The sequence below is a fragment of the Amblyomma maculatum genome, chromosome 7, assembly GCF_055883805.1.
Source record: "Amblyomma maculatum isolate TAMU_Amacu chromosome 7, ASM5588380v1, whole genome shotgun sequence".
Classification (NCBI taxonomy): Eukaryota; Metazoa; Arthropoda; class Arachnida; order Ixodida; family Ixodidae; genus Amblyomma; species Amblyomma maculatum.
In genome coordinates, this window is record NC_139350.1 from 77,148,707 (window position 1) to 77,220,795 (window position 72,089).

The following is a 72,089-nucleotide window of genomic DNA, read 5'->3' on the forward strand; positions in this document are numbered from 1 at the left end:
TTAGAACTTTTCCATGTCCATTTCCGGTTCTTCCGTTTGCTGAAGAAGGTATTCCTGATTCTTATGTTATTGCACTCTGCACACTGAACTAGTACCTCCCCTCTGGTATTCCTAGAACCAGTGCCATAGTCACCTACTGCCTGGTCTCCTGCCTGCTTTTTCCCTACCTTGGCATTGTTTTGCAATTTTTGCAAAACAACCTTGACAATTTTTGCCTTGTTTTATTGCGAAAGCAATAAAACAAGGCAAAACGGATGGATGTATGGAATATAGGATCGTCCCCTTTGAAACTGTGTGGTAACAGTAACTATGATGCTCATTTTTCTTCCTATATCTAATTATTATTTTAGATTGGTTAAATATAGCATCATTCTATTTATTGAATTTTTGTTTCTGCATTACTAACTTTATGCCACTTTTCTCCAGTCGTTTTTTGCAAGCTTCCATCGCGGGTTTATTCACCTGGCCACTGGTATCTCTAAACCCCAGAGCTTCAGGAAGGGTGACTGCGCCTGTATAGACTTCCGGATGAATACCATTGCATTCGAGTATATTATGGTCAATTGTTTCCCTGGAGTTACCACATGCGGGTCATGTGTCATCTTCATTGTTAACTTTCTTTTTGTAGCTGCGTGTTCTAAGGCACCCTGATCTAGCTTCAAAAAGTCGGGCACTGTCTCGAGTTATCAAAGAAAGCTTCCTTCCTGATCTGCCTTTTCCACTTTCGGTATAATTCCACACTGTTTCTTTTCCATCTAATTTATCCAATTTTTACCTTCTGTGTTTTTCGACTGTAAGGCAAGAAGCGCCGCCCGGCGGCGTTGGTGTACACTCGTTTCCGCTTGGTCCTCATAGCTGACGGCAGATGGGTGGTGGGAGCTCAACGGGAGCGTCGCCATCTGGCGGAGCTCGGCTGAAACGGTTGCTAGGCAATGGCCGTTCAAGGCCATTCGTGCCCACCGGCCACCGGCTACGCGACGAGGCGAAACCAGACGTAGTGTTCCTTTCGCAACAATAAATGCAAGAATTCGCTAAACGAGAAATGGAGTGCTGCTCTGGTGTGCTTCTTAATAGTTACGTGCGAGTGCCAGAATGACGAATGTTTTGGGAAGTTTCTGAATACAGTCACTGTAAGCTCATTGTGAATTCTATGATGTTTAAGCGCTTTGCAGCAATATATTCACGATTTTGCATGTTGCGGATAATGATTACCCGCCTCATGATGACCAATTCACCAAGGTGAGGCCGCTTTTCAAACACGGGTGTAAGCAGTCTTTTAAAAGAAATTCAATCTGATTTGACTGTATAATATGATGTGTTTGCACGCCGCGGAGCTACCTCTGCCGAATGATACAACTTTAGCATTAAATGTTTGGCTCTAACGCTGCCAGCAAGAGCGCTCTCGGCTTGGTAGGAGCCTTGGTGATAGACATGGTCAGCAGACTAATGATAAAAATTGACTACGCTTTTTGGGTTATATTTTCGACAAATGTTCGTCAGTTTGACGCTTCCGCGGCTATAGACAGTTGTTGCCGTCAAGTGTACATTAAAGGTGTATATCAAGAATTGAGAACTGTCATTTACCAACGCAAAAGGATCTCAAAAGTAAAAAACAAGGAGCCTTTTATAACGGAGTCGATGTAGAATATGAATTTACGGCGTTGTAACATCAAAGGGGGTATCACTGTTCTTACAAATGCTGACGGACAGATAGAAAAACTACTCAAGAAACGTGAAAAATGCATTCAGGCAGCTGTTTGATCCAAAGTACAACGCCAACATGGGAGATGTTTAACGAGTGAATCTAGACATTGCTAAGAGCTAAAACGAAACAATGTGAAGTAAATTACATTCCTTCCTTTTTTTTCACTTATCGTTTTGCCGCTTCTGTCAGAAATGCACTAATAAAATTCAACACCAAATCGTCAATCGTCACGCTAAAAATGTTGGTCGTTTTGACCGCGCTGTCCGCACTGTCATCCTCCCAAGATAAGCTAACGGACGCGCCAATAACCCCGCAAAAACTGCCCTCCACGCAAGAACTGCGAAATGAGATTCCTAGGGAAGTCTTTCAAACTATTTCACATTCTCGCATATTAGCGTATGTGCCCAGTGTTCATATATGCAGGCTGTAGCACGGTTAGGAGGTCACTTTTTGATTTCTTTAAAAGTAAACAAAAAAGTTTATTCATTCTGGCATGGCTTTCGTAATTTTGTAGTTAAGAAAGTAGTTTGTTTTTCTTTTTCATTTTTCTGAGTTTGGGCATATAAGGGTTAAAGCCAAATGACACCTTCATCTTCTCAGTAGCGTACCGGCTGAATATGCTAGACCATAAGGGCTTGCTCACCCTGTGATTTTTCATTCACAAAGTGAATGCCGGCACTATGAAGTGCACTACATAAATATTTGATATATTTCCTCATCTAGTTCATTACTGGCCTGAAGGCCTTTCATCTTCTTTATTTCGAGTTGTGTGAGATGAAACCAGGCGAAAGTTCATGCCTCTTCATACCGTCTTAACTGCTTCCGTGTCTGTGGTAATTATGTATCTTGGGGCTCCTTGAGAAGGTACTTGCGAATACCTTGCATGTAGTTGTCAGCGTATGAGACCCAATCCATTTTTCCGACGTTGATGTAAAATACCTGCGTTAATAGATCAAAACACTCATTTAGCGTGCATGAAATCTCAGAAGGCAGAGCTGCAAGTAAAATAGACACGAAACCTGCGCATTCTTTTTCACACAAGGCTTGCATATAAGTACGGCAATACATTGCAAAGACGCCTTCTTCCCACTTATTTAGACCATTTTGCCGGAGAACATTTCAGGCTTTTGATTATTGCACTGATTAGACGAGGGGTTGTTGTTCATTTCTATATTAATCGATGCTTTTATTGACAGTCCTTTGGGATAGCTATAACAGTGCGATTATAATCGTGCCCTCACTTTTCTTATTAACAAAGTTCTGAACATCAGTTTCAAGCTACTTAACCACTGATCCTTAGTTATCAGTGGCAGCATGTAAAATAATTATGCCTGCATATCGACTCAATGTCACTACCGAGGCAGTCTACATATCGAAGAACGATGGCGGTGCATCACTGTCCGACACATATCGTCGTGTCCGATATCTTTGGATAAATGCTTGGCGCCCTCAGATTGAATCTCGCCGCTGTCTATGCTCAGTGGTCTCAATTTCTATACCTCAGCTCAAGGAACCTCTAGATGCAACAGAGGCTATTGCTGCAATTACCAATCTCGACGTTTAATGTTAACCACTTAAAGTGGCGCGCACACTAATGTACACGTCGCACACTGCAAATTTTCGAATGAGCCCGGGGAGTATGGCACGGTTAAATTTCCTCGGCCTTCTGAAAAAAAAAAGCTCTAGTGTGGATACCCCAGCCGATAGCAAACACCTCCAGTTGCCAGTACAGCACAACAAGTCTTCAATTTTCGATAAAGTTACGTTGCAAATCTGAAGTTACCGATCTTATTTCCCCGCATTGCCAATGTACTCTCTGCCTGTCGCATTACCAACCCGTAATTTTTTAATAATCGTATTTGCAAAAATGAATGATATTAGGAACGAAAGTGAGTGCTCATGGGCCCGCCTAACGTGCTCGACTTTTATCGTATTTTTACCGAATATTATAAACTTTAAGTGTGCGATGCCCCATTTCCACTGGTGGCTCCTTCGCACTACCTTTTCCCCCTACGCATGTGAATACCCACAATGCCAACCACAACCCCGCCGATGCCTCACTAATAAATGCCTTTTATAGCTGCTGTTACACTGGCTGCATATCGTGCTTTTTTATCATTGTTATTTTACGGCAGCTAGATACAGTGTGGGGGCATTAATGGCTAAATAAAAACTCACCACGAGCTTAGGATCAACCTGTCATTGACATCAATGGCCTTCAAAACGAGTAACAAGGTCTGTGTATTACGCCACAGTGCTGTACAGCAGTTGCTGCCTGTTCATTGCGGCACAGTGCTTACTGACTACGGCGAGGGCGCGGCTAAAACAACATGCCGTGGCTCACACGAACTCTCTTCTTTCAAAAGCGTGAGACACAAACTAAAAAATGCACCCTCTTTCGTAAAGTTACTCTCTTACATCTCTTTCATTACACCTAAGCTAGAGTATGCATGCATAGCATGGGATCCTCACACTAAGTCAGATATCAAGCACCTTGAGAAAATACAAAGAAAATCAGTTCGGTTTATATTTCATAAATTCGTTAGGTTTGACGCACCCTCTCAAACAACGACAGATAATTCTATTCCCACACTTGAATCCCGCAGAAAACAGCTGAGGCTAGAATTCCTTTCTCTCCTGATAAATAACAAGCTTGCAATAAACCAGTCCCCTTATATATCTCCTGCATCAACACGCTATACGAGACATCATCATCCTGACTCACTGACACCCTAATATGCTCGAACTAACACGTTTATGTTTTCCTTTTTCCCTCGCACAATATCAGATTGGAACACTAATTTACAGATGGCTATGCATTGTGATTAATATTGTATAATTTCTTATTACTTTTGTTGCTGTTCTTTGCTCTTTTTTGTACTCAACTATGCCCCTCTGCTTGGACCCAAGGGTCTGCAGTATGTAATAAATAAATAAATAAACCGGCCATACTTGGGCTTGAACTATGCAACACCGTTTGAATAAATGGTTCACTTGAGTACTGCTTTGCTGCGTGTCAATTATGCGAACCATGCGCCTTTTAAGTGGTAAAATTTCTGTATTGCTTATTTTGCCCTGAGGCTGTGAATGGTTCATTTATGGTGCGAGTGGCGTCGCAAGTTTTACCTTTATGTGACCCAGCACATCACCAGGAGCGGACAGCCATCCGAACACGCCGCCTAACAGTGTTAGCGCAGTTCTTTCATTTCTGCGCAAGTACATATAGAAGCACGAATCGCAAACGCGAAAAAATGTGCGCTGGTTGAACGTATGCCTGAAAATGTACGTTTTAGATGCCTTTCCCCTCCATTTGTTTTTGTCACGCTCCTAAGGCGGGCGAATTTTCGGAGTGCGACTAACAAGCCTGCTTGTCAACTGCCAGTTCATGCCTTTTTTCATCCCTTCCTTCTCAGAACAACACACGTCTCCGTTATCCTTAAACTGAAATGTGGACGGCAAGCGTTGAGAGGTTTATTTATTTATTATTACCGAATTCTTGATTTCGAAAAGCGTCGACCAGTAACTTAATGATCAATGTCCGGTTGGAGATTCTTAGTATTTTGTTCTCTGTATTTATTGTTTTAATAATTTCGTACTGACTACATTCTCTTAACGTCTAAATTTTGGTCCACATCTGAGGCGAGCAAATTAGTACTAAATAATAATTACATATACACGGCGGGATATCGGAATTACCGTTATGCGAATTTCTGAATTACTTTTGGGCCTTTCACTTCAGAATGGTAACCTAGCCATGTAACATGAGCGTTCAGCCATATCTGAATTTAACTTCAAGCTGCATGCTGTCAACGAAGGTGGTATCTAATATGCTGATTCGTGCGCCACTGTTTCTATTTTTTTCTGAACGCATGCATATGAGCGTGAAGACGTCAACTATAAGTCACTGCGCAGGGCGAACTGCCGAATAACGTAACTGCTGGAGGTTATCGCTATGAATAGTAGTAAAATCGCTGGGTATTATCCGTCATTAAGCCAGTTGTGTATATAGTTATCTTTACTGTCCGCCTTTATTCCTGGTATTCTACGGAGGTATGAGTGCACCTGGTTATCTTTTGCAGAAAGGTCCTGCATCAGTCCAGCAACATTGCTTGACCGGAAGAGCCAGCTGTTCGTCGTAAAGAACTGCACTGTCTCGATGCCTTTGCGAACCTTCTTGTAAAGTGCTACGAACCTGCAAAGAAGGAAAAGCGAAATATCAAGTGCACACTTGCATTTTACTGCAGCCTATGGGGTAGAATGTCAAGTCATAGCAACACCTCAAATTTAGAAAGTGGTTTTTGAAGATAACGGCGCATGACACTGTAATACACCACCTCCCTATTCGTCATCTGTGTCGTTAGCATACCGCCCCAAAGCAGCATTACAACTGATCTGACAGTATGATCCGCATATTGCTTTATAGAAAGTGAGAAAAGGAAGAAAAATTTGAAACAATGCTGTTTTCCCCGTTGCCGGCGTGTTGAGTGTGTCGATAAAAAAATTGCGAGTGGTATGTGCGATTGATGCTGAAGTGACGAACTGAAGTTCCCGCAAATGACGATAAAAAATTACAAGTGTTGAACGTTGCTGAACCATATACTGAGCGAAAGTATTAGCTGCGGGTGACCGAGCGTTCTTCTCCTATTTTCTTTTTCTTCCTCAGCCCACATATAAAGCCCCGCTTTAACCAAGCCGTATGAGCGTGCCTTAGTGGCCTATAGGTGTAACGTGAGTGGCAGGGTCTTAGCAGGCTGCTTCTGACATAACCGTCCCGTGTGAAACGAGAGACTCAAGTTGGCAGCTCCTGCCGACCGCTTGAGTTGGTAGCCCAGCTCTCACCCTTGTGTAACGCGGGGTGTGACGTCACAGCATCACGTGGGTAAGACGTGGCTACCGGCCACGCTACGCTGAAGGCTCGAAACCTAGAGTAGTAGTGCTTTCGCAATAATAATTACCTTTGGTTCCCTTGGTCGAGACCTTCGAACCGACTTCAAGTGCCCAGTTCAACGGTCCGCTCATTACCCAGCTCGCTGTCGCCTCAGCCGTTGTCGGGGGATAAAGCTGCGCGTCGCTACAGGCCAGCAAGCCCGCTCCACGCTCTCCGTAGTCCACGAAGAGCCAATAGCCGTCGACAAAGGGATGCGGCTTCCCAAGTGGGACCGCTTCCCAGGAAAGGGGCAGCGGCAAACCAACTTTGATGAGCTGGCCGCTTGAGAAAAAAGCGCGACTTCCGCAGATGCGCCGGCGACTTCCGCGGGGAGAGCAGCTATGGGCACCATTGTAACTGGCGGGAGAGAAGGCGCTGGGTGGACCAAGATGAAGTAGAAATTCCTTACTTGTCCCGGGGGATATTCGAACTCAAGAAAAGGCGGAGGTAGGACGTTAATCTCCGGGTTATAGTACGTCGGCGACGACGCCCGCGTGGATACTCCCGTGATGAAGCCGAGTGGAACCTAAAAGTTATCGGGTGAAAGCTTCACGCTTGGCCTCCTGTGTCCCATAGTGCCAGCTTGTCAGCCAAGTTCATCACGTCCTGGGTGATAGCAGGGTCCCCGGCGAATGCGACCGCCTGACGTACGCGGTGAGCCGCTCACCTTCATCAATCCCCTATGAAGAGCAGTAAATAAAGAGATATTGCATGCATAACTTGTGTCCCTCTCTCCGACCTTCGGTACGATCCCATTCTAGATTCAGGGCCCCTGGAGGCGGTTGCGGGTTAAATCTTCCGACCCCTCTAGACCATCTCATTAACAAATCATTCAATTGCATCTATAGTCCAATACTTTCTAATCATTGTGAATATACACCACGTAGTTAAACTCACATGTCCAGTGGCCAGTAATTTCTGTTATTTTCCTCCTCTGTAGCCAAGCGTGCAACTGTATACGTACTGTTGTGTTCTGAAGAAGCCGCGCTTGTAAATTTGATTTTTTGTTGCGTTAGACCAATTTTGGTAGGTTTTTGTTTGGTTTAATTTTTTTATTATGGTGTTTAACTTCCTAAAGCGACTCATACTATGCGAGTTGCAGTAGTGGAGGGTTCCGGATAATATAAATTATTTGGGGTTGGTTTACAGCACTGACATCGCACAGTACACGGGAGCGTCAAGTTTCCCCTTGAACAAAATGCAGTCGCAACGGCTGGGAGCAAACCCGTCTTAACAGCTCAGCCGCCGTGGGGCTTCGAACCATAATGAGACGCACGGTTTCTCAATCTGGGGTTCTTGTTTGGCCTGTTTCCCCCTCTTTAATATACTCCAATATTTCTAGCTCACAGGCGAGATTGAGATGACAGGGTGATCATTCGCGCACTATTTATAAGGGACTATTGGTTGGACTTTTTTTCCCTTTATATGACTAAACTGAACTACCTTGCATGCCCTCATGAAAAATAAAGCGAAGTGTTGACGCATGCTCTCAATAATCGCTCTACATTCTAAACTGCAAACCTAGAAACCTAATTAGATCAACACTGGAAAAACAGAAACTTCATAATTAAATGGCAGCGCATGCATCAATATACCGTTCTGTGCTTCGAAACGCTTTCCGCAATCGATTAAGGAAATACAGAACCAACCTTGGTTGTCGGCCTCTAAGCTTCAAGACAATGTCCGCTGTGCGCGCAGGCAGGTATCGCAGGAATACCAGCAGCAGGTTGTGGTACAGCACGCAGTCGGTCATCCGAAAATGGGGATAAGACATCGGATTGGGCAGCGGGTGCTTTTTGATGGCCCTCTGCATTTCACTAAACAGTTCACCCCACGTGCGAGGATCGAAGTTGCTGCTTGTGCAGTTGTACACCCTGACGTGTTGTGGCCTGCAAAAACGCATTTGTGATTTTAAGTGCACATGTTCACTGTACTGAGCGAAAAGCCTAAGCACAAATTTGAACGGGGAAAAGAATCCCTTGGAGAGAAAGAGCAGCTACCAAGATCCTACTGTCACTCGCTGATGTCACTGTTGACTTTCCTTAGATAGTTCACTGCCAAGCCGGCAAACATGCCTGAACGAATGAACTAAAAATGCTTCGCCTTGAACAGAATCGACATTAGTCAGGATTTATTTATTTATTTGTATATTTATTTATTACTGCATTTGACGACTAGCTACTTGCTGCAATTTACTTCAACTATGTTTCTAGTGGTATAGTTGATTGCTCATACTAAAAAAGCAGTGCTAAACCAGCACGAGATAAGAAATGGCACTTTGTCACATTGTCACACAAATAAGGGCCGAAACTATTTCACCTAACAGAATTAAAAACGTCCACCTGTGAGCGCAATCAAACACAAGAAAATATGGCGGTTCATTTTTTGTTATATGGGACGGTTGTGCAAAAATATAATGTGTGTGTCGTGACAGTTCTTGTACCTTGTAAAGAGTAATATATTCGTTGTTTGCTCCCTCTGTTATTGTTAGGCGCTGCGTCGTGCGTTCGGTCAAGCAGTGTCTGCCGCCAGTTTTGTACCGTATCCCGCGCTGATGGACGCAAATAAGGAAAAATGTAGGATTGTGAAAGATTATAGAATGCAGGCCCTTGAATGAATGGGCTGTTTCATAGTAGTGCTAAGAGACAAAAATGCGCAGAATTGCGCACATGTACGCTAAAGGATGAACGCAGATGCTCTTTCGTCTTCTTTAGTGCTTTTCTTTTCACTTCTGAATGTTAAAAACAGTCACTACCTGAAATGTTTGGATAGCATATTTTTATATTGCTTTTTCGCCTTCCGCATAAGAAACAAGAGGTGCCTTTATTCAGCCTAAAGTGTGTCTGTTCATGCTGCATTCACGCTGTTTTTGAACAGAGCACTGACATCAGGCCACTCCCAAGCCTTTATACTCATCGTACTTCTATTAGGCTCGACTAATCCCTGCTGTGTATAGATTTGCCCTTGCTCATGCTTATTCATGTCAAAGACGCGAGATTCTGTTCTTTTAAAAGTGCAGTCCTACAAAGAGTGGTTTTGTGATAGAAGCGTCGCTTCTGTAATGAGAGAAAAAGAGAGACTATTTAATGAAGAACAGAGATTTTAGCAGCTGTTTAATTTTTGCTGACATGCTACTCTGTGTAGGAAGGGGAATTGGGGAGGAAAAGATTGAGAAAGACTTGTGAGGAGATTAAAAGAAATGAAGGAGGAGATAACGTGCGGCCATTAAATGAGTTATAAGGTGCATCGTGGAGTAATGGTATAAAATGAAATGATGGTCAAATGGAGAAATGGTATAAAAAGAAATGATAGCCAAGCGCTGCCTAACGGCTACAAAGGAAAGCTATACAACTTTCTCAGAAACTTCAGAGTTAAAGAAAAATTCGTCCTGATCCGGGAACCGAACCCGCCACCACCGCCTTTCGGGGGAAGTCGCTCTACCAACTGAGCTAACCAGGACTGCCAGCAGAGCAGACGGTAAGGAGAGCGAATTGATCTATAACTCGATGTGGTGATGGTGTTAAAGAAATATTTAGGGGAAACCCCCAGGTGCTGGAGTGCCCGGGTTCGACCTCGGCGGATGCGTTTCGATGGAGGCGAAATGAAGAGGCGTCCGTGTGCTGTGCGATGTCAGCGCACGTTAAAGATCCCCATGCGGTCGAAATTACTCCGTAGCCCTTCACTTTGGCTCCTCTTCCTCTCTTTCCACTTTCACTCCCAAATCCTTCCTTCCTTCCCTTACGGCGTGGTTGAGGCGCGTCCACAGAAAACAAGTGAGACAGTTACCGCGCCTTTTCCTTCCAATAAATCAATAAATCAGGTGGCTCAGCAACAGAGCCAGTAGCAGGCCCGTGCATTTTCTTTTCCTTCGTCCTACAGCCGCAAAAACAAGTATGAGTGCAGGGCGGAAGGTGGTGAAGGGTGGCTGTTCCTGGCGCTACGGGGCTGCGACGGTAGGTCAACGCCGCTTGCGGCGGGGGCTAGCCAGCCACCGAATTTTTATCTGTTGTAGGCCGTCATTGCACCCGCCACCGCTTAGGTGGTGGACGACGGCTTTTGCGGCGCGCATCATTCTCTCCCTCTTCTTTTTCTTTCTTCTCTACTTTATCACTTCTGTCCGCGCGAGGCAGCGGAGGTGGATGAGCTACAGAGCCAGTAGCAGGCCCGTGCATTTCATTTCCTTCTTACAGCCACAACAACCATGAGTGCATGTGGTACATGTGAAATATTTCTTAGCATTTATCCAAGCCTGTCCGACTTTCCACTGTACAGTGAAAAATTCTAGAGGGCATTTTGGACCACTAAAGTGCAATGAGGCGAAAGCCATTATGCCCCGCCGCGCTTGTGCAGTGATAAGGCGCCCGACTACTGTTTTGGAGTACCCGGTATGATCCCGACTGCGGCGGCTGCGTTTCGCTGGAGGCGAAACAAAGAGTCGTCCGTGTGCTCTGCGATGTTAAAGAGCCTCAGGTGGCCGAAATTACTGCGGAGCCTTCCACTGCGGCACCCCCTTCTATCTTTCTGCTTTCACTCCCACCTTCCTCCCTTCCCTTATGGCGCGGTTAGGTAGATGTCCACAGAAACAAGTGTGACGGATATTGCGCCTGGCCTTTTCTGTGAACCAATAATTATTTAAGCCATTATAGAGCACTGCTTCGTAGCACGCAACTACGGCACCTCTATCTCCCTCTCTTCTTTCACTCCTACCTTCTTCTCTATCTTTACCGCATGGTACACGTGTCCGCGGAGAATTGTGGCGGACACTGTGCCTTTTGTATCCTGTAATTCAATTTCAACGCCGCTGATGCCTGCTGTAGAAACGCCTCCTAGACATCTGGGTCGGCTTCTGTTTGCTCTGCGGTGCGTCGTTCGAGAAAGCGGCAAATTAAAAGCGCCGTACAGACATCTGGATCGGACGCTTTCGAATTTGTCCAGTGTGGAGGAGATGGTTGTTCCTGGCCCTACGGGGCTAGGCCTGGTCGGTCAACACCACTTGCGGCGGGGGCTAGCCGGCCTCCAATTTGGTGTGGGCCATCGTTGCACCCGCCACCTCTTAGGTGGTGGACGACGGCTGTTACGGCGCTCGTTTTTCTCTCCCTCTTCTTTTTCTTTCTTCTCCACTTTCTCTCTTCTGCCCACCTCCGAGGCTCCTCTGTCCGCACGAGGCAGCGGAGGTGGTGGGGTGAAGGGTGGCTGTTTCTGGCCCTACGGGGCTGGGATGGTAGGTCAACGCCGTTTGCGGCGGGGGCTAGCCATCTACCGAATTTTTATCTGTTATAGGCCGTCATTACACCCGCCACCACTTCGGTGGTGGACGACGGCTGCTGCGGCCCGCTTCTTTCTCTCTGTCTTCTTTTTCTTTCTTTCTCTACTTTCTCTGTCCGCACGAGGCAGCGCAGGTGGCTCTGCTACAGAGCCAGTAGCAGTCCCGTGCATTTTCTTTTCCTTCTTCCCACAGCCACAACCGCGGAGGTGGCTCAGCTACTGAGCCAGTAGCAGGCCCGTGCATTTTCTTTTCCTTCTTTCTACAGCCGCAACAACAGCCTTCTTCCTACAGCCACAACAACACAACGGACGCCCGGCGGGGTCAGCTTCGTATATGCATGAATTGTCTGGTGATGCCATGACCTGTCGGGACGGTACATCGCGTGCCCCTTGTCAAACACCAGCATTTCATTGAACGAATCAAAGTTCACCTGCGTTCTACGATTCGTTTACAGGAAAGGGAAGGCCCAGTATCTGTCACTCGTGGAATCCCGCTATCATTCTCACGGTAGACAAGAGGAATTATGGAGAACGTTTCACGATCCGGGGCGTGGCGCAGTTGATAAAGCGCTTGGCTGGGGATCCAAGGGATGGAGGCTGTATACTCGGTGGAGACAAGGCTTATTAATGAGAAAGCGAAAGTGCTCGAAAGCGAAACCCTCTTTGCCGACAGCCTCTGCAGACAGCTCCTGCTGACAACGATGAGAGCTTAAAGACTTTACGCTTAAAATGAAAGACCACACGGTAGTATCGCGCTTCACACGCTCAGGTTGCTTTCATGGCGGTTGAAGTAGGCGAACGCGCGTCACTTCAGCTCCGCAAATTTTGACTGATTTCACCGGAGCAACGCTTTCTCGCCACCGGATTTTATTCGGAACTGGAAGACATCAAGTGCTGGATCCCCTGCATGCCATATTTCAAGCGGTAGGACTATTTTTCGGATCTTTACCGGACTTTAAAGTTATAAAGCGGGCGCCAGCCCGCTAACCCTGACGAGACGCCCAGCTCGACATCGGGAGAGCATGGGACGCTAGGCTTATCGACGACGGTGGCGCCTAGCACCGACGCCTCTTCAAACAGAGACCATATGGCGGGGCCCACCCAAGCCTCAGGTGTGTCGCTACAACCACCACCAAATGTCGCCCTTGACGAATTTCATGAAAAGTTGAAGACGACTTTAGAGATGCTGAGTGAGGAAGCGAAGACGGAATCCCATCAGATTCCTCGTCGGAACCAGTCGGGTACAACAACGATGCCAGTTGGGAGCTTGTTCAATCCAAGCGCCAGAAAAAACTTCAAAGACGAGGACAACGGAAAGGCACGGGAACCGGCCCGGATACTCAACCTCACGATGGAAAATGACTGGGTAATGCGACCAGTTGCAACAAGACTGGACAGAGGGAGCAAAGAAGGCCTACACGAAGACTGCCGCCACTCCCCAAAAACGACATCAAAATAATGTTTCGAGCCAAGAAAGGACTCATCATGAAATCACTCACCACACACCAAGTACCATACGTCGTTGTCATGGCGTGCGGCCAACAATGCAAGGACAAGTACATACTTGTAAGGCATCGAACAGGATCTAACATCATTATCGTTAGCACCCTACATAAAAAAACGGCTCACCTGGTGCGGCACATTACCCGCCTGAAATTCGCCGGAAAGGCGTACAAGGTAAATGCACAAGGTAACGTGGCAGCTCCTGAGGACGTCCTTCGCGGCGTAGTACACGGTGTTGACCCAGGTACGTCTCCCGAAGAGCTCAAAGCACAATTACGAGTCACAACTCAAGGAGTGACCATTCTCCAGGGAAGGATGCTTGGAAAATCCAAGACCGCGGTGATCAAATTCGGCAGCGCGATCTTGCCGAAATTCATAATATACTACGGAAGTGAACTACCATACTACCAGTACCGCCACACGAGGCAGGTGTGCTACGTCTGTTTCCAGCAAGGACACCGCTCCAACGTGTGCCCCACACCGGACATTATTATGTGTGGACTATGCGGAGATGAAAATCCGACCAAAGGCCATGTGTGCGAGCTTAAGTGCCTAATATGCGGTGAGGCACATCGCACCGGATTCAAAGAGTACCCGGACGCTGCCCGGACAGATAGAAAAAAGCAAGACAAGACCAAAGCCCAGCGGGGGCGACCCCGCAAGCGATGGTTCACCTCAGAGGGAGAGACCTCGAGGAGCCGATCAAGGTCCAATTCATTTCCGCCTCTGTCGCCGGTCGGTTCACAGGAGGGGAACAAACAAGACAAGAAGAAAAATAAGCTTTCCCAGAAAGGCGGCAACAAGGTAAGCTGGGCATCTACGATTGATCCGCACTCGGTAGAAAACAGTAGTAACACAAACAATACAAACAACACAAACAAAAATATTCATGTCAAAGCAGCTAAAGACGCGAGCAGCGGTGCGCTCAGACGTGAGCTTGAACTCGCTCTACTCAGACAAAATGAGCTCGAACACAAGGTCGAGGAACTAACAAAAACACTAAAGGCAAAACAGCGGGAGCTCGAAATCACTAGAGCCCTTCCAAAACAACAACCACAACCATCCAACAATGCAGAACTTGAAACACGAATGCAACAAATGATGCAGCAGATGATGCAGGATATGATGCGGCAAATCCAATCTCAAATGCGACAGATGCAAGCACAATTTTAGGGGAAGATCTCAGAAGTCAGAAGTGCTTTTCGAAAACAAAGGCATAACGAAAACATTAGGGAAAGAGCGTACAACCGTCCAGCGTTTAATGGCGTTCACTGTAGAAGGAGGCAACAGCAGTGACACGTTAACATGACCAAGACGCGTAAGCAAGAACACGAATACTTAGAAATTTGGCAATGGAACTGCAGAGTCTACCGCAAAACGCAGGGCCTCATAAAACAATATATAAACACACAGCTTACACCCTCCCCCCCCCCCCCCCCCCCCCCCCCCCCCCCCCCCCCCCCCGATGTGATTGCGCTCCAAGAGATTGGAACCAAGCCCACTTTACAGGGGTACGATGTTTACGAAAGCCAAAACGGAGGTAAAGCAGCCGTTCTAGTCAGCAAAGCCATCACCGCGATCAGGCACGATACCATCGCCGACACAGACATCGAGCACGCGCTTTCGAAATCATTCCGAAAAAGCGAAAGGGAGGAAGCACATTTGTACTGAACGTGTACAGCCCGCCAAAACAAAGAAAAGCCAAATTCTTTGAACTCTTCCACGGAGCGCGCAAGCTGTTCAAAAAAAATGCCCTCATTATCGTAGGAGATTTCAATGCCATGGAAACGGGTTGGGGATTCCGGAAACAAGATATCAAGGGAAGAAAATTAGCGGAGGCAGCCGAATATTTTGGCTGCAGTATAATCACATATCCCGCGACCCAACGAGAATAGGTAATAATGTGAGCATGGACACTTGCCTGGACCTCACGTGTGTAAGGAAGAGCAGGGGTCATAGTGGGAAAGCATGATGAAAAACCTAGGCAGCGATCGCTTTATCCTCCGGACGCGAATAGCAGCGGATAAAGTAAGACGCCGGATCGGACAAGCAAAACTCACGGACAGGAACGTGATTCGCGGGGCTTGCAAAAAATCTGAAGGCGGCATCCAATCACTGGAAGAGTGGAGCGGCATGTTGACAGAAACGGGAGACAAATGCAGAAAAAGTGTAAGACGAACAACAACACCCGAAGTAGACGGGCATCTTCTGAGACTATGGGAAGCCAGACGCAGTCTCACCAAAAGATGGCGGAAGCAAAAACACAACAGGAAACTAAAACTAAAGATATCAGAAGTTACGGCAAGAGGTGAAGAATATGCAGCGCAACTCGCAAAGAAAAATTGGGAACAATTCAGCGACTCGCTAAAGGGAGTCTTGGGTACGGCCAGAACCTGGAATCGCCTAAAAGCACTAATCGATTCAACGGAACACAAATCAGAAAACAGTAAAAGAATCCACAGATTAATCCACTCCTTCAAGGGTTCGGACACCTACCTTTTAGAGAAGGCACGAAAAAAAATCTTTCGGTGATTAAACCCCTCCCGATACCAAGAAACCTATCACGAAGCCGAAAACGAGAGACTCGACCACCCAATAATTGTGGGAGAAGTCTACGCGGACATAGGGAATACGACCAGAAACACGGCAGCAGGTGCGGACAGAATTGACACCGCCCTGATCCGTAACCTGAGTGTCGACCTGATACAAAAGCTCGTAAGCTTTCTAAACAACCACTGGGAGGCGGAGATAGTTCCCGAAGACTGGAAACACTCCGAAGTAATTATGATTTCTAAATATGGCAAAAAGCACCAAATTGAAAATCTCAGGCCCATCTAGCTCTTAGCGTGCCTTGGCAAGCTTTAGGAGAGGGTGGTGATGCTCAGACTGCACAATTGCATGGAAGATAATGACCGCGTACCCCATACCATGTTCGGCTTCAGAGCAAAACTCTCGAAGCAGGATGCGCTCCTCCAAATACAAGATGTGCTCCGCAACGTGTCTCGAACGGGTGAAAATGTCATAATGGCCCTCGACATCAAAGCAGCATTTCATAACGTCAGTCACGAAGCGATCCTTACAGGCCTGGACGATCTGGACTGCGGACGCAGAATCCACGGGTACGTCAAACCCTTCCTGTCAGATAGAACTGCCACCATCGGCATGGGAGACCTTCGATCGACCAAAATTCACGCTCCAAACAAAGGAACACCACAAGGGTCAGTCATCTCACCTATCCTCTTCAATATAGCTATGATAGGTCTAGCACGAAAACTAGAGAAAATTGAAGGCATCAGGCGCGCCATGTATGCAGAAGACATAACAGTCTGGACGAACACCGGTTCCCTCGGAGAGAAAGAAGAAAAAATACAGGAAGCGGCCTCCTGTGTACGGAAATATCTCGGAGAAAGAGGACTCGTATGCTCGACAGAGAAATCGGAGCTGCTTCGAGTGTCGAAAGGCAAACAAAACCGGACCGTCCCAACCAGTGAGGACCTGGAACTCAACATCAACCGGGAAGGAATGCCCATCCCGGAAAAGACAACAATAAGAATATTGGGTATGTGGGCTCAAGCCAACCAACGCAGTAGTCACACCTTTATCATGCTCAAAGCAACGACACTACAAGTGACACGCATGATCACCCACATCACCAAAAGGCGGCATGGCATGCGCAAAGAGGACACACTAAAACTAGTTAGAAACCTGGTTATGAGCCGGATTATGTACAGGGACTTGATTATTTGGGGGCTGGGATTTAAAACATTCATATGCAAAATCTACTGCCCCCTTCGAGCTGAAATAATGTTCACAAAGTATCAAAATATCGTCTACGTTATCTGATAAGTGATTCAACTTCGTTACTTGCCTAGATTTTCCGAAATCGAGGAAAAACTGCTCTCGGCGGCGTGCACAATTTTCGCAGAAGAGAGTCTAAACGCTGCTTTGACATGGTGCGTCATCTGTCGAGCAGTGAGGCAAGCTCCATCCCGGCCGTTGGCGCGCTTGCCTCGCTGCCCGACAGATGACGCACCATATCAAAATAGCTTTTCGACTCTCTCCTGCGAAAATTGTGCACGCCGCCGAGAGCAGTTTTTCCTCGATTTCGGAAAATCTAGGCAAGTAACGATGTTGAATCACTTATCAGATAACGTAGACGATATTTTGATACTTTGTGAACATTATTTCAGCTCGAAGGGGGTAGTAGATTTTGCATGGAATGTTTTAAATCCCAGCCCCCAAATATTCAAGTCCCTGTACAGCCTACCGTACCACTGCCTCAACAAGAGCTAAATACAACAAGCGGATGTCCTGCTACGTAAAGCGTATAAGACAGCGCTCCGACTACCGCGCAACACGCCGACAGAAAAACTCATGGTGCTTGGATTGCAAAACACCTTCGAAGAGCTGCCTGAAGCGCAGCTGGGGTCGCAAATACTCAGACTGCTGCAGACAGCAACTGAAAGAGCGCTCTTACAGAGACTCGGATACCACGAGCAGATGCGAGAAATAGCGAGAACGGAAACGATCCCCGAAGAACTTCGCAAGTCCCTCAATGTAGCTTCAATCACGAGAAACATGGGCCCTAACCTCCACCAAGGTAGAAGGGAAGCAAGGGCCGAATTCATTCATAAAACATACGCTCCTCAAGACACGACCATGTATGCAGACGTGTCCTCGAGAGGAGGACACAACAAAATTGCAGTGACCACTGTGGTCGATTCGTCTCTACACGAAGTGACCAGCGCCTGTATGCAACATTGCACAGCAGCAGAGGCCGAGGAAGTAGCCGTTGCTCTAGCGGTGGCAGAGGGGTTAGAACCGGGCGATCGCTAACGATACTCACGGACTCTCAAACAGCCTGTCGAAATTGCATGAATGTTAGGATAGGTCGTCACGCGCTCCATATACTCCTCGAAGCGAGCGACAGAATTAAAATCGACGAAGAAAACAAGACCAGAAACAAAATTATGTGGGCACCGGGGCACATGGGGGTGGCAGGGAACCAAGAGACCGACAGGATAGCTTGACCATACACTACTTTCCGAGCATCCAAAGAGTCCGCGGAACATTTTCCAGCACCGAAGGCACACTCGGCCATACTAGAAAACTATAGAGGCAGAAGAATGCGATATTCCACACCGCACAGTTCTCTCAACAGAGAGGAAGCTGTCATTTGGAGACAATTACAGACGGTTTCATACTCAAACCTAAACATACTAAACAAAATGCACCCTACCATATACACGGACAGATGTCCTTGGTGCGATGAAAAACCCACACTATGTCACATCACAGGGGCCTGTCAAAATATAGTCGTAGTCCCCAAATTTCGAAACCCGAGTGAGGAGCAATGGGAGACTGATGTTCTGCGACCACTGCGAAGACCAGCAAGGTCTTGTGCAGCGAGTTCAACGGGTGGCAGTAGCCAGCGGAGCCCTGGACTGGGGGAAACCGACCATTGTTTAGAAGTGGACGATGTCGACGGAGAAGGCTCTTGTCGATGAAACAAACAGAGATCTCTGAAGACGTTCCAAAAACCGCCAAAATAATATAGGGCTAAATAAGGTTTTTCCTTCCTTCCTTCACAAGCTCACGATGGCCGTGCATGAATGCGTTATGCCTGACTACGTACTGGGAACTGGGATCTTGCGATCACGCCCGAGAATGCCCTCGAAGTGTGCCGTAAAATAAGTTAAAGCGATTGGTTGACAGATTAAATATATTTTGCGAATTCGAATTACAGAACGCAATATGAAGCGAGCATCTACTGTGGTAAATGGCGTGATGAGATACGCTGTCACACGCCCTCGGGCAAACAGTGAAAGCCAAAAAAAGAGGCATGTTATATGCAACCTCAGACCAACCAAAACGCGCAACTGCGCTGCCCTTGATTCCGAAGAGAACGTCGCATGAAATGCCGTGGTCCTTCAAGTCCACGTTAAAGTGGCCGAACACATTTCCGATTACCACATCATCTCTCTCTCGTATGCTAACTTCCCGGGCACCGCCCAGCGCAGCCGGCACAAAATCGTCCCCTCGAATTTTCTGCCCAAGGATGCGGGATCGAATCCCGGCAGCAGCAGCCGCTTTTCGATGAAAGCGAAAAGCAAGGCGCCCGTGTGCTGTGCGATGTCAGTGCACATTAAAGAACGCCAGGTGGTCGAAATTTCCGGAGCCGTCGACTAAGGCGTCTTTCATAACCTGAGTCGTTTTGGGACTTTAAACGCTATAAACAAAACCAAACAAATTCACCTGTCCAGCATGGCTGCCAGCGCGCATCCCGAAACATAGAGTTCCTAAATTAGAGTTCCTAATGTCTGTAGCGACTATATTCCTAGAATCGTTAACTTCCCTTCCTTGCGGCTTTTCAGCCTTGTTTTTGTGTCTTTTTATCTACCTTCTCTACGTACAGGTTTGATTTCTCAAAAATGCTACGTCAGTGTTTTTAGGATGTCTTAAGTTTTCATAATGTTGCCATGATCTGTATCTGTGTTTCCCTTCTTTAAACAGGCGCGTTTCTATACCTGGCTTCACCTCAACAGAAATGTTTATCCTGCCTCTATTTCGAATATTCTTGTTTTTCATTTGCGATTGCGACGGTCATGCTGCCTGACAGGGCACTACTGAAATACGAGTCCTCCTTTTACTCAAACAAGTTGCTAGTTCAGCTCTTTCTTATTCTTCTGCTCCGTATTTCTTCTGCACTGAGTCTTCCAAGTAAGGAAACAAACCAACTAGTCAAGCAGCAAATATTGCTCAAGCTAATAGCGGAAGCGTTCAAGTGTATCGACAATAAATCTTGATATCTCGGTAGTCAGTCATAAGATAACCGAACAAATAACGACTAAATACGAGCTCAAAAGCTCGAGCGAAACACAGCGCTGACACTCCGGAATGCGTCATCTAGCTTCGCCACGGTCCAAAAGCGAGATGAAAAGAGGCGGCGCAGGAGAGACATCTACGACTCTTGCTTCATTGAGGAGATTTAGTTGCATATAACGTAGTAGCTAATGACTCTGTTCTGAATAGTAGGCGTGAGATAATGCAGGCACAAATTAAAATATTAGGGGCTAAGTGAGTTGCAAAAAAGCATCTATTTACACGAAAGACGATGTGCAAGAAGAGCCGCGTGCAGTAACTGTCTACGCTATTGTATGCGTTGACAGCTACTGCGCCCGTGTCATATATACTCTAAAATGCGGAGCTTAAGTGTGCACCTTTTTTGTGTATCCAGTTGTCGTATTTTCCTTATTCAAAAGCCTATTTTCACCTTCCCTTCTATGCCTGTGAATAATCCCGAAGAATGCAGTGAATGATTAAACTGGAGATCTCTGCGGTCGGTTTAAGTATGCGTTTAAGCATTAGAATTGTTTCTGTAATTGCTAACGTTGCTTCTGAACGCCTGTACCTTCATCAAGCTTTGTAGCTATCTAGTTGAGCGCGTGCTAAATGCCACGTATTAATTGTTCAGTATTGGCTTCAGTATTAGGGCTTCCGGAACATCAAAACGTGTTTTTTTTGGTAGGGCCTAGCTTCGATTATCCAATGCCGAACGTATGTATACTAGCAATATACACAAAATATATACTCCTTCGCAATGTAAAGACATTGGTTTTGGTTTAGCGATACCACAGTTCTATAATAATAACTTTGATTGCTCTTTCCTAGTCTTTGTAAATAATGCGTGTAGATGATTACTTCGCTATAATTTATGCGCATGAGGCAGCGCTTTAAATCCTCGTGCTAAAAACAACTTCATTTAGCATTTTCTCTCGTGAATTGTTTGTTTTCTTTTGTGGGGTTTAACGTCCCAAAGCGACTGAGGCTATGGGAGACGCCCCCGTGAATTACTAACGCACAAAATCATTCGCAGTCTCTTCTACATATGCGTTTTCGGTTCCTTTTCAGACACATTCGTGTCAAAACTGCCGTATAACAAGTTGCTAAGGGAGTCGGGAAATAGAACCGGAAATTGAAGTACTCCAGAATTGAGAGAGCAGAATTACGTGTCGTGACAACTTCTCAAAAATTGATTCAGTGAACGTTAAGTGTAATTATTACCTTGTCGCGACGGTGTGCCAGGCAACGCATATGAGTACATTTGCCACAATGTCCACAGGAATGAGGTCCGCTATGCATCTCTTTTTCATCACCACCGAAGGTAGCAGACCCAAACCCACCTGCGTATGTTTTACAAAATTCAAAAAAAAAAAAGGTTACTTTCAATACCGTGCGAATCGCGGCATTCCCAATAAAAGGAACGATAGTTAATGCATACTTAAAGATAAGAGCTTCAATCATCTTAAAAAGAATAACACCGTTGCACCAATACTCACGGAGGTGATAATACCGGTACAGCCATTGTAGTTGTCAATCCAACCCTTAAGAAAAAGAATTAACTGTGTAAATGTATGATAGTCATTTCAAGCCTTTTTCATATTATAAGTGAATGGAATTAAACGCGCAGCCAGCTGCTCATAAACGCACTTTCAAACACATCAGGCAACACTTCACTCTTGCTGGAGCCACATCTGCAATACAATGATGGTTCGACAAGGAAACTAACCCGCTCATAAGGTGTCCCAGAGTCCTTTATCCTTATGACTCAGTACTAGTACGCGAAGATCAGGCTGATGCCTCACCGGAAAGGGCTCTTTCCAAGAGGCCGTGACAATCGACGGCCGAACTATGGTTACCGGAAGCTGTCCTCGCTCGTCTACGATTAGTGATTCAGCCACTGCCTTGGTTAGAATATAGTTATTTGGCTGCCCAACTGAGAATCCACGCATTGTTTCAGCTGTCTTCTCGTCGACGCATCTGTATCAAAAAGAAAAGGGACCTCCGATTACTGACCATTCTTCACACTTGATGTTTTTAGAGTGAACAGCTCCACTTAGCTAATATCTTGATCTAGCTAATACCGACTTATTTGTGTTATAAACGATGTAAGCTTATACCGACCACATTTCCGCAAAAAAGTATAAAACATTAGTACGACGATACTCACTGGGTTGCTTCGATGATTTTCTGCGCGTCTACAGGTGAGGGGTATATGATTTCGTGGACTTCGTTCTTATTCCAGTTTGAAAATGCTGTTGATACGTGAACCACAGCCTATACGACAAAGAACGCGGCAAAGATGCCATCAGTAAAACGATTAAGCGCAAGAATAACTCACTGCAAGGACTGTCGCTTTCTGTGAACCTGCATTTGAGTCTACGTTATGCGCGTTTAGAATTATGTTCTGTGTGCATTCTCTGTGTTAGCAGTCTCGCTGTCTAAGCTGGTCTGACGGTGTATTTTACTCAAACAAAACAATTATCACTGGTTAAAGATACTTGTCTTGTCAAGTAAAATAAGACTCTTTACTCGCATAAGGGACGTGGAGGTGTATTTTCTCTAAACTGTTTAGGCATTGAACAGGAAAGGCTGAATTCTCTAGTCTCTGCGTAGAAGGCGAATAAAATAGCCATAAGCTTCAGCATCATTTAGCTTGTGTTGGCGCACGAAAACTTGGTATTAAATGGCGGAACACGACCATGAATGCACACACAATAAAAAGCGTCATAAACGTTCTCGCTGGGAAGAAAGTGTGGGCGCTGAAATCCAGGATGCCCTAGATTTGAGGGCACTGTCCAAACCAAGTACCCTGAGTGAATTTCGTGACGACCTGCTTTATAAAAAAAACACATCTTCGTTTTGCTCAGCCTGAGAAATATGCAGATTTGTAATCAATATTATAAAATTCTGATAACATTTTAAGATTTTAAAAGCTTCAATTTTTCAGCATATATGGGAAAAGACAAAGACGGATCTTGAAGCTGCCGACATAGCAGCCGACATATGCAGAAAACGTTCCCTGTGCTTTGTTGACAACAGTTCATTGTGATTTATCATCTACCACTGACAAATTTCACAAGGAGCCTGTGTGATACATAATTAGCTGTTCGATAATTTCATAGCACAAAGAATTTCAATGGCTCCTGTCCTTCATTTGCATCATTTTCTTATGCACAGAGTTATCCACATTCAAGTATGTACTGTCGCCTACATTTCAAGAATGTTCTGTTGGGTCGTAACAGGTAGACCAGCATAACAGCAGCGTTTTGTTATATTTTTTATGTCAAGAAACCGCTAAAGACCCTCGGCACGAGGGTGTTACATAGGGGGATGGTAAAATTTCGAGCATGGAGATACAAGAAAAAACACCTAACATGAGGAACTGAATAGAAATAAAACAAGAAACAATCAATAACCAGAACAGTCCACAAGTATCCAAATGGGGCATTATCCTGCATGTTTTTCTCACAATCTTAATAGTAGTCTGCCAAGCATTCATTATTGGTACAAAAGGGTTAATAACTTACACAAAGTTTTGGCATCTTCCTACACAATTCCAGAACGCATCGAGTACCAAGGACATTGAGTGCAACCGCCCTTCTGAAAAATATATTCATTTCAACCCTTAGAACTTGGCCAGGAACTGCACTCTTAGACGACTTGTGCATGCTCGTTGTTTATGTTGAATCCCTAAATCAACGTTCACATAAGTGACTGTGCATCTTATCAACGACAAAAATATGAATGTAATGATGAAAAGCTTTGTACAGCGGGTTCGCGATGACAGGTTCGGCCGCTACCTTTAGTCTAGGACACAGTTTCCTCTCCTCAATATGTGGGGCAGGGATTTCCAACTCTTCACTTTGCCGCCTGCTAGTCATGCCAGGTGACGCTTCGCTCTCTTGCTGTCTACAGCGGCTGGCAGGTGGCAAAAATATGAACACGGAAGGTCCGCGGCTGAGCAGAATCTTGTGCCCCAAGTTCGCCTCTGCTACTTGCAATAATGCGGCCATCCAGGGCACCGTACCCCTGTACACTAAGCTTTGTCTTAAAAGTGTAGGATGTCACAGGTGTAAGGAGTTCCTCAGGATAAAAACCGTCTGTTTATCAAACTGGACGAGATGTCTGCGTTGCAGGTGACCACGGCAGGCTGTAAGACCGACAGACCTTGCACGAATGGAAACTATCACATGGGGACCCGGGGCGAAGAACCGCCCTTTAGTAGCCCACTGGTTACGCCGACTTCAACAACGACACTTTTCAATACAAGAATGGCCACCTCAGAGCTGTGCTCCAAGAAACACCTGTGCCCCTTTTTCTGCAGCAGGCTCTTACATGTGTGCACAGCTTCGAAGAGTACAGGGTGTACCCAAAATGTTTTGCAACTCACTTAAGAGGCTCACGAAACCTGACCGTGGCAGCCGAATGAAAGACAATGGACACCTCTTCGACTAAAGTTGTTTGGTCTGCATCACTGAGTCCCAAGTTTGGCATAGCCAGGTCCCCTGCAACCACCATGACTTTTTTAAGGGTTGCAGGTTGCTCTTGCCTCACGCGGTCAAACACCTGGAGAAATGAGAATTTGTTAAAATGTTAAATCACTTAGAGAAGGAAACACTAACAAGGTTAAGCATGAACTCCTACACCATATGAGTAACCACAATCTCTCCAAAATGCTGACAGATCACAAGTGATCTCAGACGCAGCTCCCTCCAGACACATATACACAAATATTACCGTTATAAAAATATATACAACAATTTATACAATCAGAGGCACAATCAACGCCAAACTTACCTTTTTTACAGTAACGCGTTCCTGCGTACTAAAATGAAGACGTTAGCAGGAATTGTGAAAGCAATGTGAACAGACTTACTGACCTAAAGTCTTCATCTTTTGATGCACAATAATACTTCCTTTTGATTCATCGTTTCATATATGTTCATGTTTAAATATGCAACAAAATTGAAATCATTTCATTTCATTTTTTATCAAAGATACATCACTTAGTGTGCATCTTTTATAGCCTGAGATCATAAAAGCTGCCGCGCTGTTGGCGTTATTGTTGTTGCGAATGTAAGAAGGAGGAAAAGAAAATTAACGGGCCTGCTACTTACTCTGTAGCTGAGCCACCTCCGCTGCCTCGTGCGGACAGAGGAGAGAATAGAGAAGAAAGAAAGCAAAAAAAGGAAAGGAAGAGAGAAGTCGCGCGTCGCAACAGTCGTCATCCACCACCAAAGCGGTGGCGGGAGCAATGACGGCCTACAACAGATAAAATTTCGGTGATATGCTAGTCCTCGCCGCAAACTGCGGGTGCCTACTATTCCCAGTGCCGTAAGGCCGGGACGAGCCACCCCTCCCTCTCCTGTTGCCATTAAAACGTGTAAAAAAGCTGAAAGAAAACGCAGTATACAGCACGGAGAAAAAAGAAAAAAAAAAAACATTCATATAGACAGTCACTCGTTTGATTCTGCGTTTCTGTGTCATTCATTTTCGCTAGTGTAATTCCTCATTTCAGTTAAAACCGGATAGCCCAGATAACACCTTATTCAGGAAGACCCTGCATTAATGCCTGAAACAGCAATCGGCCGGAAAAATTGAAAATTTAAATGCTAATACCCATAAGAGACCACTTAATGCCGAATCTCTTGCAATAGAGATTATAGAACGCAGATCACAATATAATCTAGCAGGTCAGAGCATACGAGGTAGTTCAGGCACCGCAACATATCGAGAAACCATACATTGTATCCCAAAAGGCTCCATTTTTCAAACCAACTTCCGTGTATAGCGCGGCAGCACAATGTTTTCTTTTGTGCTCTAAAAGATCAATCCTTCAGAATATGCTCTGCCATGCTGGCTCACTGTATTATCTGCCAAGAAATTTGTTTCTTGACTGCGACAGCCGCTTCATAGAGCCCTTACTATGCTATTTTGCTCATAACACGTAATTAGCTGCAGTACCTTCATAGTACGCAGACATAGCCATGCCCTGAGAAACAGCATTAACGTGAAGCTAGCGTCGGCTGCAGACAGTGCGACACGCCGCATGACGTTACAAAGTACAACAACACTTCTGCTAGTATTGTGGCCAATTCTACAGTGCAGAAAAGATGTCTGGGCTAACGCTCTTCTGAATCTCTTTCTTAAGATGTTGCCAATCTTCCAAGGTGCATATCAGGTCACTTAAAAAGCGTTCAGTGATTAATACGTTAACAGCGAAGGCCACCTTTGCAAATTATGTTTTCAGGTAGGAAGGAGCCTGAGGGCAACATTTACCTCAGAGTTTAGCATCGTCTGAAGCCTCGCCGCCGGTTCTTCGCCGCGTTTTTTTCGTACGAGGAGATAGAGTCGTTTCAATCCAGGACAAGAATGAAGCAGTTTTTCAACCAGAACCTGAAACACAAAAGAACGTTTGTGTCCAGTGGAATAAAAAAAAAGCGGAGGTTAAGACGAAGTTCTCTTTCCTCTAGTCAGGAAAGAATACCTATTTTAATCTTACGATACACTGGAGTATCCAGACGGCTCAATAACGAAGTGCCTTCCCAAGACAAAAAGCAGTAAAAATATGACTGGAACATGTTCGCATGGAAGCCGTATGAAAATGTCGTGTTCAACAGAAAATACTATATTATACATCTGCCCGGTCTTTCCGGATACGTGAAGCGCAGAAAATTCCAGGGTAGACGTAGGTTTCGCGACACAAAATCGATGCCATTTTTGCCTCTGAGCAGGAGCCTTATTGATATCGCTTCGAAGGCGGTCTTAATACTTTGCACCTGCCCCAGCTTCTAAATGTGCAGTCTTTGTCACAACTTTACAGCACGAGAGGTCTTCTTCTAAGCTGTGTAGTGGCGCTTCTAGCACTCACGAAAGTGCTTTCCCTTGCAGAGGGTAGGAAAAAACATCACACCTTCAGGAGATTTGGAGCACTAAGAATGAATTACGAGCCATGCTGTGTGGCTCAGAGGCAACGTCTCTGGCTTTTGACAGACTACATTTTACGGCGGAATTTCGCCTGAATATGTCGATTTCATTGCCCCCATCAGATATCCTACTAAGCAGCAAGTTCGGTACTGAAACAACTGTACATTAACTGCATTAAGCATTACTGAAGCGTTGCGACCGCTATAAACAATGCTGAATGCGTGGGTTTGGCAATTAGGACAAATATACCGACCTTTCCAACGAACCCGGTTCCTCCAGTGATGAATAGGACGCGATCATGGTAGAAGTGCGCCACAAGGGAATCCTCTTGTCCTTCGGCAACAACTGCCAACGGTGGTCTCAGCTGCGGCTGATCGTCCATGTTGGACTGTTCTGTGTAGGAAGCTGCAGCGTAGAAAATAATCATTTCCATGTCAAAGTGCATTCATATGCACAAAAACATATTCGCAGATTTTGTAACGCCGGTATGAACTATAGATCTTTGTTGTAGAACATCTTATGTATTGAGCCTTAATTAGTTCTCAAACATGTACAGGCTAGTGTGTCCTACCGTGAAGCTTAGTTCTCGCAAACACAAAGAAGGTTAAGCATATGCTAATGATTTAATCATAAGGTTAAATATATGGGTTCGTGCTCTTTCCGTCATTGCGGCTTTTGCTATGATTATCGGGCAGCAAAATATTTCGCGTACTCTGAATACGCGTATTTCTTATACTCTCGAGGAAAAACCTTGTTCGTTCAACCGAACTCTTCTGTGTTCTGAGCAGTCGGCTCGACCGCTGCCTAAATTTATGTTTTTTTTTTCCACTTTACGCTAAATAAATAGCCGATCAAAGGTATTTCCAATAAACTGAATGACCTCGCGTATGATTTAAAAATAGCTACGAGTGTTCGTCTTATTATTACAACATTGGTTTAGTTGTTTTTTTTTTTAAATTAGTTTCCTTTTAGACAGGTAAGCGCTAGGTCACATTGCCTAAATTCAAAAAAATTGAACAAATGCCACATTAGACACCATCTGTCTTCCCTTAGGCCTGTCTTTCCTTACCACTGCTCTCAGCTGGGAGGCAACCGGAATTAAAGGCATTGTGCGCATGTTGGCTTGTCACAAGGACTCTCAGTGATTCTGCAGAGGCTATTAATAAAGCACTTCGAGGTGACCACACAACAGATGTGATGCAATCCAGTACGCATGGAAGACAGCTAAGGCGTGATCTCAGCCATTGCTAAATGTATTCGCTTTTCTTCCACTTTCAAGGTGTCATAGCTGGTAGTAATACAGTAATCCCATGGGTTGTAAATTACCTGCCAGCCCAACAAGTATGACTCATCTACAAACTGTGCATAGAAGAAGGTAAACTGCGCCACCGGGCGATAAAAGAGAATTTGTGAGAACGGGTAGGAACACAGCACCAAACATAGTTGCTTCAGCCGCGTAGCTTATGAAAGTCTGAAACGATGGACCGACATTACGAATATTATCGTTTCACGAAATCTCCTAATTGTATCAACAGACATAGTTTAAGCCGGAATGGAATCCATCTTGGTGGCATGGTCAGCATTACCTCACTTCTGGTGCTGAGGCCTTGTTACTTATCTTGAAATATGCATGGTGCCGTTTCCTGAAGCTTCAGCGTCGAAAAAACTACACAAAACCTTTTATCACAACAGCAATTCTGTGCTGTTTTTTGAACGGCAACTTGTCCGGACAACAGAATTTTCTTTAGTAACATCAGACAGAGTTTCGTGTAGTTACAACCTAAATGTACTACTAACTACACAATTGTCGGACATTACGACAGAACTATTGAACCTTTTGCAGTAATTTTGACGCGGTTCTGTAGTTGTTTTTTTTCACTGAGTGTTAAATATTTTGCGTATATATAGAAACATTTTACTCAATTAATAATTGTAAATAACAGCTTCTGTGGAGCAAATGGCTAGCGCTGTACGTCTGAACGCCAATGACAAAGGTTCAAATCTTATTTTTTGTAGTTACTAGGTTACATACATACATACATACACACACACACATATATATATATATATATATATATATATATATATATATATATATATATTGTTACGTTACAAGTCTTCGTGGAACACGGGACGTCGGGGACACTGTGTCAGCAGTCCGTCGTCTGGCTCAGCGTGCGCACTATTTCCTTTTTTTTTTCTTTCCTAGCGCATCTTCATCTTCTTTGCGGCCCGTTACCATTTTGTTTACACCTGCGCAGCCGAATCGCACCGGGGCCGTTACGAGGTCTCATGAGTATGGCAGGGTTTCAAGCGCGCAACATAGAAAAGTTCTGTTTTTTTTTTTTTTTTTTTTTTTTTTTTTTTTTTTTTTTTGCGAACAAGGACATGTCGCAGTGCGGCGTGGAATCTCGTAGGTCACATCACTGATGCGGTTAATAATTACGTGAGATCCATCGAAGTGAGCCAACAGTTTCTGGTGAAGGCCACGCCTTTATAGCGGTTATCAAATCCAGACAGCATCGCCCGGAGCGTAGGTAACATGCCGACGGCGCTTATCGCAGCGTTCTTTGAAGCGCTCTTGCGACGCAATGGTCCGCAGGCGCGCCAGTCGCCGAGCTTCTTCTGCGAGGCACACAGGGTCTCAGCGATGCAGGGTTCGTCAGTATGGGAATACGGTAGTAGGGAATACGGCAGTATGGTGTCCAGGGTATAGCGTGGTGGCCGGGGCGTAGAGAAGAAATAAAGGACCATAGCCGATAGTATCATGAGTCCATGTATTAAAAGCATACGTGACAAAAAGCAGGAACGTGTACCAGTTACTGTGATCCGGAGCCACGAACATTGAAACCTTATTTGTCAACGTCCTGTTTATGCGCTCCATCAAGTCGTTCGTTTCGGGTGATAGGGTGTGGAGCGGCGAAAATTCGTTGCACATAGACGCAGAGCTCCTCGACAACATCCGCCATAAACTGACGCCCACGGTCACTTATTAGAAATAGCGGTGGTCCATGGCGTAAAATAACTGAGCGGAGCAGAAAGAGCGAGACTTGGTGGGCTGCAGCCCATGGGATAGACGCCGTTTCGTAGAACCGAGAGGGATAATCGGCGCAAACGACAATTCAGCGGTTGCCAAAGCAAGACTTTGGAAATGGGCCCAGTAGATCGATGCCGACTTGCTCAAATGGCACACTGTGAAGTGCCACAGGGCGAAACAGCTCAGCGAGAGCAAATGTAAGGTGTTTGTGGTGCTGAAATTGTGTGCAACTGGCCACATATATCTCTCATTGGTCGATCGAATTTTAGGCTAATAAAAGTGTTCTTGGGCGCGGCGGAGCGTCCAAGCCGATCCGAGATGACCGGACATGAGATCGTCTTGCGGTGCGCGCAAAACAGATGAACAGAGGCTTTGCGGACCTACACGTAGAAAACGTGTTCCCACTGAAGAATATTTTTCTTCCCCAGGATACCATCGCCCATAGAAAAACGGCCGGTACCTGGACGTGTCTATGGGGCGTTGTAGAAAGGCGTGATGCCCGGATCTTTTGCTGTTCCGATTTAAATACTTGAAGGTCCGGAAACTCTGTAACCACAACCAAAATGCAATCATCGAAGTTGTCGGTGTCGCACTCAGAGGGGGCTAGGGGAAGCCGTAATAGACAGTCTGCATCGGCGTGCCGTCGGCCGCTCTTATTCACCATCAAGAAAGCATACTCTTGGAGGCGAAAGGCCCATCGCGCGAGACGACCATTGGGATCCCAAAGGTTGACAAGCCAGTAGAAAAAGTGATGATTGGTTACAATTCTGAATAGGTGGCCGTGTATGTACGACCGATACCGCTGGATGACGAAGACCACTGCTAGATATTCCTCCTTAGTAACTGTGCAGTTCCGCTTGGACTTGCTTAAAGTACAGTTTGCTTATGCAATAACATGTTCTTGCTCATTGCAGCGCTGAATCAAAATAGCCCCAACACCAACACCACTCACATCCGTGAGAATTTCTGTCGGCGCTGCAGGATCGAAGTGGCGTAGAACAGGATGCGATGTCAACAGGAACTTCAGCTTACGAAAGGAGGCTTCACATTCGGAGGTCCTTTCGAAAGAAGCACCTTTGCTTTACAGACTCGTCAGAGGGGTGACAATATCAGCAAAGCGGTGTACAAAACGACGAAACTAAGAACATAACCCCAGGAAACTGCGAACAGTCTGACAGTCTGGGGTGGCCTAAACAATTCGACAGCCTCCATTTTCTGGGGATCAGATCGCACGCCATGTTCGTCAATAAGATGCCCAAGCACCACTGCCTGCCGCTCTCCAAACCGGCACTTTTTGGATTTAAGAATAAGGCCGGCGTGACGCAAACAGTCTAGGACAACAGCTAGGCGTTCGTTGTATTCATTAAAAGCCTTTTCAAAAATAACTACATCGTCTAGGTAACACATACAATCGTCCCATTTTAAACACCGAAGCACCGTGTCCATAAACCTTTCAAAAGTTGCCGGCGCGTTGTAAAGGCGGAAGGGCACAACATTGAATTTAAAAAGACTTTCTGGCGTGACAAATGCCGTTTGTTTTCTTATCATCAGGGTGCACAGGAATCTGCCAGTAAATGTATCTTAAATCGACGCAAGAAACGTCCGAGGCAGCAGAAAGACAATCTAGGGCGTCGTCTATGTGAAAGAGGGGATACACGTCTTTCTTAGTGATGGCGTTCAGACGTCGATAATCCATGCAGAACCACCCCGTACCGTCCTCCTTGCGCACTAAAATTACAGGAGCCGCCCATGGACTGCAAGACTCCTGAATAACCCCCTTGCGGAGCATTTCTCGGACTTGTTCATTGAGGATCCTATGCCCTTGCGCTCGGATGCTGATACTCTATAAGGTTTCTGGAGGAGCGGGTGGTAAACACCGGTGTCGAGTATATGACGAATTCAAGAATCAGGTATAGAAGCAGGCCCAGAGTGCTGGGCGAAGCAAAAACAGGTGAGTATTGCAGTAGGAGGTCCACCAGGGCTTAGCGTTCAGTACTACTCAGACTGGCATTCACCCTGCGAGCAATTGTCGATTCTGGTGACGAAGGCGGAAGATGTTCAGTTGAAGCAACTTTGACCGATGCCCCAGCGGTGGCATATCATGTCCACAGAAGGCAAACTTCAATCCACCTGGTAGAACAGCAATCTCATGGGAGCAATTGATTGTCCGAACCACGCACGACCGTTTACTACAGTTATCAAACAATGAGGCAAAAGTACATTCCTCTTAACACACGCCAAAGAAATAGGCTGTACTGGGGCTTCAAAGGTGTCATTATTATGAGGCGATGGGTGAACTGGGGGGGACGCACACTGCAGTCCACGATGGTACGACTGTGTCATCGGAGACGCTGAATACAGTTTCTACATCGCACGAACTTTTTAGGAGATTAGGCACAAGATTCTGCTGAAAATATACCGCCCACTTCGACAGTCAACTGTAGGTCCAAGCCTAAAATCAGATCATCGGTGAAGCGGGCAATACCAATAAATTCCGCTTGAAAAACTGATCCGCCCAGTTCGAATTCTTCACTACACACTCCCAAAGGCTGCAACAATTAACCGCTAACTCCACAAAATGTTAATGTAGGGAGACACTGGAACATCGCTTTGCGCATTACCAACTGTTTAAATCCTAAATTCATTACTGAAACAGTTGCACCAGTATCCACAAAAGTCGATGTGACTATACAATCTCAAGACAGGTTAATTTTGTTGCATGCGACTTCACCTCCATCGGCCCGGTACCATTAATATATATATATATATCGCATATGTTTGCTTTCTTGTGCCTTTTTATGCTCTCTTAAGTGGTTTTCTCGCATTTTTGTCTTTCGTTTGGACAAGTAGTATGTATCAATCAATTCAAAACTTCCCACGTGGTGTTCCTTTTGTTTAGGCTGGGGAACGTTGTACCAAAATTCGCCGAATGGTAAGCCTTCAAACAACCCGGAACACCGGGGCTCTGTACCGATTAATTTCTTAAATACGCTCAATCGCGCACTCTTTTGGGACTGAGAAAACCTCGTCTATTTCGTAATCTTGTCGCCTTTAATAAACTGAAATTGCGTTTCTGTCGTCCGCTCATTCATCCTTGTACCAGACAGGGCTATTACTGAAAAAGCACTAATACGAAGACTTCGAACTTAGAAAAATCGTTTAATCCTTGTGCATCTGAGAGCGATAGCACTAGCAAAGCAATAGAGCAACCGAAATGAAAACCCGTTGGAGCGGAGCGTATTCAAACATAGAAATTTCTCGTGGGAAACGAGTACGGAAACTCGCAGTTATCACTATTTATTTTTCTTTAATTTTATGTTTGATAAAAATGGTGAATAAAAAGCTATGATAAATTCACCGTCAGTGGTACAACGATCGTGGCCTTGGTTAGGAGCTTCGCAGGAGCGGACAGCCGAGAAGTAATGGCAACAAACGCATCACAGCACTGGACGCCTCTCTCCTTCTCCCTTACTCCATCTTAATACACAGTGATTCGGTGGCAAGAATACTTAGCCGCATTCACCTTGTCTAGCTGCATCGGCCTTCCTGGTGCTTTTACGGCCGCTTTAATTGCTTGTTGGTAACCTTAGGATTGATCCCTGGTTTGTTGGAATGCCGTGTCTAGATCCTTGGACCCCCGACCTTAACAACCGGTAATGAGTTGGTAAGCACCAGTACGCTTCACAGAAATAGCAAGTCACCGCTAAAATATAAATTAGGCACATACTGCAGGACTGTCCCTTAGGTAATGCAAATTTCAGTGGCAGCTCTTGTGATGCGAGATGCTCTTATAAGTCGACGACGTGTAGACAGGGCTGTGAGGTGGGTGTGGGCAACGGGTAACGGGTAGGCGTACTCCATCCAAGGCCATGTTTTCTTTTTCATTCTTATGTTGCGTAGCCTTGCGCGGTCTGCCATCTGTTTATCTATATAATTAAATCGTACGGTAAAAGGAGACCTCAGTCGTGAAGTCACTGAGTTCAGACCAATTAGCACACCGCCTTCCTCCAGTCTCCTCTCTTGATCTGCTGTTTTCCTTTTAAAATCAGTCATGCAACCACCTCGTCCGGGCCATGCAGCTGAAAAATATGGTCTTACGAACTGTTTTGGTAAAACCAGAAACCACTGCACACCGAAATCCACACAAGCGCTCACCCAGCGCTCCTCTATCCCCGGCCTTGAGCCATCAAGACGAGTTGGAGATCAACGCATTCAACCACAGCATGCTGCCTGATGTGATTAGCTAGCTTCATACTCCCGCCTCCAGCGCTGACTAGGACAAAACGTTTTCCCCTCGAGTAAACCCTTATCAAAAAATGTTGGGACTTATGCTGGCACTCGGGCAGTTGAACAAATTATGACTCGACACCGCAAATGACCATATGAACAATAATATTATTCCTAACTCTCTCCAAGAAAGGCAGGGATGATTTGCTCACCAACTTGGGAGCGTTGACGCTCCCTCGTGGCTTCGGGAAGTCGCTCAATTGTTGGCGTTACGAATGCTGAAGGTCGGAGCGACGACATTGTCGTCAGCTCTGAAGCCTGAGCGAGCTCAGCATGTCCGAGTCCAAAGAAAGACATCCGTCTTGCGAGTTGAATTACTTAACGATTACCCGAACACAAAGTTCTATCAACCTTCAAATGACTACCCTGTTCTCCAGCTATTTTCTTGCTAAACAAGGAACTCACGGGGCGAGCAGCTCCCGCTGCCTTCACCTTCCGGGATCTCACAGACTGCTTCTGTTTCTCCGTATTGCAAGGAGAGGCCCATGCAGAACGATTTTGTAGTCAGATATATATCTTTGAGTGCCCTCGCCCACCTGCACCATCGAGCCAATAAAAACACAGTTGCAGTTTCCTCCTCAAAGTCACCGGTTGAACTGCCTTCCCAGCTTTGCTGCTTGTTCTTGCCAGACACACCTATGCTTCATACATTTTTCGCAGACCTTCGGAGTTGATTACGCAGCTTGACGCCGAAGTTGTGTCAACAATATTGGGTGTTGATGCGCTTCGCCTTACCTTCGGGGTCCATTTGTTGGCTTTTTGACAACTCTGAACCTTCAGGCAGCGTCGCATGCGGGCAGCCATGCATCGTACACTATCGCTCGGCTGAAGCACCTATTCAGCCTGTCATGCATTATTGCGTCCTCTCCCATCAACTGGCTGAGCGCCGGGTATCATTAAATGCAGCTTGGCTCTGTCAAATCTTCGCAACGCACGCTGTAACCCATTGCAGCAGATTAGAATTCGTCACGCTTTTTCAAAACCTTGACTGCCTTTTGCTGAACGGTCTTCAGCGCTCTTTTTGTTTTTCTTTCCGCGGGGAGACTATAGGGGCACTAAGAGGTTAGCCGTCGTCTACACTAAGAGCACAGTGACCCAATTGTCGTTCGCTTATCAGGTCCCGTTGTTCTGTTCCATAGACTCGTTTAGCATATGGCTTATGGGATATAACCTCTCAAACCAACTCAGCTTATGAGCAATGCCGCAGTGGAGGGTACCGGACAATTAGACAACCTGAGGTTTTTTAATGTGCGCTGACGTTGCACACCCCACCGACGCCTTGCTTTTCGCCTCCAGCGAAAAGCGGCCACCGCTTCCAGTATTCAATTCTGCAGCCTTGGGTATAGCAGTCGAGCACATTAACCGTTGCTTCACCGCAGCGGGACGCTGATATTAGCCACCTCTACAGAACAGAAAAAAAAAAGAATCTTCCTGCATGCCTCTTGACATCCCCGAGTCAAAGTTAAAGCGTCTGTCCCAGTCTAGAAACACCAGTGTTTTCAGTGAGCAACTGCGATTGTGGCTGCATTTAGTGCCGAACCACTCATACGTTTGTTGCTGCCGAGAAAAAAATTACCTGTACGTCGCTCGTTAGGCAATAAACTGTTCAATCACTTCTGCCAAAACTATGCTGGCATGGCTAACCATTTTGACCTTTTTCTTTGGTTGTGGGCCTACTTCACAGCATTATATGGCCGGTACATATCAGTTAGCGAGTGAGTAGTATTTACTATTGAATGAAGCTGTCACGATGGCCTATCAAGGGAGAGGGGCAGTAGGGGCAGGGAGGTCACATTTCGGTGTTACTACTTGCCTCGCGCGCAAACTCCCGGAGGGATTTTCTGCGTGGCCGATAACAGTCACCCCTTTTATAGGGTGGAAAGTTGAGCTGGTTGGTATATGATCTAGCGGCTAAAAACAGCATTAACCCGAGACGAATGACGGAGGGAACAGCGTCACATCCCCTGTGTCCTTTATCTCGTGCTAATGCAGTTTTTAGCCACAAGACCATTTTGGCCTTCGGCCTCACACTCCGAATGTCGATCTTCTTGCATATTATAATATCTCTCGCATTCTTTGTTCTAATATGTATTTTTTTAATATTTTTCCGTGTTTGCGAGATTTTTCTTACCTCGAGGTTGCTACACTGTTGTTTTAAATGATCAGCACTCTAAGATATGTTTATTGAAGCATTTATTTATATTAGAAACTTTAGGTAACACATTTTCTATTTATTTACTTTTTGTAACATATCAGTATATAGAAAAAAATTAAACACACAGAAAGCCAGTTCTGGATTAGGCAACAAGAGAATGTGAAATAGGTGATCCAATGAAGTAGGTACGTTAACAAAAATCTTTAGGTCAACGGTAACGAAAAGATGAACATTCAATAGTCAAGCGCCCTAAATATTATACTGTCAATGATTATGCTAGAAATAAGGCCCCGACAACCTATCCAGATCTTCTTCTGAAGCATAGATGCAAGATCGAAGTGAAAAACTCTGGGAAGCCTGCACTTTGGTTTCTGAGTGCCTTAGTTTCCCCCAGAAAACCCGAAACCGACGACCGAAGAGCCCAGTTACTCGAAATGGCATGCACCGTCACGAGATTCTCATTCACCGAGGTTGCTGAAACGGCTGCTGATGCGAAATCGACAAAAAAGCATATAATGAGGGAAGTTCCTTGATAATGAAAAAACAAGTGGTACATGAATCATTCAGCCGGTCAGTAAGTCTAATGCTTGTGAGCTTGGTAAAAAGGCCGCGAAGCTCGACGCCTTTCTTTCAGCTACCCGCAGACCATTTAAAAGATCATGAAGGAGTTTCAGAAACAGGCGACGATCAAGCTAACTTCAGGAAGAAGAACATGGCTGCAACATCATAGTTTATTTTTAAGATGGAAGTATATCTGTAGCCTGCACTGTAGACTGGATATGTTTGTTGGTTGCGTTTTTCATTGTGAATGAAATCTAGCGGTGGTTCAGGGAAATACCCGCAAATGCTCATTTTTTTGCAGAGTTCAACTGACTGGTCGAGAGCATATGGGGTGGCGTTGAAAAAATCACCTCTTCTAAAATTTCAAAACCTCTATATCTACGTTTAAGGAGCTTTCTTACATGGTTTACGAGTGCACTAACTTCAATGGATGAGAAATTCCTACTCACTGCATCCGCCATCTTGATGTTAATGGCCAAACGACGAACGTGTTCTTCGATGTTGAGGTTATCTTTGAAGCATCAATTTCTCCTTTGACCAGGTATATCTCGAACGTGATGTGAGTACAACTAGAATCGGCTAAGCCAATATGTATTTTTGTTCATTCTATAGGGCTGTGAACCCAACTGATCGGCATGAGGGATACAGGCTTTATCGAAGCAGAAACGCAGCCGTTGAAGTGGGTGTAATAAATTACAGCCACTTCAGCGGTCACGTACTCCAGCTTTTTAGATTCGTGCTGCAGTGTCATGGAAGGAGCTCAAAAGAACTCTTAATCTGATCTCATCGCTCTACTCTAACTTAAATAAGGGCCCTAAACACCTTAATACCCTCGAAAAATTGAAGATGTCCTCGAGTTGAACTGAACCTTGTTGACGCAAGCAAAGATCGGTGACTCGCTCATGAATGATCTTTGCATCTGTATGCTGCAATTACTGAAGCCACTGGTCCTAGCTTGAGAAAGCATTTACCTAGATGGTTTTAGCATAGTTAGTGAAACTTGTTTAGTTTTACAACTTCGCGCCTACTACAATAACGCCGTTTGCGCCTAATACAATAACGCATGTTTCAATGCCAATTTCACTGCGAGGAGAAAAGATTCTCTACTATTCGCCCAAAATGTACGTAGCGTGAACAATAAAGGCAACCAACGTGAGCATTTTTTCTCTTCTTTAAATGTGGATTTTGATGCTGTTATTTTAACTTAAAACTTTGGCTACATCGCATGACGATCATTTACGTTTGGTTGATCATATGTACAAGGGCCTTTTTAGGCAAATCGCAGAGGGGATGGCCTCGCTGTGTATGTAAGGGATATTTCTCCCCATTCTGTTGTTGACAAATTTACCACTCTGACACCGAGTGTTGAATGCTTGACCGTTGCCCTACCACATGTTATCATTGCTGGTATATGTAGGCCTCCTGCGGGCAATAAGATGCAGTTCTCACATTTTCTTGAGAGCTTTCTTTTATATGTCAGTTCCACAAAACTCCCACTTGTCCTGATGGGCGACATCAGCATCTCTCGTTAATTTTTTAGTCTAATCTCCTCACATGCTTGTTTCAATAACATAACTCTCCCCACTAGGATAACACCTACTACGTCTACACTACTGGATATCTATGTTACAAATGAGAAATCTCCTCACACTGCATCTGGCGTACTCTCTGCCGATATAAGTGACCGTTTACCCGTTTTTGTTTCATTTCTATTGGGCGCAAGAAAAAAGCCTACAACAAACCTAAATATGAGTTCCGAGATATTAATGATGAAACCCTATGCACATTCAGGTCCTTTATTGAAAGTACTAATTGGGATAGCATTTATGAGATAGACGACGCTAATGTGGCATACTCCGCATTTCTAACCAAGTTCTTGCGATGTTATAACCAGGCTTTCCCCATTCGAGTTTCGACTCGCAACCCAAAAAAGTATAGGAAACCCTGGATGAACAAAACGCATTATAAAGACATCCAATGCAAAAATAAGATGTACCATAATTTTCTGAAAACACCCGATGTTCTCCTCTTCAAAGAATTTAAGAAGTTTTCCTGAATGCTAAGATGAGGCATGCGAAAAGTGAGTATTATATATACAAATTTTTCCAGATATATAGTGATGGAACAAAGTTATGGCGAGAGATCAGCAAGCTAATGCATAACAGAAATGCTGTTGAAATAAATGAAATCTCAACCGCCAGTGGTACGCTATCTGACTTTAAAATGGTACATGCGATGAATAATTTCTTTATTATTGTCGGAAACCCAGGAACCAGTGCGTTGGGGAGTAGTTATGTCTACAGTGATCAAGTCTGCCCTTTACCTAACTCTATTTTACTACACATCTTACCGCACATGAAGTCGACAGCATGATTAAAAGCAAAAAAAAATGTATCTGCTGGGTATGATGAAATAAAACCCATTCCATTAAAACATGTGTCGACAGCAGTGTGTGATATTTTGGTTATATCATTAATGTAATTTTACAGAGTGGTGTATTCCCAAATGGCCTTAAGGTAGCCCATGTATGCGCGGTGTATAAAGGTGGAAAGAAAAGTGAAATTTCTAACTATCGACCAATCTCTGTTCTTCCGGTAATATCTAAAGTATTTGAAAGAGCAATTAACAGTAGGCTAGAAGCATTTTTTCTAAGCACAACGTTATACACCCCTCTCAATATATATTTATAAAAGGTATATGTGCAGAACAAGCATTATTAACCGTAAAATATAGGATCATTGAAAACATTGAGCACCGTAGATACACTCTTGGGCTGTTCTTAGACTTTCGCAAAGCGTTTGATTGCGTTCAGCATGATATTCTCTTGCGAAAGCTACCTGACTAGGGCGTAAGAGGCATAGCTTCTAGTTTGCTGAGGTGGTATTTAAGTAATAGATCGCAGTACGTGGTAGTGAATGGTATCTGTTCTGACAAACAAGTTATTAAACAGGGTGTCCCTCAGGGATCTATATTAGAACCACATATGTTCATAATCTACATTAATGACATCTCTCGGATACTTGAATCACCTGACATAGTCATGTATGCAGACGACACTATGCATTCTTTACAGCCCGTTCCTTGCCTGCTCTAGAAGATATGGTAAATTCTTACCTTGCAAATCTGCATATCTGGCTACAGGCTAATAGACTTAGCCTAAATCTTTCTAAAACGAATTATAATATATTCCGGCCAATAAATACTGTCGATCACTATCTCTTAAATGTAAGATATGGACAAACACAACTTAAACAAGTCAATAACCATAAATTCCTTGGTGTTTGGTTTAATGAAAATCTTTCATGGAACGGTCATGTTTCCAAACTGGTTGATGAAATCACCAAAGTTGCCTGTTGCCTGTACAAGATCGCTAGATTAGTACCGGTTTGTGTGAAGCGTTCAATATATCACGCGCTGTTCTATTCGTGGCTCACATATTGCATCCGCATTTGAGGTTCGACAACCTATAGAAACCTTGAGAGAAAAATGGCCGTTCAAAAGAGGGTTCTCAGAGTGATTGAAGGGTATTATGGCAGACCACAACATTTGCCTACTGCACCGTTATTCACCAAGCACGATATGCTAAAATCCACTCAGATTTATTATTTCCACTTGTTAAAACACATCCATCGGCCCAGGCTACATGCATCAGTACCAGATCATAGCCTAGCGAGATATGAACTTCGAACCCACAAGAAACTTACCCCTAAAGTTCGAACAAACACTAACCTAGCAAGTTCCCACTGTTCTTACCAGGCCCAATCTTAATGTTGACTTCTCTGTTAGAAGTAACACATTCAAACGTAACATTTAAGCGTACCTAATTGCAAACAATATTAAATGTTCTCAAATCTAACATTTTAAGATTTCTGTATGTTGATCTTAACATGTTGGTTGAATTTTTTTGGTTAGAGCAAATGAATCAATCGCCTATGTTAGCCGCTTATGACTAGATGGCAAATTATGATTCTATTGTATATGTCTGTAATACGGATTATTTTGTTTTTGTTGTATACTTTTTTTGCTGCAGTGGTTTCACGTGTGTAACAATCTTTTTGCGGCATATGAGTTTATTATTTGTGTTAGGTTGTATATGCCTAGATTGATAATATATTCTTTCACTGGTCTGTTAAACTTTGCTTTGATGCCGAGGCCTCGTCAGGTTTTTCAACCTTTTGCCTCGGCTGCCCCTTTCTGTACAAAGAAACAAAATTAAGAAAAAACTCGCTTTGATAGAATGACCGTCATCCTTATATCTTTGGATAGTACCCTGAGGCCAATAGGGCCCAAATACAAGGCCATCCTGGCAGCTAAAAAGACAACAGTGGACCTTTGTCCTGTGATTGAGACAACTACTGAGGCAAATAAGATTTCCGTGGAAACTTTTCACAAAGAAGCACGAACTTCAGCATTGAAGTACCACGAAGACGGCCCTTCCCTTGAGGTCATAGCAGAAGCGAACGAGAGCAATTATACCTCGTTTAAAATACTATTTCCAGAGCCCTCCAACAGAGTAATCCGCTTTGCCTGAGTCGCTTTGGGACCTATACCTTATAAAGAGAACCAAAAAAAGGCGTTAGTTTCGGCAATCTTCGACAGCCGCTTGTCAGCGCAACAAGAATTCTGAAATCTCTCCACGTGCGTCTGTCACAAAATTACGACAGTAAACTTCATGGAACCTTCTGATAGTCGGCTTGTCGCACAACTAAGAGCACGGAAAGATTTATACTCAACTTAGAACATCGTCCGGCGACTCAAAACGGATTTCAAGTCCACAGCCTTTCTGTCGGTGCCTCCCGTTGATCGTCACATCGTCGGCATGTTTCCAAAGTAATAGGATGCCGTCGGTCATTTTTTGCTAATGGCTCTCACTGTAACCAAACTCCAGTACTTTTCTTTGGCCCTTAACTAGGTTTAGTCGCTTGAAAGTAGCCGGCTTCTTCCTAACCGTGTGAAGAAGTGCTGAGCATTGCCACTGAACGCCCCGCACTGCCAGATGCCCGAGATGGCACTAACGATGAAGACCTCTTTACGCAAAGCATATACAGGTCGTTCGGCCGAAAAGCCATCATCATCGCCGTCACAGTCATTCAAATTGAGAAAAAAAATGTCGGAGGAAATCCGCACGTCATTTTATATCAAAAGTATGATGCAACCATACTTTGTGTAGTGTTCAGGGGGGTGTCACACCATTTCGCTTCCAATTTAGCATATATTTTCTTACGTTTGATGGTTACATTGGGAAAGAGATTCCAACGGACGCCATTAACCCCTCTGACAAGTGTAGGTGTCCACTGAGAAGTGAGACTGGGCTTTCATTTCTCCAAGACCCAACTTAAACAAAAAGTATAGGCCCCGCCGCGGTGGTTACGATTTCCAACTACTGTGCCGGAGTACCCAAATTCGAAGCCGACCACCAGCACCTGCGTTTCGATGGAGGTGAAACAGAGAGGAGTCCGTGTGATGTTCGATGTCGGTGCATGTTAAAGATCCCCAGGTGTTCGAAATTACTCCAAGCCCCTGCACTGCGGCACTTCTTTCTTTCCGTTTTCACTCCCACCTTCCTCTCCTCCCTTAGGGCGTGGGTAGGGTGTTCACAGAAAAAGTGTGAAATACAACACCTTTCCTTCCTGTGAACCAATTATAATTATAAAAAGTATAAAAGCATTCACACAATGAAAGGATGGTGTTAAAGGCGCTTCGCGTGTACTCATGCGTACCCCTGCCCCCAATTATTGGTGATTTATTGCGAAAGCGTTCAGAAGTTATATCAGGAATCTCAGGGGGAAGTAGCTATTCGAAATGTGCTTAAGAAGGCATACCCATTATTTCGCAGGTAATTCTTTTAAGTAGGAAGCACATTGATACTCATGTCTTGGTTTGTGGCTTCTGTTATACTTTTGAACTCGGACTATGAGAGCGTACTGTCGGACGTCGCACCGGCAGTGCGAATTTGACCATATCGTGAGCCAGGCGAAATGGTTGGCGGGGACCAGGCCGCTTCTGATCCTCGGCGACTTTAACGCCCCTCATACAACGTGGGGCTATAAGTTGCAGTCCAAGAGAGAAAAAGCATTGGCCAAAACAACGCAGGATCACGAGGTGGCCCTCCTGAACGAGCGGGACGTAACCACCGAGAGAGGCAACAATACCGCGAGGAACACCACGCCAGACCTCTCGTAGTTATCGGGCATGCTAGACATGTCCTCGAGAAGCGAAGAAGTGGACCTGGGAGTCGGACCACAGCGTGATCGGCATCACGATCCGAGGCACCCGATATTTTGCTGTGCTAGGCACGGCGCGGATCAGAGATTGGGACAAGATGAGAAAGTTCACCCAAGAACAAGAAGAGGAATCCCAGGAAGAATCGGGACAAGCTGAAACACAACAGATCCACAGTTAATAGGCGAAGGAGCAGAAGACCCTCCAAAAATTTAGCCAAGAAATCGCAACGACGTCGCAAACACAGTACGCGGATGCCAGACTGACCGACATGCGGACGGCTCGGTACCCATTAACGCGGCCGTGGAAACGTCAGACACAACAGAAAGCTTGAAAAGCGCGTAGCAGTCTTGAAGAAACAGATAGTCGAGCACGCGGCCAAACTATGTAGGGTATATTGGCTGAAGGCCTGCGACGACCTGCAGGGAAAGCTCTCGACGCGGAATACGTGTCTCTTGAGGCATCTGATCAACCTGCTGAGTAGCAAAACTGGTACCAATCGCAACCTCTCCAAGGTATTAAACACGTACTAGGGAGACGGCCCCAGGCTCCTGGAAGACCTGAAGGCGAGATACCTAAAGACAGAGAAGCGCCAGTACTCGGTGCCCGAGAGGTACGAAGGACCCGACAACGAAGAATTGGACCGGCTGTTTACCATGACGGAACTGTGGACAGCGATAAATAAAAGTAACAAGAGAAGTACAAGAACGCCATAACTTTCAAACTACTCGATAACATGAGTGGTACAGCGGCCCACGACGTGAACGAAGCCTGAGAGAGCGCGGCTGCTGAAGGAATGAAAGAACGCCGAGGTCTGCTTCATTCCAAAAGCCCGGCAAGGCCCTCACGATAGACAGCATGCGGCCCATCTCCCTCACGTCGTGCGTGAGGAAGGTAATGGAGCGCATGGTCCTTTGCCGGCTGCAGAAGCACCTCGAAAAAACGGATCAGATGCCGGAGACGATGTATGGCTTCAGACAGCTTCTCAGCACCCAGGACGGGATGATCCAACTTCACGAACTGGTTGGCAAGCCGGCAACGAGGCACGCGCCGCGCGGGATGCTCGTCCTCGACCTGAAGGGAACGTTTGATAGCGTGTCCCACGCGAGAGTGTTGCAGAATCTGAATATGACCAGGTGTGGCCGAAAGACATTCAGCTACATGAATAATTTTTTGTCAAACCAAACAGCGACTATCAGGATAGGATAGAAGGCGAACCCTATAAAGCTCGGGGATAAAGAAACCCCACAGGGATCGGTCTTGTCACCCTTGCTCTTCAATCTGGTAATCCTGCCCCTGCCCGATCTACCCAAGCAAATCGAAGGCGTGTATCACGCGTTCTACAGCGACGATATTACGATGTGGGTGGCTCAAGCCGGGTCTGATGCCTGGATGGAGGAAGCCTCGCAGAGGGCGGCAACAACCGTGCACGAGTACGCAGTCATGCGCACTGAGCTCCGCTTCCCAGAAATCAGAGCTGCTTATGATCCAACCGGGAAAATCCAAGAACGAGCTGCCGCCGAATGTGATTGTCACCATCCACGGAACAACCATCAAGCCAACACAGCAGGTTAGCATTCTCGGCCTACTACTTCAGAACGATGTGAAGGCCCACGCCACCGTCACAAAGATCAAGACTACAACCGAACAGATACTCTGTATTATTCGGAGGGATTCTAACAGAAACCGAGGCCTAAAAGAGGACGATTCTGCCCCGTATCTCCGGCTGAGGAAGGCTAATAGGGACACCCTAAACACGATGCTTCGTAAGGCAACGAAGCAAGTACTGGGCAAGTCCATATACTCGTCCACGCAAAGGCTGCTAAACATGGGCGCCCACAACAGGGTGAAGAAACTGACTGAAGCCCACTCCTCTAATCAGAGAATCCGGCTAGGCCACACGGAACACGGACGAGCCATTCTACGCAAAATAGGATGGCAGATCGAGTCAGTGCCCATCAAGGCGGCCCTTTCGGAAGACTGGAAGACGACCATTGAGACCAAACGCCTTCCCTGGAATATGACGCAGGGCAAGGACGACGAAAGGCGCATCGCGCGGGCCGAAAACATACCCTGGAAGCTGTAAGAGCACTCCAGGGTCCTCTATGCGGACGCCTTGCTCCGAAAACACAGTGACCGCGCAGCGGTGGTGGTTACTTCAAAATTGAGGGGATCAACAGTGCGTTCATGAAGACAACAGACCACGTAGTTGCCGAAGAAGCAGCCGGGGCCATCGCACTCTCCATGGCCCTCGCACTCGTGACCACCGACTTAAAGACAGCTTACGGAAGCTTCCGCAGGGGGTAATCTCCTGCGCGGCCCGAGCCATTCTATCCATGTACAAGCCTCCTAGAAGAGCCATAGAGCTCGAGTGGGTCCTGCCTCCCTTGCAAGTAGCAGGAACACTATCGCCGACTACCATGCCGGAGAAATGTCAATCCGGGCCGAGCATGAGCCGGAAGAGCTACCGCACTCGGTCATCAGCTTTCGGGAGATTACCCTGACGTACCGAGAGGAAAGGTGCAGACTGTCATAACCGCACCCTAAACTCACTAGGCAACAACAGACGATCCTGCATCGAGCGCAAGTGAGATCGCTTGTGCGTCCCGTGCTGATGAACCGCACGTACACTGCGGAACATGGTATCCGCTGTCCCTTTTACGATTATGGGGTACGCTTAAGCTCTGCCTTTCTGACGCGAGCGCGTAGGCTACAGCACACATACAAAACTCCACTCTAACCAACCCGTATGAACGGGTCTGCGTGGCCTAGGGTTAATGTGAATGAAACGATCCTTGCAGGCTCATTCTGCTGCCATACGAAAGTAGACGCCCTAGTTGGGCTCGGCCATGTTAGCTGCTACCGCTTGCCATGCGCGTGCTTTTTTGCTCACTAAGCCGCCGAACGGCGAATTTTCGGTGAACGGGGCCTTTGCAGCGTTAAAATCAAGGGAAGTATTCATATTTAAAAGCATAGCAAAGAGCCCGTACGCCAGCGACCTGGATCCGCGAGGGCTGGAGTCATCAACGCTGTAGCGTGATACCCTTAACGGCGGTGCATAAGCGCCGCCCAAATGCTTTATTTGATTCCTTTGAGTTTGATTTTAGGGAAAGTAAAATAGAAAACCTGGTTAAGGACATGGATTACGCAAAAAATCAGAAAATAATTTACAATTGGAAGGTTAGAAAGGCAGTGAGAATATTTTGTGCCGTGCGGTATCCGTCTTCCCTTTGCTTCCCTTGTGCGCAATGTTTCTTGTGAGTATTCCCCGCTAGGACCAAGTCGCACGAATGTGCTTGCGTATCCCTCCCATCCCAAACGTAATGCCCTAGCTGACCTCGTCTGCCAATGTAGCCATGACATGTGGTTTCGTGACATCCTAGAAACAACCGACCAGAGGCCCGCTAACCATGACGTATGCTCTACAAGATACCAGGAGCGACTTATAGGTATATACCCGAGCCCTAAAAACACGCCTTCCTAACCAAGGGGCAGCATGAGCAGCTGTGTAGGGCTGTAAAGCTTCATTCCAATATTTAAGAAGAAATTTGCGCTAACACTTAGACATGGACAAAAGAAAACACACTCGACACCGTACGCGGTATTTTTTTCTTAAATATGCAGAACCAACTAGCCCGACCACACACACTTCATTCCGGTCTCACCCACAACTCATGGCGAACCCCGGGTTGGCAGCGCCTTCCAAATGAGCAGGCGCTCAAAGGTCAAACATTGAGGAACACACTATTTGAAGACCAAGTTAGACATCATGAACTTGTGCTTTTTTGGACTAAAACCTTGGACTAACGGTTGCTTCTGTGACTCACTAACTAAACAATTTTCATCACGATGGAATGGTGAAGTGTATAGCACTTGGAAGCTATAATTTTGTAAAGGTTAGGGCGGATTCTACCAATTAGTATTACTAACTTGAAGCAACTGAATTTGATTGAGACTGATAGTCAAATTTCCTTGCTCAAGATATATAAAATTTGAAAATTCTCTGTTTCCAAAATTACCTGAAAACGAAATTACAGTTGACATATGTGCAATATATAAACGTACCTCTCGGCATCGGTACTAAAAAAAACATATATGTATTCCGGAAAAACTGTAACGCAAGCCAGCTCGTTCAGTAATTACCACAGAAACTTGCGTATATCTCATGCCCAATAGTAAACGAGTACTTGGTCGACTCTACTGGAGGATCATCAAATACTTATTTGCCTAAAGCACTTCCACGATACTTTTCATACAAAAACGGGTATATAAGTCGCGATTAGTAAACGGAGCTATCCACACACGTATTACAGAGAACGAGCCGCGGTTTAAAAGTCAGGGGTCTCGCGTTTTAAAGGAGCTATTTTCAAATTCTCCTTGTATCAATCCACCAGTGTTATGCTGTATTGCACGGCTTTGTTTGAATTATGTCAAGCCGCGCATTTTTCCTTGCTTAGAGTACTTATTTTAGCAACACGTGTACCGATGGCGTTTTTCATGTCCAGTTCTGCACAAAGCCTGAGTTTGTCGCGATTATGAGAAACAAATCACGTGCGTAAAGGTGGCAGTTGGCAGGCGATATAGCCAGGCACTGATTGGTCGGCAGGTTGTGCGACGTCATGAGACCACATAACGAGGCGGGAGCTGCCAACTCGGTCTTCTTTGAGAAGAGAGGATGCGATGGTAATTAAAAACTTAGATAACTCGGGGCTGAGGATAAGGCACACCACTCCTATTCACGCTGGAACGTTCGTGCAGCTTGGCTCGAGTATAGGTATCCATGCCATGTGGTCCTTTACATATTTATATAGCTTACGACTGCGTATTAGTACGTCCAAAATAATAGGGGCACAAATTAGGAGCCGTATGGTTAAGCGAGTGCCAAATTTAATGTATGCGAAATAGGATCCGCAAGTGAACCCCCAGAATGGAGACTTTAACAGTATCGCGTCATGAGGAATCGCCTTTGTTCACTAAAATGCGGATAGAAGACTTCCACTTATACGAGAGAAACCACGTCTAAAGCTCTGCACAAAGACCCTGCGAATATTTGTTGTTGTTTAAGCACATGAAAAGCTGAGTTATATAAGAGCCCTACGCTGCAGTTTCGAACGCGCTAGCTCCGCCACGTGACGGCCAATAAAGCTGACTAGGTAGTGCAACTGCTGCTCTGCCTAAGCTGCAGGGCTTGTCTTGCAGGCTTTCTACGTCGACTCGCAATTTTTTCTGCGTCTTTCTGAGCGAGAAAAGACTCGTCGTGATTTACAGACATTATTGAGAGCCGGAAGCAGCTTAACTTCGAAAAAAGAAGCAGTGCGCGTGCTTTCTGACGCAATGTTTAAGGCATGCGGTCTTGATCTTGTCGTGTACCTCTCCGACACGAAACATCGTCACCGTCGCTACTGCCGCTTTTACTCGTGGGGTGCCACGAACAAGTTAATCCTTCCATTGTTCAACTATATTGTTATATTTCATGCCCGCACGAAAACCGACTACATTGTGATTAGCTCGGGAAATATCGGTGCGCTGATTCGAAAGGAACGCCGTTCGCGCTATGCTGGCTACTCTGTCATCCCGTAGCCGAAATATGTAGAATACAGACGGCTACGTACGCGTGTTTATCCGTGATCACGAGGGAAACTGTCTCTTATATGCAAGTATTTTCGGAATGCGCAAGCAAAAATTGCGCGTCAAGCAACTATAGGTAGGGACAACAAACTATGGAGTTCACTGAAAACTTTTTCTATCTCGAGCATTCAGAGGAGCAATTCACTTTCAAAAGGAAACAGCAATAGACGGCGGTTAGTGCGTAATTCTACTTACTAAGCAGGTGCCAAAGGTGATTCAATCATGAACTACACCGTGCATTGGAGCTGTCAGTGCGTTCTATATATATATATATATATATATATATATATATATATATATATATATATATATATATATATATATATATATTCTAACGTAATTCCAACCTTGTTGTAGTTGCTACAGTCTCAGCTACTACTGTGTGATTTTTGCAGTTCGAGGGCTCTGTATTTTTCAAAATTAGTAGCATGACTCATCAGCTCAACGGGGCGAAGAAAGAAAACGCAGCGTAGCAGCAACTTAAAAGTACAGAGGCATGCATGCAGGGAACACGCCCCATACAAGATGCCTATCGGTAGGACTACACCGCATAGTTGTGAATTACGCTCCCTATTTGCTTGATGCCGCCTCGTGTGTTGCGCGCCTCAGCCTAGTCGCATATAAAGCTTTCATAGAAGTCCACTTTGCAACACACACTTGTCGGTTGGCAGCACACTGAGACTTCGCCTCTCATTGCTGCACGTCGCATAATGCCTGACATTGGGTTATTTATATCGTTTTTTACATCTGAGAACGCTTAAAGCATTTTCAGCGCCTTACATTTGTTGTAATCCGTGCCGTAATACAACTGAAAGTTGGGGTCCACACGACAGCATGGATTCGGATGCACAAGCAGGGAATTTTTACTAACCCGTAGGCACCTAGCGGGCATTTTTCAGTATCGTTTCCGCGGCGCACCTTGGGCAGCGCAAGACGCCTATCCCGGCTTTTGCCACTCTAGACAGTCGCCTCAAGGTCTGACAAACATTTGATGACAGAAATATGCATTTTTTGATCAAGTCTAAGACGACCTAACGACAATGCGTGCTTTTCCGCCTTTTCAAGAAAAGATTGAGTTTGCATGCTCTGCGGGCTGGCTCTAGTATAATAGGACAGGCATTATAATTGTCAAAACAGCGAACTCTTAAGCACACAATCCATAACGATCGCGCCAACCACCTGCAAAATTTGCGTCACTATCTTCATCGCATCTTCTGTGTAGAAATAAAGAACGTGCTTCAAAGGCGAAAGCATGACGAACCTGCAAGACAGAGACGAAGAAGTCTTCCCACGCAGCTGCCGAGTCTGAAAGAAAACGTGAACTCAGAACTTAAGCAACTGCGCAAGTACGCGAGTAGAAAAAAAAAAACGTCGAATGCATATCGAGTTATTTTGTATTACGTTCTTCTGCTGGATGTTTTTATTTCAGTACACACTGTAATAACCTGAACGCGCACAAACTTCACGGACCTCTTCATGCGCATGTATTTCCTTATTTTAACCCTGTGCGGTTTGCGAGTGACAAGATACAGTGCCTTGTGGCTAGCGCTGTACGAAACGAAATCAGACAATCGCTACTGGCGCAGGAGTTTGTCGTCAGCGTCGTGCCGTCGGCGGGCGTATACGTGATGAGCATATCGGATAGCTTTTTGCAGCGTGATTCGCAGCACAGATGTAGTTACGAGAGGGAAACGGTGGTCGATATCTTGGGAGGCATGCCAACAATATGACGGATAATTGCGCTTTTAGACGCGCCTCGCTAATGCAAGTATGAAATTAGCTGTGATTAAGAGCAGTAAGACGTTCCACCAAACGAAGGGCGAGGTTAAGAAAGACCTAAAAGCTCTGAAAAGAGGGAAAGCAGCTGGAGAGGATCATATAACTATATATTTGTTGAAGGACGAGGAGATCGTGCTAGAAAAACTGGCCACCCTATATACGCAATGCCTAATGACATCGAAAGTACCATAACCATGGAAGAACGCTTGAAAAATTACAAACCAATCAGCTTTCTGTCTGTTAGGGATAATGTGTTTTCTAAGGTAATTGCTACTAGAATCGACAACCTTAGACTTTAATCAACCAAACGATCAAGCAGGGTTTCGGAAAGGGTACTCTACTATCGATCATATCCACGCTGTAAACAGAAAGGTGCTCGGAATATAGCCAGGCCCTATACATAGCATTCATTGACTACAAGAAAACGTTTGATTCGATTGAAACCTCAGCGGTCAAGCAGGCATTGTGAGCTCAGGGTGTAGGTGAGTCATAGGTGAAAGTACTGTAAGATATCTATAGTTCTGCATAAAGAAAGTAACAAAATTCTAGTTAAGAAAGGTGATAGGCAAGGAGACACGATCTCCCCAGTGGTATTTACAGCTTGCTTAGAGAGTCTATTCAAAGGCGTGGAATGGGAGCAGTTAGGCATCAGGGTCGATGAAGAATATCTCAGTAATCTGCGATTCACTGATGACATTGCCTATTTAAGAACTCAGGGGTACAACTGCAACTAAAAATAATTGATCTAGACAAGAGAAGCAGAACGTTAGGCCTAAAGATTAATATGCAGAAGACTAAAGTAATGCTGGTAAGCCTGAGAATTGTATAGCAGTTTAAAATAGGGAGCGAAGCGTTGAAAAGAGTAGACGAATATTCCTACTTAAGACAGGTAGTAGCCGCAGATTGGACCACGAAAGAGAAATAACTAGGAGAATAAGATTGGGATGGAGCGCATTTGGCAAGCACTCGCAGATTATGACTAGCAGCTTACCGGTATCACTCAAGAGGAAAGTGTATAACAGTTGCATCTTACCGGTACTGACCTACGGGGCTAAAACGTGAAGGTTACCGAAGAGGGTTCTACTTAGCTTGAGGACAACGCAGAGTGTCATGGAATGGATAATGGTAGGTGCCACGCTAAGAGATAGAAAGCGTGCAGAGTGGGTCAGAGAAATAACTCAAGTTATGGATATTCTAGTCTAAATTAAGAATAAGAAATGGGCATGGGCCGGACATGTAGTTCGAATAGAGGATAAACAATGGTCTTTAAGAGTGACCAATTGGATTCCAAGGGAAGGTAAGCGTAGCAGGGGACAGCAGAAAATTAGGTGGGTGGATGAGGTTAAGAAGTTCGCAGGTGTCAAGTGGATGCAGCTAGCACATGAGCAGGTTAATTGGAAGAAAAGGGGAGATGTCTTCGCCCAGCAGTGGGTATAGTCCGGATGCTGCTGATAATTATGATGATGACGATGAATTACGCCATTGTGCGTTCAGGTACACTCTGACACAATATTTTCAATCTGTTATTCATACTCAATTAACTATTGTCAATCAGGCCAAATTAACTTTGACTGGGAGCTTTATAAATGACAGTCATGGTCACACATAAGAAATGATAGTATAAACCTCTTATAGCGGGGGTAGTCTTGATCGTTGTCACAGCACCACTCGATCATGTTCATCAAATGCGAGAACTTGGCGAAATTCATTGTGCTATGTCAGAAGTGCATTGGCGCTCAACTTTGATGGACAATTTAGCTCTGCCTTTAAGAGCGTGAAATACGCAACACCATTAGTGGCTCCCGCTTTCCGTTCCCGTTGCTGATACCCGTTCAAGTACATGCAATTTCTTACTTCGCTTGATCACTAATCTTTTCGTTTGAGCGCCTTTTAATCTTCAGCACCGTCATCTACACATACACATTGGTAAACAGCCGCGCGATACCGTATTTTATGAAAGACACATAGGTCCCACTTCAGTCAGGCTGTATTAGAGTGTTTACGTGGCTTAGCGGCAGCGCATTTAATTCGTGATTCAAGTGAATTGAAAAGCTGAATTCCTATCTCACTCTCGTATATCAAAATCGAAGACCGAGTTGATAGCACATGCCAGTTCAGCCATGCCATGCGTTCTCTGGAAGTGATGCAACCCGACGACCAGTCAGCGCACGAACTTGTCACGTCCCATGCCAAGCTGCTCGAGGCATGGCTGTTTACAGCTAAGCTTGGTCCATTATGCTAGGCTATAGAAGTGCGCTCGCTGTAAATAATGCGGGGCGATGAGTAACGAAGAGCATTTCTGTAGTTAGCCAAAATGCTCCCTTCAGAGTCCGCACTTCAAACACTCCGTAATGGCAGACGACTTGAACAGCATTCTTTTTTTCTCTCTCTCTCTCATTGAGTACACTGACGGCAGTATAGCATAGGCCTATGCATCAGCCGACTAGACTCAAACACGATGCAAAAATTCACGAACGCCAACGTGTTTAATTTACCTATATTTTACTGAAAGGTTATTCGTGCCTAATCTTGTCACATTTGAAATTTTCGCAAGTGCCTCCCAGGTTAGTCGATTAGAATCTCAGTCTGTAAAAAGCTTCTCTCTTCGGATTCTTTAAAATGGTAAAAATGTTTCCTTTTTTCTGTAGAAGGAGCAACTACACCAATTCCCATGGAATAGGTATTGAGTCGTGCCCTCTACTCTCAGCGCAGTAACAAGAAACTGGTGACATTTTACGAACAACCACAACGTTCCGAGTTTACCAAAAGGTAGGCTGTTGTGGCTATTCTCAAAGCAGTGAAACATGATGAAGTCTTATCAGACCGTCCAGAAATGCGGTACATTAGAAAGGTGATTTTGAAACTTGTTTCCTTGCCACATCTATTCGCGTTATTTGTATCTCGTAAATGAAAGTGCCTGGACTTCTTAACAGCCTCCTCTATATTTCACCTTTCTCTCACATGACCTATCTTGCTTCTGGAGAACAAGCCATGATAATGAAGGCCCACAAATCGACCACGTATAGTTTTGCTATAAACAGACTCGAACACGACTTGAAAAACAAAAAAGCGAATTGAATGCATTATTATTCGCTACTTCTGGGAATATTCGTAAAAACAGATTACCTATGCTAAACAGCGATGATTCAGTGGCGACGCAGTAACTCGCAGAGTCAAGGCTGCAGTTGTAAAAAGAAACAAAGTGATCTCCCCTCTGACGTAAGCAGCGTGGCAGTGTTTACTCGGAGACCATCCCTTCATGTACATCGGAAAATTACATTTTACACAGTTTTACTTGTGGTATTCGGGCCGCCACAGGGCACTGCGCGGAGAGGAGGTTGTAGCGGGAAAGTGGCGAAGATTGTATATTTGCGTCGAACGCCAACTACGTTCAGCACACAAGAACATACTGCACTCAAAAGATGTAGTGCGAAGGCCGAACAAGACATTGGGCAGTTCTAAAACGTATACAATCATATCGCCACAAGCAAGCGCTGAGCGACGGCCGAAAGCAACCTGGATACTCGTGCTTTCTCAGGGGACTACGAGAGCGGTGTAGCTCCGTATGGAGAACCCGACGGGCCGACGTAGTCCAGTGCTGGCGAGGTTTTGAAGACACCTGCTATGTACGTCGGCGGCGCAGGATGCTACTCCCCACACTACCTCAATGAGATGTCGTCGATGTGCGGTCATCTATGCATGTCGATCATTGGCGTTATGGCCGTATGGTGTCCGGGGGTGGTGGCCTGGGCCTTCGGGTTGCGTTATCAGGGCTGATATATACCGCCAGATAAACTCCCCATTACCCGTTCGTTTCTATTAGCATTAAGCAACGTGGAATTATATATGCCTGTCCCCAGGATCGTCATCCCTAAAAGTGTTGCAAAATCCGAAATTTACATGCTTATATTGGTATTTCAGTGCAACATTGATATAATTCTAAATTCTGAAGCCACCGGCACTTCTCGAGGCATATGCCGGGTAAACATTTTCAACATTTACAAATTTCCTTTTAAAACCAGATTGAAGTTCTGGGTGTGGCCTATGCAGGTAGCAAATGGATCAAGGACGACAATGTGTTAGCTTTTCTGTATAAAGTTCGAAGCCTCAAAGCGAATGGGGATATGACTGACGCCGTAGTAGTGGAGGCTCCAGAAATTTAGACCACCTGGGGTTACTCAACGTTCAGTGACGACGCACAGTATACGGCCTCCTGCATCGAAAAGCGGCCAATGAGGCCCAGATTCAATCCACGTCTTTAGGTTCAGCTGCCGAGAGCTCTAACCACTTGGATGCCATGATGGTCGGGTATTATTTTCGATATACTGAATAATGATTAGGCGGTAATTCATACCTAATATCACTAATAAACTCTTTACAATAAATCTTAAGAGGTGATATAATGTTTATTTTGACATTGAAACTTGTCAACATCGATGATGAGAACAGTTTTCAATATTTTTTTATCGAAAGTGCTGACGATCATAAATATCGAACCTCCAAAATGCATTCTAAGACTCTTTGGCATGGCTTTCCGACACTTAAAATTTCTAAAATGGTGTTCCTGCGCGTTATCAACGCCAAACAAATGGTAACTTTACTTTTTTTAATAACGGTGTTATTGCCTCAGGGCATAAATGAATATGCAAAAAAAGTAAATTAAAAAGGGGTAATAAATGAAAGAAAATAGAAAAAACTTCTCCTACGCAATCAAATAAGTAAATATTAAATCTATTCGATGAGTATCGATGAGTATAAAATGCAAGCGACGCCATTTTCCACGCTTCCAATGCGAGAGGAAAAGCATTTTCATCGGAGTTTCGAATGCGTATGTTTGACGTTCGACATGTCGAAGGCTGACGTTGCCGATTATTAAATTATCAAACTGTGCTCAATGTTCACGCTCAGTTCAGTTCAGTCGTTCAGTCGTGTCCGACTCTTCGTGACCCTATGGACCATGTCATGCCACGCTTTCCGGTCTCTCACTATCTTCCTAACATCACATAACTTCATCTGCAGTGCCTCGAGGATGCCATCTAACCATCGCATTCGCTGCCTACCCCTTCTCCGGCGACCCTCAACCTTTCCCAACATCAAATCTTTCTCCAGCGACTCCTCTCTTCTCATCAGATGACCAAAGTAGCTGAGCTTTAACTTTAGAACTTGACCCTCCAATGAGCAGTCAGGGTTTATGGTCGACAATGTTCATGATGATGGGGTTCAGTTACGTGGTAGCATATTGCCTACAACACACTAAAAAATGTGATCAATTAGTGAATTTCAGCCAATGATTCAACCCTGAAATCCTATCCGCGTGTGATGTCCGCTTGCTGTAAATTTCACCTGCAGAGGCGATATAGCCTTATCTACCAAATTATTGAAAACCCAAATCAGCAAGCGTTACAAACGTCCCCGAGATTTCACAAGGCAGCCTTGGCTCACCATGCCGTTTTACGGTTCTCGGCATAGATGAGGCAAGCACAGAACGCGTGCAGCAAAACACGTACCCTGAGTTTCAGACTAAACGCGAGAAGCAGCATGAGGTGATTTTCTCTTCGAGAGCGCCGCAGTCACTGCCTGTGATTGTTAATGAATAGCGTCTGTGTCTCTTCTTTTCGAGCTAATATTTCTCTATGTTCGCCGCAGCGATTAAATCATCATGTTTGGCGTTTGACTTAACGCCAGTGGTGCTCAAAAAGGAGGTGTGTAATCGTCGACATCATCATTTACGTCAGCCGAACTATACCCACTGCAAGAAAAAGGGCTGTCTCATATCCCTCTACGTAAATCACTACTGTACTATAGCTAAATCCAGTGGGCCCCCGCCAAATATTTAAACGTGTAATGCGTGTACCTTATAACGCCATCCGGTTTTCGCGCTGTTTCCGAAAATCGCACGCATTGTTTTCTTCCGACTTTTCCGTGATTAGTCACTCAGAGCTTTAACTGCGGTGGTCTCGGCCATGCTCGAGGACAGGCGGAACTTTTATTAGGCAACTCAGCAGCCCTCTACAAGTTGAAAGGTTTTTTTTCTTGAGGGCGTGGTAAGGAGGGGAGCGGCCAGTTGATGTCATTCATTTATTGCAGGGTTTTAAAGAACAGCAATGCTTAACATAATACTCAAAGTGGTTTGCAATTAGTCTAGGCTGATAGCCAACTAGCAAGAATGACAAAGTTATTTAGGGCATAGTTTTGATATGTGTTGTCCTGGTTTATGCAAGATGAAGAAAAAAAAAACTTCAACATAAACAAACTGCAGCCAGAACAAGCACGCTCCATAAAGCTCCCGAATATTATCCAGTTGCTACAAGGTCAATGCTGCAAGTTGCCATGGGATTGTTCGCGCTGCAGGCATCCATATAATATGCCACCATAAACACAGACGTCAATGGGGCCAAAAATGAAAGTCCTGAAACACTTGAGACGGGAAGGTAAATTGTTTAATGCCTGAGCAGCACGAGAATTCCGATGGAGAGAATAAATCTCTTAGTAGTCATTGAGAAGCGCAACAAAGAAAAAAAATTAGGGGGACACCTAATCTCTACCGTTAAAGATATGACAAAGCGTTTCTCACACTGCCAATATTTTTCAGTTTTTAATTTTGATTGTTATGTTTTCTCTTTTAATAAACCAATACTGCCAGTTAGAAAACATTGCCCTTCCATTCAGAGCAGCGACACTTGCATCGTTTCCTTTTTCAATTATTTAAAACAACTAATTTGTCAAATACACACTCCATACTTTCTTAATTAGCATCATCAAGCACTGGCTTTTCATTTCGAACAATTTACACATTTGAACCCGCTCTTACTAATTTTTCTATTTATTCGAATCATCATAGAATCTATTAAACTCAATTAAATTTCATTCAACCATCATCACGAATCAAGCAAATGAACATCAATGACCAGAACCAAGAATTACCATGATACGAGTTTTTTACGCAGCCATGAATTATTTTCCACACGTGGTGCCAGCTGCTATGCTAACAGCTTTCTGACGGAAGTAGCATATTGTATAAGCTATAGGTCAAATCTGGACCGCGTTAAAAAATGCAAAGAAGCCAGATGAACCACTGTTTTGAAACGTTAGGCTTACGAAATGTCTATCACACCTAGCTAGACTCCATCGCCAAGTCTACCAAACGCATTCCCTTTTACATCTAACTTCGCAAATTTTAAATTTGGTAGAACAATACTCAGGTACTAAACAGTACGCACTAGTAATATCTAACATTTATTTATTCATAACAATAACACCGTAAATCGAAACATTTCCCCATGTTTTTGTCTTGAGTGCGGGCCCCCTCCCTCTACGTTCGTGTTGCAACCGCCCTCAACGGCGAGCCCCGGGCAGTCTGTAACGCTTCTAATTACCTGAACGTCAAAATCAGCACAATGACATGCATGCTTTCTGCAGAGCACGTGGTTTAGCTCAGGTAGCTCACCATTCGAAGGACGTCGAGCATCGCCTTGCAGAGAAAAAGAACGCAAAGCCCGCGGTGGAACCTTCGACGGCCACTTCTAACAGTGAACTGCCGAAAATTCACTTGGCGTAAACGTTGCAGAAACTGCGCACTAGCCGCCATGGCGCCCGCTGAAGAAGAAAAAAATGACGGAATTACGTCAGGAACGGTGAAGGCTACCGCAGTTTCTCATGCATGAAGTTTTGTTTTCGGTTTTATTCTGAAATGAATAATGTATTTGCCCCACAAAAATGCACAAGCCAGAACGATTGCTGCCTGTTGCACGTATTACCTGCTCTGGCGCCGTGCACGTTGCTCTCGTGTTATACATTAAAATGAAAAACAAGCCAGCATCAAAACAAGTAAACAATAATTACAAAGCAAACCGTTTCATATGCATCAAAACGTGGAAAGGGAAGCGGTAAAGGAGGCTGCAGGTAGGTAGATGAAACGCAGAAATAACTGTTACATAAAAATTGAGCTGAACTGAATGATCATTTTCCGATTTAATCGAGTATGTAACGTCCCGCTTGCGGATTTTTCATTACTTCCACTCTAGTAGGTGCATTTTGATAGCAACGAAATTTGAAGTTGAGTGGAAGCATATATGCGCGCAACGGAAGCCAAGACGCATTCTATACGCGGCCTGTTTTTCAGGTGGGGCGCGTATTCCTCCACCGGTTCAGAGCATCGGGCATAGTGTTGTTGACACCAAAGTAGTGATCAGATAGAGTTCTTTCAGGCAACACAGGTCGGCAGCACGGACTCAACGATGCAAGCTTTCTCCCGTTGGCAAGCGCGTCGCCCGCTGCCGCGGCTTCGGGGCATGGGGCCGTTCGGGTTACGCGCTGCGCTGGTAACGAAAGCACTTTTAGCTACACTGTGAATCGACACCTTCAAAGGCCTGTGCAGAAATATTCGGCGTCCGAGCTTTAGTGGTAGGGTAGTGCAGAGAAGTAAAAAAGTAAAAAAGTGAGGGAGGGTGACGGCGGGAATGGGTGGGGAAGAATAGGGGGAACCTTGGTGCCTAAATATGTGGATAAATAAATTAGCAACATACAGTGATATTTGCGAGCTACGCACGGGTCACAATGCGTCTGCAGTATCGTGCAACTTTCCCCTAAATCGTACGATGTAAAAGCGCTGACCGGAAATTAATGCCGCAACGGCATTGCTCGCTCCGCATGGTGCCGCCACTGAGCGCGCTCATCGTGAGGCGATGAGCGCGACCTGTTATTCGGCGCAATACGCGCGCAAATCATTCTAAAAAAAAATTAAAGAATACACCTGCAAAACCAACGTGTTTAAAAATTCTTTCTTCCTTAGAACAGTCAGCGAGTGGAACGCGCACTTCCTGCTTATATTGCAGAATGCCCGACCGTCGAGTGTCTGTTATCAAAATTGAAAAGTTCTTGATATATTCACGTGTAGTGCTTCTTTACTACTGTTGGCGTTTCTCGTACCTGTGATTTGCCGTTGTTTATCTGTTCGGGTATTTTGCTCCTGTATTGCTCTCACCATTTCCTTGCGCATGTGGCTTCATATACCTGGTTTTAATGTATCTTTTTATTTCTTTTAACTTTTTTTTTCTGGTGGTCAATTTCACTGTACGAACAGCGTGTTGATGTGTATTTTAATCCGTTGTTTGGTGGCAGGTCGACGCCGGGATGATTTTTTTTTTTTTAGGTTTTCCTCTTGTTAAGCTGGTTTTTCTTCTTTATCAATGCATGTAGTCCCACTCCTGCCTAGGCCTTCTGTGAAGGCTGGCAGTATTTCGGAAATAAATAAATAAATATCGATTTCTTGAAGGGCCCGCATTCTAGAAAACACGGGTCGGCAATCCATGGTCTCGCCCGACGAGTCACAACTCTACAGTTCGTGTAAAAATTCGGATTTATTCTGTGCCAACAAAAATAACTACAAACCGCGCTTATGCCTGCTTCAGAGTGGAAATGGAGTAACTGCTTGATGAGACTATTTTGACTAACTCTATCGTTATTTTCATCCTGACTATCATGATCACTGCTGATACTATCACCTTTATCTAAATGCAGCGTCATTGTCATTACTACTAAAATCATTGTATTACAATCACTAACTGCAGTCGCCGTTATCGTCGCCATTACCCTCCCTATCATTATCACTAACTGCATCGCCATTGTCGTCGCCAGTATAAACCCCACGATAGACAAAGAGAATTACGATCGGTTTCTCTCGAACCTGGAGTAGAGTAGTGGTTAGTGCGCTCGGCTGGAAGTCGGAAGGATAGTGGTCCGATTCCCGACGGGTACAGATTTCTTCTTTAATTTAATGCTGCGGACACACCCGGAGGACACATCCATCGGACGGACATGAAAGTCATCATGAGCCTAGAAAGGGTTTCGCCTTAAATTCGATTGGCAACAGTACAACAGTACAGCGGCTGCGATCCTAATGATGCGGTTGAGGCTCACGACAGGACAGTGCTTTGATTCTAAAAGGGGCCAAATGGGGGGTCAATGCTTTAGCACAGTGTACAAAACATAGCGTGTGCGGATAAGGCGATGTAACACGACAAAAGGGTTGTGAGTGATAGAAAAAATTAGTTGGGGATTAACTCTGGTTAACCATAGTTGAATTGCGCTAGCAACAGCGGGGGCCTCTTCTTGTTCATCTTCTTCTTCTTCTTCTTCTTCTTCTTCTTCTTCTTCTTCTTCTTCTTCTTCTTCTTCTTCTTCTTCTTCTTCTTATTATTATTATTATTATTATTATTATTATTATTATTATTATTATTATTATTCTACGGTAGCTACGGCCGGTGCTACTCGACGAGGCGAAACCTGTAGTAGTATTGCTATTACAATAAAAGGCTGCTTCCTGCGGGGCCACAACTCACGCAAAGAAGCCAGCTCAGGAGACACCGCTTCCGTCTTCATCCGATCCGCCATCCAGGTACATCGGGATGCCTCGTGGCACTCACGGACAGCGTCACGGGGCCCCATTAGGTCTACAGCAGAAATATCTTGCTTCCTCCATCTTGCCGCTCTTACAAGTCTCACTGCCGCGTCTAGCACATGTCACTAGCCGCGATACACTTTGCTCATGTGCAGTTTCACTGTGTCCGCGCAGTTTAAACGGCTAAAAGGGGACGTACAAGCTCCGTTCTCTAAAGCCCTCTAAAGCACGAGAGCACAATAAGGAAGTTTCTTTCACAACATCGTCACAGGACGAGCGAAAAACCACGCGCATGCATGCAAAGGAAATTTCTTTCGCGTGCAGATGGTGCAGACCACATCAGTCACAATGAGAGCTACTCGACCTGCTCGGTCAGTTATGTGCAGCCACTCAGAGAAGGCGCAGTGCACTGGCGTCCGCAGCGCCATGCTGCGATGCTTTAGTTCCCTATGGGAGTAGTAATTGAGTGAGTAGCAAAGTACATATACGGGACTGAGGATGCCCAAATGAAGCAACAGACAGGAGCCATATTAACGCTGAGGCGTTATACTGCCGCGAACCATGCGTTGTAATTTTTAATTGTTGCTGCTAAAAGATTATGGCATGCAGCATTTTCACTTTGCTCGTTGCGCATTTAAACTATCTAAAATGCCGTGAAAAGTTTGTGTCCTTCGTTTGTTCACATTTATTGCCGCCGTGACGCGGCTTTGGCAAGCTAGATGCGTAGAGATTTGTATTCAAGTGCTACAGCCAATACCGACTGCTTCTACATTGTTCGAGATTGTTCTAGTTTCCTTTGGTCAATTTGTCTAGATTTCTTGGTTGATTTTAAAATGAGCGTGACAGTGCGTAGGGGCATTCGTATAGTTCGCTGACTGTGGAGCCCGATTGTTGCTGTTGCCGCGACCGACTTGCTTAATTCTTTTATTGGCGCAAGTAAGCCTTGTAAAGAGTTCATTTCAGTGCTACGCCCGTCTACTCATTTGTTGCTACGGCACTGTCACCGTCAACGTGACAATAGTCTTAAAGTCAGAGCTTGAGTTTCCCCCAATTTTACTTTTTTTTTCTCTAAGAACCGCGCATAAAGATTTAGTCGCACGGATGATTCTGGCGCGGATGTATGTGTAGAGGTTGCGGACAAGGTCTCCAGATGACCAAACGTGTCCTCTGCTTCCACACTCTCAGTTCACAAGAACAGCAGTAAGAGCGGACGGTCGCCAAGAGAGGCGTCGCTGTTTCCTGCGGCAGCTCGACAGGAAAGGTGAAGTTCACAGTGCAAGTGTTTTCTGACAGGTAAGGTTACTTTTCCACTCAGGGATACAATGTAAAGAACACATCAAGTTGCGTGAAAGAGCGCGCAAAAAATGAGGGGCACGCAGAACAAGCGACAACCGCAAGGAAACTAGGTATGGTAATGTGCGAAGGTCGTGGGTAGGCATTGTTACCTGCTCTCTCCCTGTCAAGAATTGTTTTTGTTTGTTTGTTTTATTCTCATACACACAGGCCAGAACACCGTGCATGGCAACTCTTGCGAATTCGAATAGCACGCTGAGGGGGGCGCTGCACCCAAGCAACGGTGCGCGCCTAAACGGGGACTGTTCATGACTGCCGGTTGAGTCGTCACCCTGGTCAGCAGGGACAGCGGCCGGCGGAGCGAAACCGGAAGCTGCTTCGTTGCGGGGCCTCTGACGTGTGCTCAGCCTCGCTCGCTTAAGGAGAAGTTGCGCCGCCCGCGCGAATACTGCCTTATTAAAAGGGCTTCTTCCTATCAGCCGGTATGCATTGCATACCGAGCTCTCGCGCCTTCACCTCGGCCTACCCATAAAGCTACGAAATATGAAAGACGATGTTTTCGGATTACTGTTTGCACGGCATTAACCCTCTTAATGTCAGTAGTTCTTTCGTTAGGAAAACTACCATTTCCAAACTCTTTCTCCAAAGCCTGTCCTCAAGGTCGTTTGTGGACTAAAATTTTGTTGGGAACAAGATAAGGTTCTTTTTGGATCCCTAATTATTTTCTAAGATGAAATAAGGGTTATATTTGTGACATATAATGACAACTGAAAAAAATATGTAGACTTTTAAAATGGTTAGAATTTTAGAAAAATGTCATAAAGAGCCCGCAGTTGTCCTAACCCTGCACATTGAACTACTCAAAAGTTATTTAAACAAAAACCGTTAGTAGATCTTTATGATTCTTGCAATTATAGTTTTCCTAAACTGACACACATAAGGATTCATTATGGCAGTTACCAGGTTCTGTATTAGCGCTAAGATGATAAAACGTAGCTTATATTCTAATAGAGGACCATGGAAAATCGTGGAAACGTTATCAATTTTCGCAGCAGTTCAAAATTGGCCCTTTAGCTGAGCATCCTCCTTAGGCAGGCTGCATTCACAGAACGTTTGCTTAAATGACGTTGCGACAGGGCTGCTTGCTTGTATTTTGTACTTGACTGTGCTGCTTTTTTTACTCACATTAAAAATAACTGATATAAAGAGATAACGCGAATGACACGAACGCTTTCAGAAGGAACTGAACTTATTTAACGCAATTTCTAGCGTTCTCATCAGAAGTTTACAGGCTAATGGTGGTCGTACCTAAGGAAGCGCTAATGTACATGTAGTAATATGCATAACACTGTGCCGAGAAGCTAATTTTCCTCCCGCTCTCTTTCCTTAGAATTTAAGTACGCTTTATGACGACTGCAATCGTCAGTGTATACTTATATATAGCGGAAACCAGCAGTTAACGCAAGAAACACGACCATAGACTGTACTAAGAATTTTTTACTTGCGATGCAAGCGCACCAGGGTTCGGGAAAAGGTAAACGTAACTGATATCCTGTGCTCTGTAGGGGATCGCGTCGCCTGGCATCATCGCGGTACTACTTTTCAGCGCAGCACGTCCGCTACACGAACCGAGTGCAAAAGAAAGGAAGGGTGAATAAACGGGACTTTAGGAACGTAATGTATGCACTACCGATACTGAAAGGGTGGCCTTCTGCCAGTAGAAGTGTGAGGTTGAAGCACTACACCACAATGGAAATTTGTATCTCCGATAGACGAAGGTGAGGTGCACAAGTGAAAACATTTCGCATCGCGTGTAGCTATGCTTTTGGAGACTGACTTTGACACATGCGCTTTTAAGAAATTTAAAAATTCTTGCTTACATTGCCGTTTTCAACCATGTACTTTCGAAAATATGTGAATTTGCATAAAACACTATTATACCAGAAATTAGGTGCTGGCCAGTAACTTTTTTTATTCCCTAATGAACAGTTTACAGACCCATATAACGGAATCCAGTTTTACCAAGGAATGGGCAGGTAAGCAAAATAACATTGCCACTACCACAGCATGTGACGGCAGATAAATGCTCTAGAAATTTGACAGAGCGCCAGATTGGGAAATGTATACGTGCGCGGGATTACCATAAGCGTGCTGCTCACACGCTGTAGTTCAATGCGGCCATACTCTTGGTACTGGGCGGGTACAGTTAGTCCGTGTGCTGTGCGACGTTAGTGCATCTTGAACTCCTGGTGGTCGAAATTTCTAGAGCCCTCCACTACTGCGACTATCGTAGCTTTATTCGCTTTGGTACGTGTGCCCTATAAATCAAACCAGCAGCATACGGGGATCCGGTACACACCTTCGCTATTACGCCAGTGTACTGGGTTCATTGTGCATAAAAGCCCTAGCCTAGAATTTTCAATGAAAACGTCGCACCATTCCCAATGGTCTCGCAGAATTAGCCACGTGGTTTCGTATTAAAATTCTTTGCGCAGTGTTAGGTATGAGGTGATACCAATCCGCCTCGCATTTAGCATTCATATACTTGTACATCTGAAGGCTCGTTTGCGATAGAGATTAGAACCGACGTCACAAATAATAATAATAATAATAATAATGATGATCAATCTTTATTTAATGTGCGCAGGAACAACCATGTGGTGTTCGTGCTGCAGCACACAAAAAAAATAAAGACAATGCACACACAAGTTTTACACACACACAGATAGAACACAAAAGAAGAAACAAATAACACATGAAATGAATGTGAGACGAAAAGTGTCACGGAAAGAAAGAAATTGATGAGTAGCATGTCTTATATACAAAGTCAGAGAATTGTAGAGCACATCACGAAAAAAAAACTATAGATAGAGAAAATAAAGCAAATAACTGACATTGAATATAGTAAATAGAAATATACATAAAACAAACTACCATTCAAGGAACAAGTACATGGTACTTAAAACACAGGCTAGAAATACACGGAAATACAATAAAAATATAGAATTGAACGCGGGACAGTAATATTCGAAAATAAAGTTTAAAGTTAAAATATAAATAAGAAACAGATAAAAAGCAGTTCAATGTACTTTAAACAGCATTGAACAGGAGAAAAATCAAAACGTGAAGTAAATTACATACAATACTTAGGCTAGAAAGTGGAAGTTATATGTGATAAATACAGTTTGAAGCACAATGCTACGAACCTTCAATATAAATGAAGACAGCGAGTTTTGGAAGATGTCAAGGTGAAGACAAAAAGAGTAAAACAACATCTGCATTCTGTCAAGAGGTGAATGGTAATGAAGAAAGGGAGAAACTTGAAACGGTCTGAATTCCCTCATGCTCTTTCGCGGAACGCAAAGAAGAATGTACTCTAAAGCGGAGGGCACATAATGCGGCCATGAAGGAGCTTGCATAGAAAAATTATATCTACTCTGACACGACGGCGTTTAAGAGAAGGAAGATTCAGTGGGGTACTCATGGTGGAGCGAGATGAGGAAGTTGAGCAAGGAAAAAGATATCGAAATATCCGTAAAAATGTTTGCTGTACTCTGTCAACCTTGTTCCAGTTCAACTTACAAGTGCCACTCCAAACAACCGACGCGTACTCTAAAAGCGGCAAGCATATGGGCAGGTACAGTTTTAGGAATGGAAGTAGAATACGAAACTCTCTCTAAAGTCTGCAGACGAATACGAGTGTCCGCATAGCCCGCTGAGCAATGCGTTTAGTATGAGAGGAGAAGCTGAGGGTGCGGTCAAAAAGTCCACCAGGGTCATTAATTTCATCAACCCTGTCCAACAGCACAGAATTCACAGAATAATTGTGGAGAAAGCTGTACGTTTTACGAGTAAATGAGACAACCCCAGTTTTGGAAGAATTGAGGTTAAGTCGATTATTCGCACACCAATCAGAAAAACCAGATATGTCCGATTGCAATAACAAGCAATCTTGAAAAGAATGTATGACCTTGAATATTTTTATATCATCAGCATAAAGAAGAAGCGACGAGTTCTTGATGATGGGGAAAACATCGTTAATAAAAACGGAAAAGAGAAGCGGGCCTAATACAGAACCTTGAGGAACACCGCTGGTTGCAGGATAAACGAAGGAAGTCTGTCCATTGACACTGACAAAGCAGGAGCGATCAAGGAGATGGTTACGTAGGAGGGCCACGATTCAGGCTTCTACACCGGAAAGTAGAAGCTCTTCAAGTAGTAATGTGTAACAACGTCGCAAGCTTTGCTCAAATCACAGTACACAGTGTCAACCTGAACTCTCTGAAGGACTGCTGCAGAGGCATATGTCATAAACGTCACTAGGTTGGTTGAAGTAGAGCGACCCGATATGATGCCTTGTTGATTCGGTATGATGACATGTTTGAGATGGAAGGAAAGTGCATTATGCAAAGCTAATTCGAAAAGCTTAGAGGTTGCACATAGAAGAGAAAACAGACGATAATTAGAAACATGAGATTTGTTTCCTGACTTGAAGACATGAAAGATGTGTGCAATTGTCCACACGCGAGTAAAGGCAGCATTTTTCAAACAGTTATTAAATATAGCAGTCAATACTGGTACAAAGATACAACTGAAGTCTTTTACTATGGCGGCTGGAATGCCATCAGGTCCAGGAGACAAAGATGGTCTCAGACGCTTAAGACTTGCAGTTATTAACTTCTCGTCAAAGAGAAAGGAATTATATGGTACACCAGATGGAAGGCATACAGAATCGCAGTGTGGAGGTTTGTATACAGAGGAAAAATGTTGGGCAAAACTGTCGGCAACATCTCGAATTTCCGACCCCTGAGAGTCAACTAAGCTGATACTGGAATCCGATTTAATGGAACGCTTGCGAACGTACCGCCAGAACTGTCTAGGACGATTAGTGGCACTCCTCTCTAAAGACTCAAGATAAGAGTCATGGTCACGCTTGTATAAGCGTTGGCAAAGAGAACGCAAGCGGCGAAACTCACCTGCCCAATTGTGAAACCTGGGTCGTTTCGCTTTACGATGGGCCCGTTCTTTGCGTTTTAACGCCGTTCTCGGTTTTCTGGAAAACCAGAAAGGAAACTTCCTACGAGGAGTATGCAGAGGTATGTACTGATGCATATCATCAAGAACTATTTCAGTGAAGCGACTGACTTGTCCGTCGGCATCACTAATGTCATTTAATAGGGACCAGTCGACAGAATAGAACAAATTGAAGCGACCGACGTAGTCACCACGAGCATACGCGAAACAGGGCGAATTCCCCGCCCGATCTGAATTAGTAGACGGTGAGGCAGAGACAGAAGTAGTCACAAGAAGTGGAGGGTGAAATTCGTCACAGCGAGTAAGCGGTATGTTGGAACTCGAGACGCGAACACTTTCTAAATTCGATAGACAGATATCGAGAATATTACCCAAGCAGTTTTCAATGAAAATGTGTTGCTGCAAAGAGTTAAAGGCTACAAAATCAAGTAGCATGCAACATTTACTTAATATATAATGATTATTGTGAGAAGAAGTAAATGAGTTCCACTTGATACCTGGAGTATTAAAATTGCCTAAAATTAGAAGTTTGTGTTTGCTATGACGAGTTATAACATGTTCGATTGAGAGCAGAACATCATCATAGGCTCGAGGAGGAAGACTAGGAGGAATGTAGAAAGCTGCAAGTAAAAGTTTTTCATGACGATTTAAAGTGAGCTCAAGCCACACACATTCTTCAACAGTTTCCAGACCGTAACGGCGAACACACTGCAGAGACCCGTCAATAGCAATGAGCACTCCCCCTCTTCTTTGTTTGGGTCCTGTTTCAGGGCGGTCGCTTCTAAAAACAGAGTAATTATTAGGAAAGAAATCACTAAAAGGGATATCGCTTGACAGCCAAGTTTCGGTAACTACAACATCGGTGTAACAACTGGCCAAAACGATAGAAAAGAATTCACATCCCTTAGTCCGAAGACCTCGGGCGTTTTGATAATAAACGTCCATATTAGGGGCCACTGCAATTTAGCGTCAATTCCGAGGGATGCAGCATACCGTCGTAAAGCTTCCCACGAAAGTCCTTGTAAATGCAGCCAATCGGCCACATCGAAGGCTCGACAAGCTTACTGTACGATTCTTCATCAACTTCAATATGGAAGGACGAGTAGGAGTCGTACCTTGTTTTCAGCTGCCGGCAGGAAATGGGGGTAATATTCATTGATTTTAGATGGTTGGTAAGGTCTACCGATATTGTCTCGGGACTGAGCTTAGAGACGAAAATAGTCTTTGGACGCTTCTTTTGGTAATTGGCAACGTTCAGTACAGGACAGATGAGCTCGATGCGCCAGTGATGGCTCGACTTCGGTGCTTCTTCATCGCACTAGGTGGGTTAACCGCACGGGGAGGAGCAGAGGCAGAAGATGAACGGGTAATATCGCTGGGAGTCATCCCTCGATGAAGAGCGGCGGAGTAGTCCACAGACGGCTGCTCCTCACGGGTAGCATTGCCCACGGAAACGACGAGAGGACGCTCGACGAGAGGACGCTCACACTGCGAAGCAGCGGGCCTCACAAGCTCCTGGCGTAGGCCGCGAACATCGGCATGTAGAGAGGCAATGATCTCGGCTTGTTGTACGAAAGCCCACGAGTTCTCCCCACGAAGGCGCTCGTTCTCCTCCCGTAGCTGGGCAACCTCATAGCTCAGAAAAGAGATTCTCTCAAGCGCATCAAGGAGAGTCCGTAGCGAGGCAAACTCACCGCCATGTTCGCCGGTCGCGGTTGAAGGAGGAAAACCGGTCGGGTGGCTGGCCAGGAGTGGAGCGAAGGGAGAAAGGAACTTAGCTGCCGGCGCATCACCGTCGCTAAGCCTAGCACCGTCAGACGACGACGACGACGCAGACAAATTGCACACGAATGGTCGAGAGCCGGACTTCAAGAGTTGCAGCTCATCATCCGCCCAAGTGACGCACTTCGTGTGAACACCTTTCGCACAGTCGGCACAGCGTAAAAACTGCTGCTTGCCAAAAAACGGGCGAGAGCACAACACATGCGTCCTTACATGGCGCCAACTTATAATAATAATAATAATAATAATAATAATAATAATAATAATAATAATAATAATAATAATAATAATAATAATAATAATAATAATAATAATAATAATAATAATATCAATAATAATAATAATAATAATAATATGTTCATTGGAAAGAAACGGCGCAGTATCTGTCACACTTGATCTTTGGACGCCTGAACGCTATGCAAACTTAGAATATTGCATGTTTTCATGCCCTGTCGCAATTCAATCACCCCACTTTCCACAACCCTCCTCCCCCAACGTGGCGGGCTTGGTTAGCATCAGACCAGCTGAAAGATCAGCTGGCCTTGGTGACCCTGGCCCAGGACATTCTTGACGCTTAGTAATGCGTTAAATAAAGTTGTTTCCTCCTCCCTCTTCTCCACAGCGCCGTAAAGAAAGAAAGGAGGGAAGGTGGCAGTGAAAGCGAAAAGAAAAAAAGGGGCGCCGCAGTTGAGGTCTCCTGAGTAATTTTGACCACCTGGGGACCTTTACCATGCCCTGATATGTTGTTGCGACTGTAGGAAGAAGGAAAAGAAAATGCACGGGCCTGCTACTGGCTCTGTAGCTGAGCCACCTCCACTGCTTCGTGCGGATAGAAGAGAAAATAGAGATGAAACAAAAGGAAGAGGGAGACAAAGACGCCCGTCGCAACAGCCGTCGTCCACCACCGAAGCAGTCGCGGGTACAGTGACGGCCTACAACAGATTAAAATCCGGTGGCAGGCTAGCCCCCACCGTAAGCGGCATTGACCTACCTGACCCAGACCCATAGGGCCAGGAACAGCCACTTTTCACCCAGCACTGACATCGCACAGCACGCGGATGTCTTTGTTCCACCTCCATTAAAACGCAGCCGCCAGCGGTAGGGATCGAACCCTGGTACTCCAGCACATATGCATCTCCGATTGTATTTCGCTTGTTGTTGATGTGAGACAAATAGCGCGTCCTCCTTTCCCCTGAAACCTAAAAAAAATTGTTTACAGGAAGGAAAAGGCACAGTACCTGTCCCACCTTTTCTGTGGAAGCCTGGACCGGGCTGTAAGGAAAAGGAAGAAGGTGGGAGTCACTGTAGAAAGAGGAAAGCTGGTGGTGGTAGTGGGCGGGTTTCGGAGTAACTTGAACCATCTGAGTGTTTTTAGTGTTCACTGACATCACACTGCAGACGGACGCCTTTGTGTTTTGCCTCCATCGAAACTCGGCCACCATTGTCGGGTTGGGGCGCGGGCACTACAGTTAAGTAACCCAGCGTCATAACCAGCGAGCGATCGCGGCGGGCAATGAAAAGGTTGTGGTGAAGGCACTTGGTTGGTTTTGGTTTTGTGGGGTTTAACGTCCTAAAGCGACTCAGGCTATGAGAGACGTCGTAGTGGAGCACAGCAGAAATTTCGGCCATCTGGTGTTCTTTAACGTGCACTGACATCGCACAGCACACGGGGCCTTTACTTTTCGCCTCCATCGAAAAGCGGCCGCCGAGGCCGAGATTCGATCCCGCGTCCTTGGGAACAGTAGTCGAGCGCCGTAACCACTGCGCCACCCATGTCGGGTACTATTTTTAAAGCGAGCTTGAGCGTGTTCCAATATGATAAATTCCTACTGTCGCTGATATTTTTACATACGTTGACCAGTCGCCTAAATTATGGTTTACAAAATGTGTCTGGTGTGATGCGCATTGAAGCTTTTATATGTTTTTTATATTGTGTTGAATTATTGCTGCTTTTCCATAAACCGTTTTTGAAATGAAGCCCTTCAAAGTAGGCAAAATTTTGTTTGCTGGGCTGAGCTTGAGACATTTTTTAAGAACATCTATGCTACACAGAAAAGCGGAAGTTGACTGAATACAAAATAAACATGCTTATATTTTGTTAGTCAATTTTCAGCTACCTAACGTTAACATATTTTGTGCAATTCATAACGAATGTTGGCCAAAACAGCAGAGAAGATAAGAACGACACTCCATCTCTTCGTCGTTAAAAGTTCCCTGTGCCCTGAAAACATTTTTGGCAGCAAAAGCAATTGCAGCTCTCTTCTTTGAAGTCATCAGGCAACGACGTATAAAATTTGAGAGAAGTATAAAAGTTGGACAGGGCATCCTTTGTTCGATATTACGTGTAAACACCAATATATACAGAGCCGATGTACCATATGCGGGCGCTCTTTCTTTACTCTGATCTAGTTGTTAGGACGCGCCGGTCGGCGTCCGTCATTTCTTCTGCAATTATGTGAATTAAACCCTTTATTTGACCTTCATCCTTAGAAAGGTCCTTGAAGCGTCCCCTTTCGCGCAGAAGCTTGCAGCCTGCTACTCCAGCCATGACTATCACCAGAGTGAACAACGAAAACGCCTTAACCAAAGTTTAATTTAATAATACTAATAATAATTGGTTCACAGGAAGGGAAAACGCAGTATCTGTCACACTTATTTCTGTAGACACCTGAACCGCGCCGTAAGAGAGGGGAGGAAAGTGGGAGTGAAAGTGGATAGAGGGAAAGAGGTGCCGTAGTGGAG

The 72,089-nt window shown here is 45.0% G+C and overlaps 2 pseudogenes; one reads left to right on the plus strand and one right to left on the minus strand.

Annotated features, from left to right (window-relative positions):
- Nucleotides 1-2,497: 2,497 nt before the first annotated feature.
- On the minus strand, nt 2,498-35,302 carry LOC146183682 (putative fatty acyl-CoA reductase CG5065; annotated as a pseudogene).
- A 9,093-nt stretch (nt 35,303-44,395) lies between these two features.
- Nucleotides 44,396-45,518, plus strand: LOC146183683 (uncharacterized; annotated as a pseudogene).
- Nucleotides 45,519-72,089: the final 26,571 nt, after the last annotated feature.